This window comes from Oncorhynchus mykiss, chromosome 10 (assembly GCF_057628025.1).
Source record: "Oncorhynchus mykiss isolate SJ-2025 chromosome 10, ASM5762802v1, whole genome shotgun sequence".
Classification (NCBI taxonomy): domain Eukaryota; kingdom Metazoa; phylum Chordata; class Actinopteri; order Salmoniformes; family Salmonidae; genus Oncorhynchus; species Oncorhynchus mykiss.
Genome location: NC_143031.1, coordinates 35,986,967 through 36,059,055, shown reverse-complemented (window position 1 = coordinate 36,059,055; position 72,089 = coordinate 35,986,967). Strand labels below are relative to the sequence as shown.

General features: G+C 43.0%; 2 protein-coding genes and 1 long non-coding RNA gene across 6 annotated transcripts; all 3 read left to right on the top strand.

Moving 5' to 3' along the window:
• The first annotated feature begins 17,729 nt into the window (after positions 1–17,729).
• LOC110533756 (neuroligin-3) lies at positions 17,730–48,758 on the top strand. Of its 2 annotated transcripts, XM_021618261.3 has the most exons (7): positions 17,730–17,997; positions 21,351–22,033; positions 23,395–23,445; positions 25,569–25,718; positions 26,548–26,733; positions 44,016–44,805; positions 46,876–48,758. In XM_021618261.3, the coding sequence occupies exons 2-7, from the start codon at positions 21,550–21,552 to the stop codon at positions 47,714–47,716; spliced, it is 2,502 nt and encodes an 833-aa protein (XP_021473936.1). In that variant the 5' UTR covers positions 17,730–17,997; positions 21,351–21,549; the 3' UTR covers positions 47,717–48,758. The 2 variants fall into 2 exon arrangements, with proteins under 2 accessions (XP_021473936.1, XP_021473937.1); XM_021618262.3 differs by lacking the exon at positions 23,395–23,445.
• Positions 48,759–50,000: 1,242 nt separating this feature from the next.
• Positions 50,001–55,498, top strand: plp (myelin proteolipid protein). Of its 2 annotated transcripts, NM_001124701.1 has the most exon segments (9): positions 51,922–52,081; positions 52,470–52,656; positions 52,891–53,047; positions 53,373–53,437; positions 53,439–53,488; positions 53,491–53,550; positions 53,671–53,744; positions 53,912–53,977; positions 54,497–55,491. In NM_001124701.1, coding segments are annotated over 9 exon segments (774 nt in total). In that variant the 5' UTR covers positions 51,922–52,041; the 3' UTR covers positions 54,572–55,491.
• A 3,804-nt stretch (positions 55,499–59,302) lies between these two features.
• Positions 59,303–64,410, top strand: LOC149980009 (uncharacterized). 2 transcript variants are annotated; one of them, XR_016483683.1, is made up of 3 exons: positions 59,303–59,703; positions 60,356–60,450; positions 63,164–64,410. It is a non-coding gene; the product is annotated as an uncharacterized LOC149980009 (long non-coding RNA). The 2 variants fall into 2 exon arrangements; XR_016483682.1 differs by having other exon boundaries at positions 60,356–64,410.
• Positions 64,411–72,089: the final 7,679 nt, after the last annotated feature.

Sequence of the window (72,089 nt, the reverse complement as noted above, 5' to 3'; positions counted from 1 at the left end):
AACTCAGTAAAATCTTAGAAATTGTTGCATTTAGATTTTTGTTCAGTATATTTGAAGATGTGGAGACTTGTTGGAAAATGTAGTACATGTAGCTATCTGTACTGTGTTAGAGTATCCTTCTTATCCATGCAAAAGTTAGATTTAATTTTAAAGCCAGTTCAGTACACTGCTGTCATTCCCTAAGGTGATGCCCCAGACTTACTGTATCTATAAATATGGTTACTGGGCTGCATTCCCCCAGTTGCACAGCTTTTTTATGCATACTGCTGTACCCCTTAACCTGGCCTGCCACAGCACTAAGACATCCACCATGTCCTGGTCCAGCATGGAGCGCTGCTGGTGGTGATCACTGCACTGACTGACTGAATCACATCAGCTTTAGCCTCCGCCTCAGATAACAGGCACGGAGGGTTAGCTATGTCCCCAGGTCAGCCTGAACATCCCTAAATATCCTTGGCCAAGACACTGACATTCTGAACTGTGTTTGCTAGGGATATTATTACAACAAAAGCTTGGAGTTTTTCTCATCAGTTTGTGTGGTAAGTATAACACAAACTAAACAGCCTATTCAAAATACACAGACCAGTACTGAAAAGATGTGGATGTCTGATGGCAATACTCAATCTGAATGACATTATGTAAACTAGATGACATGCTGAAACAGGAAAGTTGGAAATACATAATCGTCTAGAATGTCATTGTATGCTGTATCATTAATATTTCCCTTTACTGGAACTCAGGGGCCCGAACCATGAAAAACAGCCCGACTATTATTCCTCCTCCACCAAACTTTACAGTTGGTACTACGCATTCTGGCAGGTAGTGTTCCCCTGGCATCCGCCAAACCCAAATTCGTCTGTCGAACTGCCAGATGGTGAAGCGTGATTCATCACACCAGAGAATGCGTTTCCATTGCTCCAGAGTCCAATGGCGGCGAGATTTACACCTCTCCAGACGCTTGGCATTGCACATGGTGAACTTAGGCCTGTGTGCGGCTGCTCGGCCAGCAAAACCCTTTTCATGAATCTCCCGACGAACAGTTATTGTGCTGATGTCGCTTCTAGCGGCAGTTTGGAACTCGGTAGTGAGTGTTGCAACCAAGAACAGACCATTTTAAAGCGCTACACGCTTCAGCACTCGGCGGTCCCGTTCTGTGAGATTGTGAGCAGTTTTTGCTCCTAGAAATTTCCACTTCACAATAACACCACTGACAGTTGACTGGAGCAGCTCTAGCAAGGCAGACATTTGACGAACTGACTTGTTGGAAAGGTGGCATCCTATGTGACGGTGCCATGTTTAAAGTCACTGAGCTCTTCAGTAAGACCATTTTACAGCCAATGTTTGTCTATGGAGATTGAATGGCTGTGTGCCCGATGTTATACACCTGTCAACAGCAGGTGTGGCTAAAATAGTCAAATCCACAAATTTGAAAGGGCGTCCACATACTTTGTACATAGTGTTTATGTGCCATATGGTCCAAAGACAACAGACAGTTTTAAGTTTAAGATGTTTTCCTTTTCCACTAGATTTTATCATCTTCCTAACTACAAAACAGCACTGAGTGCCATAGCAGACACTTTTCCCCCCCGGGCCCTTGTCTGCCCCTCCTCTCCAACAGATCAGCAGCTGCTTACAGGGAGGCTGCCCAGCATCGTTAGGTAAGGAAGGTAGGTGACTGAGCCAAGGAGGTCAGCACCTTCCTGCTCGTCTGAATCTCGTATTTTACATATGATTCATTCTGAATTGCTAATAAGGTCTGTGAGCTTATTGACAGCTTTTTAATCGCCTCAATTATTTCATGTCTTGTAATAACCTATACAATTATTCATAAGTTAGCTACCACTATGTTGCCTTGCTACTGTGCCACAATACTCTTGCCAAGCTGCTGATGCAACTGAAACTTACTGAAATGTTTCAGGTAGGTTATGCATGTTTGGTTATGAATAGAGGGATCATTTGTTGCCTTCTGCAGGTTTTTCATCAGATCCTTGTTATCACTGTGCTGACATGAAGATTGCACACTTGGCTATGTGTGGAGAAACAGAGATAGAAGGATTTAAGTGCTGGTGGGCGAGTCTCCTCTCTCTGCCCAAGTGCTACATGTTATTTCTGTTTCACAAGAAGGCTTTTTTATTAAGCCCAATAAAGTAATGGACTGCTATGGGAATTGTCACTTCCCAAGGGAAATGTGCAGTATGAACATGGTACAAGATGTAGTAGAAGCTGACATAAAATATTTATTTGGAAGTACTCACTGAATCAGTTGCTTTCAGTGCAAAAAACAGCACACTCCCCACAGCCAATAGTAATAGCGGTTCTGTCACTTTGTTTGTTACTGTGCATGTGTCAGTGTCTAAGTGTAATAACAAATAAAGCCCACTGAAAGACTCACATAACATCATCTGCAATGTCAGCCATCGTTACTGGACAGCAATGCCCTCTGCCGTTTGAAAATGTTTCTGCAGGTGGAAATGGGAATGAAATAGAAGAGTTGAATCCAGAGTACGTGTGTTTCTTTTTGACTGTTATTTAACCCTTATTTTACCAGTAAGTTGACTGAGAACTCATTCTCATTTACAGCAACAACATGGGGAATAGTTACGGGGGAGCGGAGGGGGGGATGAATGAGCCAATTGGAAGCTGGGAACAAGCCATAAGACTCCTGAACATCTAATCAAATGGCTACCCAAACTATTTGCTTTGCCACCCCCCCCTCCCCCCTTTACACTGCTGCTACTCTTCTCTACCTACATGTACATATTACCTCGACTAACCGATGCCCCAGCATGACTCTGTACCTGTACCCCCAGTATATAGCCTCGCTATTGTTATTTTACTTCTGCTCTAATTATTTGTTACTTTTATTTAAAAAAAAATGTTTTAACTGCATCGTTGGTTAAGGCTGGTAAGTAAGCATTTCACTGTAAAGGTCTACACCTGTATTTGGCACATGTGACAAATAATTTGATTAGGTGGCCAGATTTGAGGTTTGAGGGCCAGATCAGGAATTTAGCCAGGACATCAGGGTTAACACCTCTACTCTAACAATAAGTGCCATCGGATCTTTAGTGAACACGGAGTGTCAGGACACCCGTTTAACATCCCATTTGAAAGACGACACCCTATACAGGGCAATGTTCCTAATCACTGCCCTTGGGCATTGGGATAAAAAAAAAAATACCAGGGGAAAAAGTGACTCCTACTGGCCCTCTAACACCACTGGTCTCCCATCCAGGGACCGTCCAGGACATACTCTGCTTAGCTTCAAAGGCAAGCCACCAGTGGGATTACATTTGTTATTATACTATAGATCAGTACTTACATAGTTAAGTGTTAGTATTTGCCATCATCTAAAGTTGTCCACTCAATTAGATGGATTGGTAGTCCTCTAGAGATATAGGCCTAATCAGAATAGACAGTCCTACATTGATTATAACAGAAATGTTCATCATTATAGTACTAACATGCAGAGAAAACTATTCATGTCAATCTGTGTACATATACATGACAACACCAATACATAAATTAAAGTAATTACAGTGTCAGTGAGCCATAGTTAAACATACACTGTGATAACAATAACCTGAGAGAGGGAGGACACTGGAATGAAAAATGGAACCTGGCCAAAATAATGCTGGCCAAAATAACCTTGCATCTAGCACGTCACCTACTTACTGATGGTAAAAACTGTAGATAGCTTGGTTATCTTAGCACTTCAACAACAGGGTTTGTATTGTGCCTCAGACAGATATGCTTGAGTGAGCCTCAGCCCCAATTAGTGCTGAATAAATGCCATGACACTGTAATGGTGTTCTGTAAAAGGAAAACAAGAAAAGATGATGGCTAGGGACACAAGCAGGAACTAGGGTTAAACAAAATAAATGAATTCAATTTCTCACCATAATCACGAATGCCTACATAAACCTGTGTATTTTTTATCTTCTGCATTTCAGGTTGTTTTTCTGGTTGGTCACTACTTTAGCCAGCTACTGCAGCTTCATAATAGATATAGAATTGAACTTAGAAAGGGACACAGCTACTTTCATAACACTAAATTGAACATCTCTTCCAGTTGGACCGGACTTCCATTTACAGTAATGACCAGACGATGGCAGCTGCTGATTGACCTCTCCATTCCTAATGGAGCACACACACACACACACACCTCATTTTCATGAAATGCTTCTTAAGTTCTAAGTGCTTTCAAAACAGCACTTCAAAAGACACAATTAAAGTTCAAAATATTACATTATGTCGTCACACAAAACAATACACAGCTTTGTCCAAGAAGATGCTGATTCATGTCTTTATAAACACAACCAATAGCAAGACTACAAAACCATCAGCAGAGGTCAATCTCCTTTCTCCAGTACTACAGTTCAGAGCACTTAGGGTCATAACTCAGCCTGTTATTTAGTCTTCTTCTGTGGAAGGCAGCACCCGGTTTTGATCGAGGCTATCAATTCATTTGATTTTCCTGTCATGCTCCTCCTTGCTGTGAGGCCCTGGGAGAAAACACATTGACTTATTGATTAGACTGAGAGCACAGGCCACATGCCCACCTACCTTATATGAACTCATCAGTCCGTCAGCTTCTCCCCTGGCCGTAGCCTGCCAGCCAAAGGTGAGGAATGGTATCTCTCACTGGTATAAGCTAGAGGACATTACTTTACTGTTCAGCGCTAATTAACAGTTAGAAAATTCACGAAATCTTACAAAAGCAAACAAATCAATCCAATGCATTTCATCTTGGCCAATCAAGACCTCAAGTCATGTAGCTTCAAAGTGGGAACATTGCTGTTGTGTCAACAGTGTTATTTTATAAAGAGTCTGAGTTACATAAGTATGTAATGGAATGTCAAAGATTTGAAACTTGAAAAGTTCAATTTCAAAAGAGAAATGGATTGTTCAAAACTTGCAGTGAAAGCAAAAAAAGTTCCCAGTACTTTTTGCAGAAGGTCACTTTTGTGAGTTCTCTTTTGGCTCTGGACTGCCCCACCCCGTCCTCCTCTACATCGTCCTCTGAGCTGAGGACCACTGAGTCTAACAGGGAAAACACAGAACAGTTCAATGGTTATTACTATGTGTCTATAGATATGTTATCTGTAGTCAAATTACAGTTTCATCTGTTTTATGAATGTGTGACTTGTTAAGCACATTTTTACTCCTGAACGTTTTTAGGCTTGTCATAACAGGGGTTGAATACTTATCAGTGCCTTCAGAAAGTATTCACACCTCTTGACTTTTCCACATTTTGTTGTGTTAAAGCCTGAATTTAAAATGGATTGAGATGTTGTGTCACTGGCCAACACACAATACCCCATAATGTCAAAGTGGATATTTTTTTACAAATTAATAAAAAATATAAAGTTGAAATGTCTTGTGTTAATAAGTATTCAATCCCTGTTATGGCAAACCTAAAAAAGTTCAGGAGTAAAAATGTGTTTAACAAGTCACATAAGTTGCACGGACTCTGTGTGCAACAGTCTTTAACATGATTTTTGATAGACTACCTCATCTCTGTACCCCACACATACAGATAATTGTAAGTTCCCTCAGTTGAGCGGTGAATATCAAACCCAGATTCAACCACAAAGACCAGGGAGGTTTTCCAATACCTCGCAAAGAAATTGGTAGATACATAAAAAACAGATTAAATATCCCTTTGAGCATGGTGAAGTTATTAATTACACTTTGGATGGTGTATCAATACACCCAGTCACTACAAAGATATAGGCATTCTTCCTAACTCAGTTGCCATAGAGGAAGGAAACCACTCAGGGATTTCACCATGATGCCAATGGTGACTTTAAAACAGTTAGAGTTTAATGGCTGGGATAGGAGAAAACTGAGGATGGATCATCAACATTGTATTTACTCCAAAATACTAACCTGAAATGACAGAGTGAAAAGAAAGACATCTGTACAGAATAAAATGATTCCAAAACATGCATCCTGCAACTTGACAGAGCTTGAAGAATTTTAAAAATAATTATCCAGGTGTGCAAAGCTCGTAGAGACTTACCCAGAAAGACACAGCTTTAATTGCTGCCAAATGTGATTCTAACATGTATTGACTCAGGGGTGTGAATACTTATGTAAATGAGATATTTCTGTATATTATTTGTAATACATTTGCAAAAGATTCTAAAAACATTTGAACTTTGTCATTGAATGTAGATGGGTGATAAAAACATATTTCATCCATTTTGAATTCAGGCTCTAACACAACAAAATGTGGAATAAATTCAGGGGTATGAATACTTTGTGAAGGCACACTACTTGTATAACATAATAGAAGAGGGTATTCATATGAAGAGGCAATGTGACAATATGGTGTGTAGGTAGAAGTTACCTCCGGTCTGTAGCTTGTCTTTGGCTTTCAGAGTGTTGTTCTTCCCTGAGGGTCTCTGCTGCTGCTGCTGCTCCTCCAAGGCCACAGAAGTCTGCAGGGCTGTGGTCCGAGCGCCCTTATACTCACTCACCAGACCCCTCTCACGCCTGGGGACAGTTTGATAAAACAATAGCAGAATATTTCTTAACATGGTAAACTTGCAATTAGTCTCACAGGGTCATCCTTCCAAATCTCGTCTCGTTGACTCTTTTGCATTGAAATGGCATTCAACCCTAGCATTTGATTGGCTCTGTGTAGAAAATGAAGTTCCCCCTTAGGAGAGAAATGTGTTTGTTTTTCATTTGACCTTGTTCTGTCCATCCCTCTTTTCCTACCATGTCAGACAAAAAATGTAATAGCCTATGCAGCTTTATTTTTTGTTGTGCAACATCATGGGTAAGCTCTAACAATCGTCTTTCAGCTTGATCATGTGGATTTCTACTGGTGTGGGCGTTTAATACTGATTGGTGGTGCGTAACAAATGTTTTAATGAGAAGCAGCACCCTCTGCTGTGCTAACATGGCACCTCCCTGTGGCAATGGCAGATGCATCCTGTTTCAACAAAATGGAGGAAAGACATCCTATGAAGGGATGCATTGAGACAATCCCAGAGGCTGTACCCTGTTCCTCCTCACCTCCCAAGCCACCCTCTCCAGGTCCAGCGCAGCTGTTCTGTCCTGCAGGCTGTGCTGGAACACACTAGACTGGTACTTCTCCTTCACCTCCTGCTCCAGAGACGAGATCTGAAACAAAAGGACACACAATAGACTCATGGATGTTTCGAAAATATTCCTTATCACAATTCGCCGATGAATAGACTGAACATTATTTTATAGTGGGTGGTCATTTGTCTGTTTGAAAAATATAGAAACCTCCTATAGGAACATACTGTACAATTGTCCTTTTCTCCCCTCAGTTCAATGTCCTTTGAGTGAAGCTCGACCAACAACATGAAGACCTTCTCTCTCCAGCGTTGCAGAACCCGAGTGCCTTTAGGCCCAGCCTTCAAGAGAGGGTCTGACCTAGTCTGTGGACATGACTAAGCCTTTACTTAACCCTCAGAGCTCTTAGATAGTTTATTAATATCCATTCCCACATGTGTATGACTATCTGACAAAAATAAGGGGATTTTACATCAGCTATGGCACTGTTAACAATTGATCACGTACCTTCTCAACCCTCTTCTCCTCTTGTAGGGCCAATATGTCATTCACAGAGTTGAGTCTGACCGTCAGAAACTCTGTTGTCACCTGCAGAGCCTCCTTCTCCTTATTCAGCTTCTATAGAGGAATTCAGATTAGAATACTGGAGACTACTTATTATATAGTAATATGCAAATATGCTCATACCATACATTCATATTAAATCAGCCAAGATAAACCTTGTTCTACAGGCAACACTTTCTCTGCTGGAGGAACAACCAATTTCTCTGCTCAGTTAAAGCACCAACTGTCCTTTTCCTTGTGTGTTTCCTTAGAGCAGGGGTTACCAAACTTTTTCACTCAAGCCCCCCTTCCAGTATTGGGGAACATCCCACACCCCCTGTGTGTGCCGTGTCTATTTCTATGGGCACAAGCACTGATCAACAACTGTTCACAACACCCCTCTTGTTGGCAGAGAGAAAATGTTGCAGTTTTAAAACTAATTATCTTCCAATTCTACATACATTTTGCCATGTGGCAAATGTGTATTCTTGTGATATTTGATTGACTCCAGCATTACTACAAATTCTATGGGCTAAAAGTTTTTTTTAAATGTGGAAAAGGACAAGGGGTCTGAATACTTTCTTTAAAAAGGTCTTATTGGAATGTTCAATTGATATGTTTGCTCAATTGTTCAGAAAGAAATTCGAACAATCTTAAGAGGTCTTGTTACCTGCGTTTCATGTTTCCTGTTGGATTCATCCAGTTGCTTCTTTAGTTTCTGCATTTCCTGCTCGACTTCCTCCCAAGCCTGCAGCCTAGCTGTCTCAGCTTCCCTGGTCAGCCTCTGGGCCTCCTGTCTGCACTTCACTCCTCAGCCTCTCCACCTCCCCAGACTCCCTCTCCAGCTGCATACCACAGACAGCAAGCATCGTGTAATACAAAGTCAACGGAGTACATAAAGAGGTTTGAATGGAAACCTGGGAGCAGGGAATTGATATTTAAACAATAAATGGGGTGAGCCTCCTGGGTGGCACAGTGGTCTAAGGCACTGCATCACAGTGCTAGCAGTGCCACCTTAGATTCTGGGTTCAAGCCCAGGCTTTGTCGCAGCCGGCCGCGACCGGGAGGTCGACGCACAATTGGCCCAGTGTCGTCCGGGTTAGGGAGGGTTTGGCCGGCAGGGATATCCTTGTCTCATCGCGCACTAGCGACTTGTGTGGCGGGCCGGGCGCAGTGCACGCTGACCAGGTCGCCAGGTGTACGGTGTTTCCTCCGACACATTGGTGCGGCTGGCTTTCGCGTTGTGTCAAGAAGCAGTGCGGCTAGGTTGGATTGTGTTTCGGGGGACGCATGGCTCTCGACCTTCGCCTCTCCTGAGTCCGTACAGGAGTTGCAGTGATGAGACAAGACTGTAACTACTACCAATTGGATACCACGAAATTGGGGAGAAAAAAAGGGGTAAAAAATAAAATAAATAAATAAAAATGGGGTGAAGCAGTGATTCACAAAAGCATAACTGACAAGGCTTCTACACCATTTTTTTTGGACATTCAATATACAGTTTTGCAATCATGCCATTGTTGCTGTTGGTAGGAAAACCTCAACAGTGGCTGCAAGCTAGATGCAAACCAACTGAAATTTCCCCCAGTTACTATCACATATAAAACCGAGGTGAGCTGGGATGAAAATAAACAAAAACCTTGAGTTCTTGTGAATAACTGTTACCTGGGTGCTGAGGCTCTTTTTCCTCTCCCTTTTGAACCAGCTCCCCAGTGACTTGGCTGAGCTCAGTCATACATAACTCCTCCCACATCATCTCATTTAATGACTCTGCCTGCAATACAAGATGTAAGGAGGGAGGGAATATCACTTGCAAAACTTTATGTAAATTAGGCCTACTTCAAATAAAAGCAGGATACACATTTGTCAGTAAAATATTAAATATTGAATGAGGAATGTAACATCTAGGCTACTTACACAGTGTACAAAACATTAAGAACACCTTCCTAATATTGAGCTGCACCCCCTCACGCTTTTGCCCTCAGAACAGCCTCAATTCATCGGGGCATGGACTCTACAAGGTGTCGAAAGCATTCCACAGGGATGCTGTCTCATATTGACAACAATGCTTTTCACAGTTGGCTGGATGCCCTTTGGGTGGTGGACCATTCTTGACACACACGGAAACTTGAGTGTCAAAAACCCAGCAGCATTGCAGTTCTTGACACAAATCAGTGTGCCTGGCACCTACTACCATACCCCGTTCAAAGGCACATAAATATTTTGTCTTGCCCATTCACCCTCTGAATCATAGCGCCGACAAAAATCGCTTCGAGTTTTTAGGAAACTATGCAGTATTTTTTTTTTTTTTGTGTATTATTTCTTACATTGTTACCCCAGGAAATGTTAAGTCTTATTACATGCAGCCGGGAAGAACTATTGGATATAAGAGCAACGTCAACTTACCAACATTACAACCAGAAATATGACTTTCCTGAAGTGGATCCTCTGTTCAGAACACCACCCAGGACAATTGAGCTAATTCCAGTAGGCGATCCAAAACAACTACGATCAAGGGTTGCCTTCTAGAGACAAATCAGAGATTGTAACATTCTCCATTTCACGGAAACATGGCTCTCTCGGGATATGTTGTTGGAATCAGTTCAGCCACCGGGCTTCTCCTTGCATCGCGCCGACAGAGATAAACACCTCTCTGGGAAAAGGAAGGGCGAGGGTGTATGCTTTATGATTAATGACTCATGGTGTAATCATAACAACATATAGGAACTCAAGTCCTTCTGTTCACCCGATCTAGAATTCCTTACAATCATGTGATGGCCATTTTACCTACCAAGAGAATTCTCGTCAGTTATAGTCACCGCTGTGTACATTCCCCCTCAAGCAGACACCAAGACAGCCATCAAGGAACTTCACTGGACTATATGCAAACTGGAAACCATACATCCTGAGGCTGCATTTATTGTAGCTGGGTATTTTAACAAAGCAAATTTGAGAACAAGTCTACCTAAATTCTTCCAGCATATTGTTTGCGCTACGTGCATGCGCAATCCCCTCAACCACTGCTACTCTAACTTCCGCGATGCATACAAAGCCCTCCCCCGCCCTCCATTCTGCAAATCCGACCACGAAGCCATTTTGCTCCTCCCGTCTTATAGGCAGAAACTCAAACAGGATGTACCAGTGACGAGAACCATTCAACTCTGGTCCGACCAATCGGAAGCCATGCTTCAAGATTGTTGTTCTTTGAGGCTGACCGGAACATATTCCAGTCCGCATGATCAAAACATTGACCGTTATGCTGACTCGGTGAGCGTGTTTATAAAGAAGCGCATTGGAGATGTTGTACCCACTGTGACTATTAAAACGGTTGATGGATGGCGGCATTCGTGCAAAACTGAAAGCACAATTCACCATAGAAAGAGGTCTGGGAATATGTCTGAATATAAACTGTGTAGTTATTCCCTCCGCAAGGCAATCAAACAAGTGAAATGCCAGTACATGGACAAGGTGGAGTCGTAATTCAATGGCTCAGACAAGACGTAAGTGGCAGGGTCTACAGGAAATCACGGACTACAAAAAGAAATCCAGCCACGCCACGCTTCCAGACAAACTAAACACCTTATTTGCCTGCTTTGAGGATAATACAGTGCCACTGTCGCAGCCCGCTAACATGGACTGCGCCCCCTCCCTCCTCCCCTCCTTCTCTGTGGCTGACGTGAGTAAAACATTTAAACCTGTTAACCCTCGCAAGGCTGCTGGCCCAGACTGCATCCCTAGCCACGTCCACAAAGCATGCACAGACCAGCTGGCTGGTACGTTTACAGACATATTCAATCGCGCCCTATCCTAGTTTGTTGTCCCCACATGCTTCAAGATGGCTACCATTGTTCCTGTACCCAACAAGGCAAAGATAACTGAACAAAATGACTACCACCCCATAGCACTCACTTCTGTCATCATGAAGAGCTTTGAGAGACTACTCTAGGATCATATCACCTCCACCTTATTGGCCACCCTAGACCCACTTCAGTTTGCATACCGCCCCAACAGGTCCACAGACGACGCAATCGCCATCACACTGCCACTGCCCTATCCCATCTGGACAAAGGGAATACCTATGTAAGAATGCTGTTCATTGGCTACAGCTCAGCATTCAACACCATAGTACCCGCCAAGCTCATCATCAAGCCTGAGGCCCTGGGTCCCGCCCTCCAGGTGATGAAGGTAGGAAACAACATCTCCACTTCGCTGACCCTCAAGGGTGCGTGCTCAGCCACCCCCTGTACATTGAGGATAATACAGTTCACCCGCAACTGCGTGACCATGCACACCTCCAACTCAATCATCAAGTTTGCAGATGACACAACAGTAGTGGGCTTGATTACCAACAACGACAAGACAGCCTACAGGGAGGAGGTGAGGGCACTCGGAGTGTGGTGTCAGGAGTTGACCTCCTCTTCCGCAGCAACCAGTGATCCGGGTCAACAGCATCAATGTAACAGTTTATCTTCTGTCCCTCTCCTCGCCCCTACCTTGCCTCGAACCAGGGACCCTCAGCACATATCAACAACTGCCTCCCACGAAGCATCGTTACCCAAAAGCCGCGGCCCTTGCAGGGCAAGGGGAACAACTACTTCAAGGTCTCAGAGTGAGTGACGTCACCGATTGAAACGCTATTAGTGCGCACCCCGCTAACTAGCTAGCCATTTCACATCGGTTACATATGCAGCTCGGCCATCGCTCATCCATATACTTACATCCACATATTCTCATTCACCCCTTTAGATTTGTGTGTATAAGGTAGTTGTTGTGGAATTGTTAGATTACATGTTAGATATTACTGCACTGTTGGAACTAGAAGCACAAGCACGTCGCAATAACATCTGCTAACCATGTGTATGTGACAAATAAAATGTTATTAGAATGGCACACATATATTTAACTGGTCTCCTCCACTTCAGCTACACTGATTGACATAGATTTTTCAAGTGACATCAATAATGGATCATAGCTTTACCCTGGATTCACCTGGTCAGTCTATATGCGATGATGATAAATCACTGCTCACCTCTCTCTCCAGATCAGAATCCTCTGGTTTTATCTGCGCAGTTCCAGAATTTCCTGTTTGGTCTGAGTGTTGGTGGGCCATGGGTTGGCAGAGTCTGATGGTGGTGTTGTGGCAGGGGTGACCCATGTTATTGGTGTGGTCCCTCACCCTTTGCAGTCCCTGGTACTGTGATTGAGGCAGACTGGATGCTTGCTGTGAAATGGGACGCAGGCATCAGTGTCCTCTGACTTCCCTCTGAAAAACAATATGCAACACTTAATACGTGAGGATAATTAACTTGCAAAAAGCCCACGACAATACATCTGCAAGATAGGTTCAAGATAATAAATGTTAACATAATAATTCCATGAAGAATTATTATAAACACATTCTTTGGACCATCGCCGGAGCTAAAATTACTGGGAGTGAATGGTAGCGTACAGAAAGTTTGCCATCAAGGTGGAACATTAACACAATCGTGGTGAATTTCAGCTGTCTACTCAGAAAACACGAGTGTTTTACTGTCATTCTATTAACTTAAACGTTTTTCAAATGATCTACAGCCACTTTATTACCTAATTTCCCCACCGCTAGTCACGCTTTCAATGCTAATCCTGTAGAATTAGCAACTGTTCAATTAAAGTGTTTATTTTTCAAACGCTCCTCATGGAATTGTTTAGAAGGGTGTGATTGCGGCGCGCAATTCAGGGCGTTCCTGCATGTGCAATTCCTCCCCTTTATACTTCTATTAGTCAATTTTACAGCAAGAACTACGGTACTAGCACTGCTTTCCCGAAGTTAACGTTACGGGCCTCTCATCCTCATTGCATCTTTCCATCAGAGAATCGTAAAATGACCTAAGTTCTACAACGAGTTACAAAAGACGACTCTTTCTTTTATATACCAACATTTTGAACAACACTTTCATGGCAATACCACGCCTGGTTCCCAAATACATTGATTACGTATCTCGCGCAGCAATATTCGAGTGGATTCGATTAAGTCAGTTCCAGTGTTGTCAATTTAGCTGCTATATTTTCAGACCTCTCCAGCTAATTGTATTTGTGAAGGATTCTAGAGACAAATTCAGCTACTTTTCAGGCAACCATTGGGGAGTATTGACACCGAGGGTTTTGATGGCATTTAGCGACTTTTCCTTATCAATTCTGCCGCAAACGAGAGTTGCAGTATATGTAACATAAGTCGCAGCATTGCGAACACACAGGATGGGAAATGGAAGAGGAGGGGGCGATAACGCTACGTTGGAGACCATATTCGTGCTGCAGCAAGGCAAATTGGTGCTGTGACGTCGTCGCGGAAACAGCGAAACTCAGCAGAAACATAGTTGGCAACACTGGTCAGTGAAGTCAGTTGTCATGATGAGCCCTTCCCAGCTAGCCATCTATAGGTGTGACTAGAAACTTCAGAGAGAATTAGAAACTTGTCTGCCGAAACTGGACTTGGGAGTGTGTTCACAATCATTTCGTTTTTATCGGAGTAGCTCATTTTTTGTTTATTTTACAAACATTTTTAGATGTTAATGCCGTAGTTGTAACCTACATTTTCGGTGAAAATCACTACAATAATTGTGCTTTAGATGTCATCCTGGCCTGAAATTGGCTACACTATCTAGCTACTTCCCTCGCCTTACTGCAGCAAGTGGGTGCAAAGGACATGTGCACCATGTTCCGACAGTGCAGTAATATCTAACAAGTAATCTAGCAATTTCACAACGACTACCTTATACAAAGTGTAAAGGGAATAAGTGTAAAGGGAATAATAAGAATATGTACATATAAATATATGGATGAGAGATGGCCGAGCGGCATAGGCAAGATGCAGTAGAATACAGTATATACATATGAGATGAGTAATGTAGGATATGTAAACATTATTGAAGTGTTTTTATTTAAAGTGACTAGTGATACCTTTTATTAAATCCATTTATTACATTTATTAAAGTGGCAAGAGATTTGAGTCTGTATGTTGGCAGCAGCCACTCAATGTTAGTGATGGCTGTTTAACAGTCTGATGGCCTTGAGATAGAAGCTGTTTTTCAGTCTCTTGTTCAGTCTCTTGGTCCCAGCTTTGATGCACCTGACCTCGCCTTCTGGATGATAGCGGGGTGAACATGCAGTGGCTCGGGTGGTTGTTGTCCTTGATGATCTTTTTGGCCTACCTGTGACATTGGCTGCTGTAGGTGTCCTAGAGGGCAGGTAGTTTGCCCCCGGTGATGCGTTGTGCAGACTGCACTACCTTCTGGAGAGCCTTACTTGTTTGTGGGCGGAGCAGTTGCTGTACCAGGCGGTGATACAGCCCTACAGCCCTACAGGATGCTCTCGATTGTGCATCTGTAAAAGTTTGGGAGTGTTTTCGGTGACAAGCCAAATTTCTTCAGCCTCCTGAGGTTGAAGAGGTGCTGCTGCGCCTTCTTCACCACACTGTCTGTGTGGGTGGACCATTTAAATTTGTCCGTGATGTGTACACCAAGGAACTTAAAACTTTCCACCTTCTCCACTACTGTCCCATCGATGTGGATGGGTGGGGTGCACCCTCTGCTGTTTCCTGAAGTCCACGATAATCTCCTTTGTTTTGTTGACGTTAAGTGAGAAGTTATTTTCCTGACACTACACTCTGAAGGCCCTCACCTCCTCCCTGTAGGCCGTCTCGTTGTTGTTGGTAATCAGGCCTACCACTGTAGTGTCATCTGTAAACTTGATGATTGAGTTGGAAGCGTGCATGGCCACACAGTCATGGGTGAACAGGGAGTACAGGAGAGGGGTGCGAACGCACCCTTGTGGGGCCCCAGTGTTGAGGATCAGCATGGTGAAGAAGTTGTTTCCTACCTTCACCACCTGGGGGCGGCACGTCAAAGTCCATGACGCAGTTGCACAGGGCGGAATCGAGACCCAGGGTCTTGAGCTTAATCTTGTAACTACCCATCCCGGATCCGGGAGTGTTGTCATCAACTGACACTAATTTGCATAACGCAACGGACATAAATATTACTAGAAAATATTCATATTCATGAAATCACAAGTGAAATATATTGAAACACAGCTTAGCCTTTTGTTAATCACCCTGTCATCTCAGATTTTCAAAATATGCTTTACAGCTAAAGAAAGACAAACATTTGTGTAAGTGTATCGATAGCCTAGCATAGCATTATGCCTAGCTAGCAGCAGGCAACCTGGTCACAAAAATCAGAAAAGCAATCAAATTAAATCGTTTACCTTTGATGAGCTTCGGATGTTTTCACTCACAAGACTCCCAGTTAGATAGCAAATGTTCCTTTTTTCCCAAAATATTATTTTTGTAGCCGAAATAACTCCGTTAGTTCTTCACGTTTGGCTGAGAATAAATTGCAGTCACGACAACGCCAAACAATATTCCAAATTAGCTCCATAATATCGACAGAAACATGGCAAACGCTGTTTAAAATCAGTCCTCAAGGTGTTTTTCAAATATCTATTTGATAATATATCAACCGGGACAGGTGGCTTCTTAGTAGGAAAGAGAGAAACAATGGCCGCATTTGTCTCTTACGCACAAAACACTCTGAGAGACTCCAGCTGACCACTGACGCAATGTTGACGTTCAGGCTCATTTTTCAAAATAAAAGCCTGAAACTATGTATTGTGACACTAGACACATTAGGGAAGCCATAGAAAAAAGGAATCTGGTTGATATCTCATTCACTGCTCAATAGGGACGCATAGGAACGCAGAGCTTTCTAAATAAGAGTCCCTTCCTGATTGAATTTATCTCAGGCTTTTGCCTGCAATATCAGTTCTGATATACTCACAGACAATATTTTTACAGTTTTGGAAACTTTAGAGTGTTTTCTATCCTAAGCTGTGAATTATATGCATATTCTAGCATCTTGTCCTGACAAAATAGCTTGTTTACTTTGGGGACGTTATTTTTCCAAAAAGGAAAATAGTGCCCCCTAGATTCAACAGGTTAATGACGAGTTTGGAGAGTACTATAGTGTTAAATGCTGAGCTGTAGTCAATGAACAACATTCTTACATAGATATTCCTTTTGTCCAGATGTGATAGGGCAATGTGCAGTGTGATGGCGATTGCATCGTCAGTGGACCTATTGGGGCGGTAAGCAAATTGGAGTTGGTTAACTGACTTGCCTAGTTAAATAATGGTCAAATAAAAAAATTAAAACCTTACCCTAACCCTTTAACCTAACTCCTAAAATTAACCCTAACCCCTGGCCAAACAAACATTAGCCAGCTAGCTAACGTTAGCCACCTAGCCACTTAGATAGAGATCATAACATATCATGTCTGGCAAATCGTAACATATAGTACATTTTCAAAAAAAGAGACAGCATTTCTCTTTCATCTGGTTTTGCAAAACTGTCATCTATGTGAGCCTAAAGGTGAAATTACTCTCCTAGGAAGAATTCTTGTGATTGTAAAACATCGTTTCTCACTCAAGTGGCACTCGGTGGCTGTGGTATGTAAACTCACCACAAGAGGGAGGTGTCCAATTTAGCGTCAGTACCAGATGTCACAAATAGGGAGTTCTGTGTTTGGGTGGGTAATGCTGAGCGCCTATTACTGAGGCCTATTACTGAGGCCTATTCTTGCTTGGAACTTATTTTACAACTATTCACCATTTACTAGGCAACAATTAATTTGTCTATATTAGACCATTCTCATGTGAAAACCTTTAATTGTATTTCTATTAAAACAAACTTCCTTATTCAATACCTGCACCATTCTTCCATTAAAGCATTGAGATGGTTTTAGCAGAATGTGCAGAATGTTTTCAAATGATTTCCATTGGATTGTCAGGAAAAATGCAGACTATATGTCTATCCATAGAGATCCTATTCAATTATTTGTATTTTAATTCCCAATTCTATGGGCCTATCCGTAATGAGCATCGGTTATGCTTATCACACACATAACATCATTTTAAATTAGATGAGACCTGAGTCTGCATCACGGTCTTTCGTTACACAAAGTACCCAGGGAAAGCCATAGCTCTAGTCTATAGGCTACCTGATGCGTTATGTACTAAATAGCCTAATCATTATAATAAAATATGCATCATTTTGATTAGACCAAGTTACAAATACATCCCTTTTTCTTATTACGCTCACGCGTATCCCCATCGTTGCCTAGGAACGCGCAAGGCAGTGGGGGCTCCTGACCTTGCCGTCGTGAACGAGCTGCGCGCGCACATAACGAGAGGGCTAAGATATTAATTTTAATCAAGAATACTAAATAGAACATATGAATTGAAAGCAAAATATTTGCATTCGATTTTATTTAAAAAAAAATAATAATTGTGATCATCATTGCAGTGCCATGAAAACGATGGATAGAAGAGCCAGCCGGGGATGAAGAGGAGTCTCCGGTAGAGCAGGTGAGTCGAAAATTCCCATTTCCATGAGATGAAGGTTTGGCAAGATCTTGGTACACCACATAGCAGGATCGGGGCTGTTTTTTTTTCAGAATGTGATGTTTAATTGTAGTACGTTTAAACTGAATTGAAATATATTATGGGTGTTAATGAGATGTTTTGCGTGTGATAATTAGGTTAAACAGTTGCGACGTTTTATTCGGCTAATCTACCGCATCCTTGGTGTTTATTTGGAGATTTGGAGGAGTATGGAAGTGGCTTCGTCTTTTGTCTTAACGTCTGGTTTTCAGTCTCTTATTCACTCTGAAATTTTAACGCATCGTTGCCTACCTACATCACTGGTGAATCGATGCCACCAGCTCACCTTCAAAGTGGTGTACAGTGACGTTATTATTATTTTGACATTTAACTGTGCATGCTTTAGTTTTTACATTAAAACGAGTTAGACTAAACGATTTGAAAGGATTACCACTGATTAATAATTTGCAAAAGAGCGCCGGATTTAGCAAGAGCACCTCAGAGGAGCGAGAGACTGCTTCACGCCGTACTCTCGTTATCTTTTACCCATCACCATTCTGCCAATGGTCACAGGCTGCTGCTACCTTGATACAATTGGGATTTATTCATACCAATTTAGGAGAGATGTCAAAGCATGTTGTGTGTCCAATTAGACCCCCGTATAGAGTTATAACAAGTTGTCCTTTGGGTTGTAGTTGTAATGGTGCTTATGACTGGCATAGCCTATAGAGCTACTGATAACATTATTGGGCCTGTAGCCGCAATAACGGCCCGAAACCATGTTGTTGTTTAAAATGCTTACAAATTCATAAATATATTTTGTTGTCCAGTTTTGGCCCATAATTGCAACATTTGTAGCCTATATTCGTGACCTTAACACACCTGTTGTGAGTGTAGCTAACTTATGGTTAATTGTATGCATTGGGCATATTTTACTATTCGAATGCATAAAACCGATGGCCTGCCATGACCATTCAAGTGCACTGGGAAATTACCATTGTCCAAGTTCACTCTGTATTTTGTGAATCAATAGCCTTTTTTATTGGGACTGAGAATTGCGCACAGCTCACGAAATAGGGCATGTTGCGGCCGTGCTAAATTAAAGACTTTGACATGTCAGTATTTTGAAGTGATGGTTTCAACCTAAGGATGATGAGAACTCGGGATAATGTCTTTATTTTCAATATAGGCGCATCAGATAGGTTTTACAACAGACAGTGGAGTTGTAATCTATTCGTATTCCTGTCTCGTCGCAAAGCCTCTTCCATCTCCCCTGCTGGTCTAAACACAATCCTATGTGTTGAGGGAATACACCTCTTCAGCTTTGACTGGCTTCCTAATTAATGGCTGAAGAAATACTTAACCTGCTCAAAGAATAAGTAGCCAAGGCTTACTTTGTCAACCTTTAGCCTTTTTTTTTCTATCAATACATTGTGCAATATATTGCAATCATTGCACAAGTTGAAAAGAAAAAAGAGAAACATGACCTATATGGGTGATAATGAGGCATAATAGACATGTTGACTACCCCCCACCCTCAGACACATGAACACACATGGGCCTACATGTACTACCCTTTTCTATTGGTCTTTTCTAAAGCTGTTGCTGTTATGTTTTCACAACACAACTCTTACACTTTTAAAGAGTTAGAGGACTCAGAGATATTTCAGTTTTTGATAGAATCAATATCTGTTCATTCCAGCAAAGAGTAGTTTTGACTTTCAGGCGACTCAATATGCAGCTCTATCAGTACACGCTAAGGAAATTGATTTTAGGGAAACAAGCTTGTTCTTGGAGTCATCCATATTGACCAGCAAGTACCCAGCCCGATGACCCAGGAGGCTCATTACTCTCTGTTTCTACTGCCTGTGGCTCTGCAACACTGTTGTTGCACTATTTTCATACGATTATATTAGCTGTTACTGAAGGGTTGTTATTGCCATGCTGTTGTGGATCTTAACCAGGGAGACTTTGATGGGGACCACAAAAAAGCTGAACTCATCATGAGGGGCCGCAGTTGCCCCTGGGTCTGCCTACCCACATCCACCACATTGCGAGCAAAACATTTTAGCAGCCCCCCTCTTGCCTGCGGACAGAAAATTGTTACATGTTAGAGTTGATTTTGTGCAATTCTACACACTTTGCCATGGGTCGTAGGTGAAATGTTTTAGTTTTAAAGGAAGTTTGCTGCAATTCTACACATTTTGGGTGGAGAGAGAATTCTTTGCAGTTTTGAATGATATCTGAGTGAGACTGACTAACAAATCAATGGGTGCCCCCTGGCCGGTAATTTGACCATGATTACTAAGTTTAGATTGCTAGGTTAGTCTAGCGGCCAGCTATCTAAAAAAATGTATTCACTCAATTATCCCATGGCAGCTATCAGTGACTGACATGAGAGAAAAACTGCTGATGCACAGCCACATTTCAAAATTGCACCTTGTGTATTCTACTATTCTAACTCTTAACAGTAAACTGAGCTCCTAAAATTGATCCGAGGCCTTTCAAAAGGGGGGCTGCGTGCCGGCAGTTGCCTATCCCTAATCTAAACTATACAAACGAGAAAGAATGTGATGATATGGCACTGTACTTCCATCACAGCTTAACGGTTACATCACTGTCGTTAATGCTTTAATACTGAAGAACCCAGAACAAACATTGTTAATGTAGTGCCTTTTTAAAAAAAAACATTTCTGTCTCAGATTCATTACTGTCCTTTTACATGAGACAAAGTGAACGTACAGTACACTAAAGCCCTCACTTCCAGATGCATTGCAGCATACACAGCATTCCGCCTACATTGATGCAGATGCTTTTTCAGATAGTTCAAATCCTCTCCCCATGGTAATATCAGCCCACACTAGAATCATGAAGATGTGTTAACACCAAACATGCTGGAAATTATATTGTCTCTTTGTAGAGTAAACTTATCCCTGGCGAAATCGTTGTGAGATATAAAGACAATTGAGGGCAATGAGTATGTTCTTTGTGATATTAACATTTGCATATATTTACATTCACATTCTGCTGGATTACAGACAACACTACCACTCACTCACCACCATAGTGTGTTCAAATGGTCCCTTGAGTTCTCCCAAGTGATTAGATTGCTTTGAAATGATTGTGTGGGTTTTCTACAGGGAGCCAATCTTCTGTGTAAGCATACGAATGATGAGCTACTCTAGCACTATATATTTAATAGCCCTAGTTTTCAATTAATCTGGCAACATAGTCCCATCAACATACTCAGCGGCATTGCAGTCAGCAACCCACACTTTTTTGTTGAAACGCTGATTTTGATGTTTGCTCACCTGACCATTTGTCTCTCTTGTTTGCAGCTCTGGGTTCTGAACATCAATGAGCGTTGAAGCTGGAGATGAGTGAATACCTGGCCTTTGTTTATTTGTTTTTAGTAACAATTGGAGCCCAGGGCAGGTTGAGCAATGCCTGGTTGAGTGGAATACAGTAGGTTATAAGGATCGAGAGGACACTCGAGTGTACATTGGCGTGGTGCAGAGGCACTCATTTGCCCAGACCATGTGGTTGGCAGAGTTCAGGCACCATCGGTTGCCTGCACACCTATCAAAACATCGAGGAACCGCAACCATCACCGCACGCCATGTTCTTTTATTGTGGATGTTATGTTCCTACTGGCAATTCACAGTGGCGAACAGCCAGAACTTCAACCCAACTGTGAACACCCAGTTTGGGAAGCTGAGGGGCCTCCGGGTCGCAGTGCCAGGTGAGGTCCTTAAACCCATTGACCAGTACCTTGGGGTGCCGTACGCTGCCCCTCCCATTGGGGAGAAGCGCTTCATGCCCCCAGAGCAGCCCTCCTCCTGGTCAGGGATCAAGAATGCTACCCACTTCACACCAGTGTGCCCTCAGAACATCCGCAACACAGTGCCTGAGATCATGATGCCCATATGGTTCACCTATAACCTGGACACAGTGGCCAATTACATTCAGGATCAGAACGAGGACTGTTTGTATTTAAACATCTATGTTCCAACAGAGGATGGTGAGTGGAATGGATGAAATGGACCAAAGGGACAATCCATGTTTACTGTATTGGCCTTGCTGTCACCTTGCGATGATCGTGTTTTGAGCATGCAGCAGTTGTCATTGTGCATCCCATTTGTGCCAGCCCAAGTTCTTTTCCCATCCAAAGTCATGTCATCATCTCTTCTTCACTGGTTACGTGTTGCCTCCCTTCCTTGTGTCCTGTAAGAGGAAAATGCATTCACACACTGATATAAAACGTATTAATGTGTCAGACAACTAATCATTTAAAGTCAGAATATAGCCTACAGCATTTCCTAACCTAACTACTGGGAATAGGTCAATAGGTGTGATAAATGAGATTCAGACAAATGTTAGGCCGATTAAATATTTAGTCTTGTGCACTAGATGTCTGTTTACAATGTGAGCGCCTTAACAGTATAAGAATCTGAGGTGCAATACATTTCTACATTTGTATGCTATGGATCTGTTGATCAATATTAACTGGACAAAATCAGAGCTGCCTGATCTCCAGTAAACACTATTATGATTGATAAACACATTTCCGTTACTTCATTTGTTTGGACAGTATTAGGGCTCACACAATCTATAGACCGAGTGCATGTGAATTCATTATGCTTATTATTTTATTTTATGAATATATCTAACCCCCTATCTCACTACCTCCCTTTCGTTCCTAAGGTAATGAGAAGTGGACCTGGTTGGTTGGGTTCCTGCATGTTTCTTACATTTTTCAGAGGCTTCTGTTATTTTGTAGTCTCATTCATTTTTCAGTCAAAAGAATATCCAAGGAATGTGCCAGAAAACCCAACAAGAAAGTATGTAGAGAAGAAGGTATGTAAGCTAACAAAGGAATTTAAAGGAGCAGAGTGACTTGGGAGTTGGCTCAAAGCCAAAATCACAGCCTCATCGTCTTTGAAAGTTAAACCCAGTAGAGACCAATAAATGTCGGACAGAGGTGTGTGTGCATGTGTATGTGTTCAGAGATTAAGTGTTTTCCTGAGAGTAAGATTATTCCACACAATAACATCCACCCATGACATGTTTATTTGAATACAATTAGATTTTTTTATTTCATTAGAAAACAAATCAACATATTGACTTCAAAACGTTGCTGTTGGTACAATATGTAAACAGCCTAGTTTTTTTCTAAAACAAGACAAGAAAAAGGAGACTAGATCATATTTCCTCTCTCTGCTTAAAGAACAGACATGCTTCGTTCTTTTTACAGTAATGCAATTTTGGACTGATTTTCTGAGACACTGATTGGATATCACTATCTTCCTTGGCGGTCAATCGTGTTATTTTTGAATTCTCTTGTTCTTTCTTGTTTTTTTTCCTCCCTCGTGTGAATCCTAGGGACCCAAATCAACAGTCAAGGAGCGGATTTCTCTCACAGTGACAGTGAAGGTATTTTTTTGTGCTCAAAGTTTAATACACAACTTTTTGATTTTTGAAATTTCCACAGACCTTCATCTTCGATTTCTTGACAAACCTTTTACACCTCAGAAGTAGTTCAACCTTAGTTTATCAGTTTGCATGCAAAGTCAATATCAAGTCACTTGATTTTCTCAGCGCCTTCGCTATTTCACTCTTAATTGATTTGATCTGGACATCCATATCATATCTGCAGTATTTTTGGTGTCATGGATTTTTTGGGGGACACTTGATACGGATTGCTCCCTCTAACAGCCCCCTGAAGGTAAATGTAGGTATGCTGGTCAATTTGTTATTGATCCCAAATGTACTGTACTCCATTTGTACAATGGGTTATTGTATGGGTTATTTCTTGTCTCCTTGTCTCAGGGGAAGTCAACCATGTTCCTGGAGATCCACAGGATATGCAGGATTTGGCTTTAACCGCCTGGAAGACCAGGGCCCAGATTCACAAAACACTTATTTTATTTTTTAACAATTGTAAATATTATTTCTCCCCATTGGTAGTTAGTCATGTCGCTGCAACTCCCATATGGACTCGGGAGAGGTGTGCGTCCTCTCAATCACAACCCAGCCAAGCAAGCCGCACCAATGTGTCAGAGGAAACACCGTACACCTGGTGACTGTGTAATTTTAGGTAGCTATCTAGCATATCATGTTAGCATATTTTTAATGAGATTACTGTTCTAAAACATGTTCTTAGGTTTAAAATAATCAATACTGAAACTTTCAGATGAAGTTTGTGAGTGAATTAAACATGTTAATTGGCTTTTATGAGCTTTTTCTCTCACTGCCCTGAGTTTAAGACAAGGGTTTCGCTATCTTGGAAAAAATAACATTTCCAATAACTGGATTTTCAAGAATCAAATTTCTTCTTAACTTTTTGCTTTAAGGAGAAACATAAGAAATAGCGCAATACATTTTCCAATAACCTTTTTGAGGAATAGCAACTTTGCTTAACTTTCTTCTCAAGACTTTAGTTAAGGGGGAAAATGGCAGTTAAAAATAAATGTATTCTTAAGAAGGTTTTGTGAATCTGGGTCCAGGTGTGTTGAATTTAGTCAATCACTCCACTGATCAATTAGCTCAGTTGGTCAGTTAAGTGATTGACTAAATCCATCACACCTGATCTTTCAGGTCGGTTAAAGCTCCTGGCTCTCCAGGAACAGGGTTGCATTCCCATGGCCAATCAACAAAGAGCTCATTTTTTTCAGCACTATAAATTGGACGAGTGCAATAAATGTACACATACAGTACCTCTTCATGTTTGAAAAAGTGACAATTTTGCTGTGTCTTCTAGGGATCACAGACTGTGATGTCTATAACCAACTGCATCTTATCTCAAAGTCTCCTCCACTATACTCTGTGGGTCTCATGGGAAGACTGTACGAGGGACTCATGTGGATGAAGCTATTACTATTCACTACATACTGTGCTATTCAGGAGGTTGACTGTGGTGTAGGAGATTTGTGTCGTCTGTTGTTTTATGGCAACCCACACCTCTCACATTGACATGGAACTTACAATTCAGGTCATATGCATTGTTCTGACCAACTAGACCTAATTGTTGTTTTCGATGCAAAGTAAGTTGGGTACTGCAATTGAACCACTAATATGACACATGCAATGCCTGAAGCAGCATGCTCTGTTGAACACAACAGTGAGCAAATATAGTATGAACCAGATAAACTTTAGGGATACTACATGTGTAAAAAGTATTGCTAATAACAGAACAGTTGTAAATGGCTCTAGTATGAACACAGTTTTGTGGGGGTAAAAGAGTGAGCTTGACATAATATAGCGATTTTTACATTTATTTTATTATTTTTCTACTGCACGTTCCCTGTTAGGCCTGTATGATGAGTATCCTTGCTTTGCATTCTTGTCTCCATTGGTTCGTCACAACCATGACCTTAATCACCCAAGCACATCTGCTAAAATCGATGCCATTACCTTGAGCTTACCTTCAGCTTTAGTGGTGTAAATGTTGCTGAGTCTAGTTTCTGGGAGGGGTTACAGTATTCTGATGTTGCATTGCATTACCTTGTCTTTAAAGCTTTACTGTACAAAGCGTAAATGGCTGATTCTCTCTGCAGACATTCGGGACACTGAGGCTAGGCCCGTGATGGTATACATCCATGGAGGATCATACATGGAGGGGACAGGGAATATGATTGATGGGAGTGTGCTGGCCAGCTATGGGAATGTCATCGTCATCACTCTCAACTACAGGGTCGGAGTACTAGGTGATGAGATTCTCTTACTGTCTCTGAATGGTGTTTGTGGACATTCATTTCATCCTTGAAGAGTACATACAGTACTGGCATAGGATTGATAAATGTTCTTCTCATAACGTTGATCTCCACACAGAGATCCTATTTAAGTTAGAGTTCTAATATGTTATTCTATGGATCTCCCTCCCACCAGAGTTTGAATTTGTTACATTTCTATGACTTGCTATATGACTCATTTTCTCCTGATGTATAATCCCAGGTTATGAAGGCAAGGTATTTTTTAGTATGTTGATATTGTATTGATGGGAGTAAGATTAGAATTGCAACAATGTAATGTCCTCCGTCAGAGGGCCAATGGTTGTGACTTGTCGTATACAAGCTACAATATTCCAAAACACTGCTTCAATCAGTTTTTTTTAGGTGAATTTATCTAACCTGCGGAGAGATTGAGCGCTTTTGGCAGCCTATATGATTTTAAATAAGAGGGGATGCAGGAGTCACAGCCAAGGTCGAGAGTCTTTCTTGTAGGAGTGACACTTCATCTATCTCTGTGCGAGGGGCGGAAAGGGCCTGCCCCCCTCTCCGTGATTGATACTGGTGCTCTCTTGGCTCTGCCCCAAGGTAGACTGCCTCTATACACACAGCATAGTGGAGAAAAGGACAGGTTGCAACTCAAGGAGCCGTGCAGCGAGAGTGTCCTTATGAGAAGGGTCAATGGTGTCAGGAACAGAAGAGGTTTGTGGAGTCAGAGGAGAAGAATGATGGTATGGTATGCTGAACCACAGATAAGTGTTAAAGAAATCACCTAAATAACACTAATATCTTCTTCTGTATATTCCAGGGTTCCTCAGTACAGGTGACCAGGCAGCTAAAGGGAACTATGGACTCCTGGACCAGATCCAAGCCCTGCGTTGGATCAGCAAGAACATCGGCTATTTTGGAGGAGACCCGGGTCGCATCACTGTCTTTGGATCTGGGATTGGAGCCTCCTGCGTCAGCCTGCTCACACTGTCCCACCACTCTGAGGGTAAGCCGAAGATTCAACCTGGGGAGACAGGGCAGGAGGGATGGGTTAGTCACCAGTGAATCGCATGATCAATGCAGCAGCCTTCATATATATACTGAACAAAAATATGAACGCAACATGCAACAATTTCAAAGATTTCACTGAGTTACAGTTCCAATAAGGAAATCAGTCAATTAAAATAAATACATTAGGCCTTAATCTATGGATTTCACATGACTGGGAATACAGATATACATCTGTTGATCACAGATACTTTTGGTAAAGTAGTGTATGTGGACACCTGCTTGTCGAACATCTCAGTCCAAAATCCTAGCTATAACAGCCTCCACTCTTCTGGGAAGGCTTTCCACTAGATGTTGGAACATTGCTGCAGGGACTTGCTTCCATTCAGCCACGAGCAGTAGTGAGGTCAGGCACTGATTTTGGGCGATTAGGCCTGGCTCGCAGTCAGGCCCAATTCATCCCAAAGGTGTTCGATGGGGTTGAGGCTCTGTGCAGGCCAGTCAAGTTCTTTCACACCGATTTCGACAAACTATTTCTGTATGGACCTCGCTTTGTGCACGTGGGCATTGTTATGCTGAAACAGAAAAGAGCCTTCCCCGAACTGTTGCCACAAAGTTGGAAGCACAGAATTGTCTAGAATGTCATTGTATTGTGTGCGGCTGCTCGGCCATGGAAACCCATTTCATGAAGCTCCGGACGAACAGTTCTTGTGCTAACTTTGCTTCCAGAGGCAGTTTGGAACTCAGTAGTGGGTGTTGCAACCGAGGACAGACCATTTTTACACACTTCAGCACTCGACGGTCCCGTCCTGTGAGCTTGTGTGGCCTACCACTTTGCGGCTGAGCCGTTCTTGCTCCTAGACGTTTCCACTTGACAATAACAGCACATACAGTTGACTAGGGCAGCTCTAGCAGAGCTGAAATTTGACGATCTGACTTGTTGGAAAGGTGGCATCTTATGACGGTGCCACATTGAAAGTCACTGAGGCCTCCAGTAAGGCCATTCTACTGGCAATGTTTGTCTATGGAGATTGCATGGCATTTTGCTCTATTTTATACACTTATCAGTAACGGGTGTGGCTGAAATAGCCAAGTCCACTAATTTGAAGGTGTGTCCACATACTTTTGTATATAGTTTACCTTAAAAAAAAGTAGGGGCATGGGTCAGAAAACCAGTCAGTATCTGGCGTGACCACCATTTGCCTCATGCAGTGTGACACATCTCCTTCGCATAGAGTTGATCAGGCCTTTATTGTGGCCTGTGGGATGTTGTCCCACTCGTCCTTCAATGGCTGTGCGAAGTTGCTGGATATTGGCGGGAACTGGAACACGCTGTCGTACACGTCGATCCAGGGCATCTCAAACATGCTCAATTTGTGACATGTCTGGTGAGTATGCAGGAAGGAAGAACAGGGACATTTTCAGTTTCTAGGAATTGTGTACAGATCCTTGCAACATGGGGCTGTGCATTATCATGAAACATGAGGTGATAGCTGCAGATGAACTGGCACGACAATGGGCCTCAGGATCTGGTCACGGTATCTGTGCACTTAAATTGCCATCGATTAAATGCAATTGTGTTCGTTGTCCGTAGCTTATTTCTGCCCATAACTTAACCCCACCGCCACAATGGGGCACTCTGTTCACACCGTTGACATCAGCAAACCGCTTGCAAACAGAACGGCATTCACGCTGTCTGCCATCTGCCCAGTACAGTTGAAACCAGGATTCATCCCTGAAGAGCGCACTTCTCCAGCATGCCAGTGGACATGAAAGGGGAGCATTTGTCCACGGAAGTTGGTTATGAAGCCGAACTGCAGTCATGTCAAGACCATGGTGAGGATGACGAGCACACAGATGAGCCTTCCTGAGACGGTTTCTGACAGTTTGTGCAGAAATTCTTCAGTATTGCAAATCCACAGTTTCACCAGCTGTCCGGGTTTCTGGGTTCAGACGATCCGGCAGGTGAAGAAGACGGATGTGGAGGTCCTGGGCTGGAGAGGTTACACGTGGTCTGTGGTTATGAGGCCAGTTGGACGTACTGCCAAATTCCCTAAAATGACATTGGAGGCGGCTTATGGTAGAGAAATATACATTAAATTATCTGGAAACGGCTCTGGTGGGCATTCCTGCAGTCAGCATGCCAATTGCACGCACCCTCAACTTTAGACACTTGTGATTAAACTGCATATTTTAATGGCCTTTTATTGTCCCCAGCACAAGCTGTTTAATCAGCCTCTTGATCTGCCACACCTGTCAGGTGGGTGGATTATCTTGGCAAAGGAGAAATGCTCAATCACAGGGATGTAAACAAATGATTGCATAAAATTTTTCAGGGATAATTTATTTCAGCTCATGAAACATGGGACCAACACTTTACAAGTTGCGTTTATATTTTTGTTCAATGTAGTTCCGTCACAAAATTCACACACACGGCCCAGTGATTCATCAGCCTGTAGTTATCACAGACACATACTAGATACTACTTTATATGACACTTGATCTCGTAATATAGCTTCACGTGGAGCATTAACATGAATGTGTTGTGCTCTCTCGTCTTGCTTCAGGGAAGTGGCATTATTCACAGATCTACTGTATCATCAGCTTTTCTCTTCACCTTGTTGCTTTTATGCAAAAATGAAATATGATATTTCTGTATTATTTAGTGCTTTAGATCTAACTGTATACAACCCCTATCCTCAACTAAATCTGTATGAATTGAGGTTTTATCACAATCTATCATCAACTATATCAAGTGCAACTCCAAATGGGTCCAATTGAGTCCTTCAGAGGAAGTGAAGTGTTTGGATATGTGGCTAGGGTGGTGGGGGTAGTTGTGGAGTTAAGTGATGGCTATTGTTCCCCTCTCGTCAATCTAATCAGACTTAAAGCTTTCCCTCTTATAGCATGAACCTGTTTAACAGAAACGCCTATAAATTCAAGGTAATGCATGGATGGAGTCTAACTATCTATCTCACTACACTATCTATCAATTTAACTTTATTTATTTACATCTATACATCAAGAGATGTGTGCACAGCACATACTGTTCAGTATCTATTAGTCAATACCATGGTCTTTAAACCTCACTTTGTTTTACACTCACTAATTTACCCCCGGCGTTTTAGAGCGATTTGCTGATATCTTTTCTTATCCTCACCGGAGTATACGGAAGGAGGGTTGTGAATGAATTAATGACACTCAATCTAAAACAAAAACAGTGGCATCTGTGCCTTTACATCTCACACACACACACACACACACACACACACACACACACACACACACACACACACACACACCACCTCCTCTCCTCTAATCAATCAGCCCTTTATTACATCAGACCACACAGCTCTAACGGCAGCACAGCCAGCTTAGGCCCCTCACTGAGATTTGTGTGAGCCAGCGTCATACTGTGGTATACAGACAGACTACCCACTCAGTCTTTATATCATGCATTTTTTCAAGCATTAATCAAGACCGATGATGACCGTTGCCGATATAAAATAATACAAATCACTTGGAGAATGTACCATTTTTAGACATACAAAAAAGCATAAATTGAAATGTTTTTCCACTGCCTGGCTTTGTAAAATGAGCTAGTTTCACAACAGGCCATATTTGGTTTGGTGGGTTCATAACAAAGTCAAAAACAGGAGGGTCAGTGAAGTGAATCCTTTAAGGGACTGAAGAGCAGTGGGGTTTGTCCTTTAAGGGACTGAAGAGCAGTGGGGTTTGTCCTTTGTTTTCCAGACATATCTGCTTGGGTTAGTGGATGTGCTGTATGGCCTGGTAGCCTGATGCTACACATCAACTCAATGCTCAGGGGTTTGCACTGCTACTAGTATACCACTACTATTGCACATCCATTCTGACCTTGCAAACATAGTGTCTTCAGAGAAAGTAAAAAAAAACACTATTCAATTTGAAGACACACCTTGCAGTCATGTGACTAACCAACTTCGAATGATCACAAAAATATTCATACGGAGTTTCATGCCTCCTTATTCCAGGATTGATTTAGGCCACTTTGCCTTAGTTTACCCCAACCCTGGTGGTCAGGCAGCGCGTAGCTCCACCCACACCGCCTGACGTATGCCCACCAAAACCACCCCAATAACCGTCAGAGGGGTATTGATGATCCATTATATTGACATGATGGTCAAGTGACCGCTCTAACAATGGAATACGTGTCCTCAAAGGTGGAAGGCAGGCGAGATCAGGTGGGACCATTCTAGTCAGTGAGAGGGCAGATGCACATGTGAACAACGGGCACAACTCGGCTATAAAGATGAGGGGTGTTGAATATTCGATGAGGGGTGTTGCATCAACCGCCTGAATTTGATGGTATTTCAAATTCATCGACTTCATGAATATGCATAGCTTGTCTTGAATTTCAACAGGGACAAATACGATATAAAGTGTTTTTTCTCAAAGTTGCTGGGATGTTAGACTTATATCAGTACACTCGTAACAACCTAAGCATATTCTGAATGGAAATGGAGGAAAACTAAACTTCAGGAGGACCTATCATCCTTCAACTCCCTCCTCTCTACCTTCTATTCCTCTGTATCTACTGCTAAAGCTGTTTTCTATAACTACATTTCAAGCTTCTTCCTCCAACCCTGGGAAACTCTTCTTTGCTTTGTCTTCCCTCCTTAATCAACCACCTTTTCCTCCTCCCTCTCTTCGGACGACTGTCAACCACTTTGAAAATAAAGTTGACAACATCCGCTCCTCATTCACTGTTCCCACTCATACAGAACTACCCTACACCTTGACCTCTCCCCTGTCTCTCCAGATGAAATTCTGCGACTAGTGATGTCCGGCTGCCCAACAACCTACCACCTTGACCCCACCCCCTCCTCTCTTCTCCAGACCATCTTTGGAGACCTCCATTCCTCACTTCCCTCATCTCATCCCTGACCACTGGCTGCAACCTCTCTGACTTAAAGATGGCCAGAGTTCTCCCCTCCTCAAGAAACCAACAATCGACCCCTCTGATGTCAACTACAGACCACCATCCCTTATTTTTTTTCTTTCCAAAACACTTGAGTGTGCTGTCTCTGACCAATTCTCTCATTATCTCTCTTATTATCTCCCTCAGAACTATCTTGACCCTAACCAGTCAAGGCTCACACAGCTGAAACCGCTCTCGTCTGTGTAAAAGATGCTCTCCACTCTGCTAAAGCTGACACTCTCTCCTCTGTTCTCATCCTCCTAGATCTATCCACTACCCTCAACACCGTGAACCATCAGATCCTCCTCTCCAGCCTCTCAGTGTTGGACATCTCAGGCTCTACACACTCTGAATTACGTCTTATTTTTTTATTTTTTATTTCACCTTTATTTAACCAGGTAGGCTAGTTGAGAACAAGTTTTAATTTACAACTGCGACCTGGCCAAGTTACAAATGGAATAAACAAGCGTATAGTCAATAACACAATAGATAAAAAAAATGTCTATATACAGTGTGTGCAAATGGCATGAGGAGGTAAGGCAATAAAAAGGCCATAGTGGCGCAGTAATTACAATTTAGCAAATTAACACTGGAGTGATGGATGTGCAGATGATGATGGGCAAGTAGAAATACTGGTGTGCAAAGGAGCAGAAAAGTAAATAAAAGCAATATGGGGATGAGGTAGGTAAATTGGATGGGCTATTGACAGATGGGCTATGTACAGCTGCAGCTGCTCAGATAGCTGATGTTTAAAGTTAGTGAGGGAAATATAAGTCTCCGGCTTCAGCGATTTATTTTTATTTTTCTGATTATTATTATTTTTTAGCGCAATTCGTTCCAGTCATTGGCAGCAGAGAGCTGGAAGGAAAGGCGGCCAAAGTAGGTGTTGGCTTTGGGGATGACCAGTGAGATATACCTGCTGGAGCGTATGCTACGGGTGTTGTCGTCGTGACCAGTGAGCTGAGATAAGGAGTGAAGGAGGCTTTGTTGTGAAATGGGAAGCCGATTATAGATTTAATTTTGTCGGGCGGGTGCGGGCAGCAAACGGTTGAAAAGCATGCATTTCGTTTTACTAGCGTTTAAGAGCAGTTGGTGGCCACGGAAGGAGTGTTGTATGGCATTGAAGCTCGTTTGGAGGTTAGTTAACACAGTGTCCAAAGAAGGGCCAGATGTATACAGAATGAGAATGGTATCATCTGCGTAGAGGTGGATCAGGGAATCACCCGCAGCAAGAGCGACATTGTTGATATATACAGAGAAAAGAGTTGGCCCAAGAATTGAACCCTGTGGTACCCCCATAGAGACTGCCAGGGGTCCGGACAACAGACCCTCCAATTTGACACACTGAACTCTGTCTGAGAAGTAGTTGGTGAACCAGGCGAGGCAGTTATTTGCGAAAACAAGGCTGTTGAGTCTGCCGATAAGAATACGGTGATTGACAGAGTCGAAAGCCTTGGCCAGGTCGATGAAGACGGCTGCACAGTACTGTCTTTTATCGATGGCGGTTATGATATTGTTTAGTACCTTGAGCGTGGCTGAGGTGCACCCGTGACCAGCTCGGAAACCGGATTGCACAGAGGAGAAGGTACGTGGGATCCGAAATGGTCAGTGATCTGTTTATTGACTTGGCTTTTGAAGACTTTAGAAAGGCAGGACAGGATGGATATAGGTCTGTAACAGTTTGGGTTTAGAGTGTAACCCCCTTTGAATAGGGGGATGACCGCGGCAGCTTTCCAATCTTTAGGGATCGCGGACGATATGAAAGAGAGGTTGAACAGACTGGTAATAGGGGTTGCAACAATGGCGGCGGATAATTTTAGGAAGAGAGGGTCCAGATTGTCTAGCCCAGCTGATTTGTACGGGTACAGGTTTTGTAGCTCTTTCAGAACATCTGCTATCTGGATATGGGTGAAGGAGAAGCTGGGGAGGCTTGGGCAAGTAGCTGCAGGGGGGGGTGCGGAGCTGTTGGCCGGGGTTGGGGTAGCCAGGAGGAAAGCATGGCCAGCCGTAAAGAAATGCTTAATGAAATTCTCGATTATCGTGGATTTATCGGTGGACGTCTAGCAGTTGGCAGCTGGGAGGAGGTGCTCTTATTCTCCATGGACTTTACAGTGTCCCAAAGCTTTTTGGAGCAAAATTCTGTTTGAAAAAGCTAGCCTTTGCTTTTCTGACTGACTGCATGTATTGGTTCCTGACTTCCCTGAAAAGTTGCATATCGTGGGGACTGTTCGATGCTAGTGCAGTACACCACAGGATGTTTTTATGCTGGTCGGGGGCAGTCAGGTCTGGAGTGAACCAAGGGTTATATCTGTTCTTAGTTCTACATTTTTTGAAAGGGGCATGCTTATTTAAGATGGTGAGAAAATTAGTTTTAAAGAACGACCAGGCATGCTCAATTTACGGGATGAGGTCAATATCCTTCCAGGATACCCGGGCCAGGTCGATTTAGAAACGCCTGCTTGCAGAAGTGTTTTAGGGAGCGTTTGACGGTGATGAGGGGTGACCGCGGACCCATAGCGGATGCAGGTGGTGATTGCTGAGATCCTGATTGAAAACAGCAGAGGTGTATTTGGAGGGCAAGTTGGTCAGGATAATATCTATGAGGGTGCCCATGTTTACAGATTTAGGGTTGTACCTGGTGGGTTCCTTGATAATTTGTGTGAGATTGAGGGCATCTAGCTTATATTGTAGGACTGCCGGGGTGTTAAGCATATCCCAGTTTAGGTCACCTAACAGAACGAACTCTGAAGATAGATGGGGGGCAATCAATTCACATATGGTGTTCAGGGCACAGCTGGGAGCTGAGGGGGGTCTACAACAGACGGCAACCGTGAGAGACTTATTTCTGGAGAGATTCATTTTTAAAATTAGAAGCTCGAACTGTTTGGGCATAGACCTGGAAGGTATGACAGAACTTTGCATCTCTTCAGTAGATTGCAATTCCTCCCCTTTGGCAGTTCTATCTTGATGGACAATGTTGTAGTTGGGTAATGGAAATCTCCGAATTTTTTGGTGGCCTTCCTAAGCCAGGATTCAGACACGGCTAGGACATCAGGGTTGGCGGAGTGTGCTAAAGCAGTGAGTAAAACAAACTTAGGGAGGAGGCTTCTGATGTTAACATGCATGAAACCAAGGCTTTTTCGGTTACAGAAGTCAACAAATGAGAGCGCCTGGGGACACGCAGGGCCTGGGTTAACCTCCACATCACCTGAGGAACAGAGGAGGAGTAGGACAAGGGTACGGCTAAAGGCTATCAAAACTGGACGTCTAGTGCGTTGGGGACAGAGAATAAAAGGAGCATATTTCTGGGTGTGTTAGGATAGGTTCAGGGTGTAATGTACAGACAGGGGTATGGTAGAGTGCGGGTACAGTGGTGGTAAACCCAGGCAGTGAGTGACGATAAGAGAGGTTGCATCTCTGGACGCAGTTATGCTGGGTGAGGTCAACGCGTAGGTGGGACAAATGAGGTATCTGAGGCATGTTGAGGCTGCTCCGACGTCTGGCAAAGGCCTGTTGTGGACACAACGGATGGAGTTACATCGGCAGACCAGTCCTGGTGGAACGGCGGGCTCCGTGTTGACAAAGGGTCCAGGCCAATTGGCGAAAGAGGTATTGTAGCTGTAGTAATTTTGTTTGCTAGCCGGGAGATGCGCCTGGCTCGCGGCTAACTGGTGCTAGCTTCGGGACAGGGGCGTTAGCCACAATAGCACTCAGTAGCAGCTAGCTAGCAGTGATGATCCGATGCAAAGGTCCAGAGCTTACGGCAAGAATCCAGTGGAGTAGTGGTGGATTCTAGTTGTGTTGGGGTAGAGTTCGAGAGGCATCAGCTGTGTAGCCGAGTGATCACTGAGCAGGCCGGGAGGTGGGCCTGGCTCAGAGCTAACTTCGGGGCTGGGCCACTCGGTGGCAGCTGTGATGATCAGGAGTAATGGTCCAGGGAATCCGGAATCCGGCTTTGTAGTGGAAAAACAGTCCGATACTGGCAGACTGGCAAGTATTATCCAGGCTAAAAGCGGCTGGAGTCTGTGCAGAAGGTAAAGGCCGTTAGCAGTGGCTGACAATGACTAAATAGCTAGTGGCTAATTAGCTGGTTAGCTTCTGGTGGCTAGCTTCTGATGGAGGTTCTGGCTATAAGGTTAAAAAAAATAGCGGATCCGTATCACATTGGGTGAGGCGGGTTGCCGGGAGGTGTATTTAATTTAAAAATAGAAAAGAGATAAAAAAATAAAGAAATTGAAATATATACATACAAAAACCAAAAAATTCCAAATGTACACGGGAGAAACGACAAACCACGTCTGTACTGCTACGCCATCTTGGAATCATGCAGTATAATCACAGTGAATCCTTTAAGGGACTGTAGGGCAGTGGCAGGTCGCTCCTACCAGGTAGTGTGGAGAGGATCTGTGTCTGCACCACGTGTTCTCACTACTGTTGTCCTCAGCTCCAAGACCTCTCCATCACGGTTGACAACTCCATGGTGTTCAACCTTCTTATGTTCTCCCATGTCACCCCTCTCCTCTGCACATGCCACTGGCTTCCAATCGAAGCTTGCGTCATCTTCAAGACCCTGGTGCTTGCATACGGAGCAGCAAGAGGAACTGCCCCTTCTTACCTACAGGCTATGCTCAAACCCTACATCCCAACCCGAGCACTCCGTTCCGCCACTTCTGGTCTCTTGGCTCTGTCCTGGCACCCCAATGGTTGAACAAGCTTCGGCCTAAAGTCAGGACAGTGGAGTCATCTGAAACCCTACCTCTTTAAAGAGTATCTTAAATAACTCTCACAGCGCCCTCTCACGTTATGAAACGTTTTATATTTGGTTCTATACAATGTTATCCATGGGCCATTCAATGGCCACAAGGAGACGTTTCATGATGCTCAAGGGGATGTGTGGTTCCCAGTAAGTTACCAGGATGTCACTGAGGACCTTGTCAGGACCTTTATACGATGTTCTCAGAACTTTAATGTACTAGTCATAGGATGTTGCGTGACTGTCCCAAGGGAGCATCCCTGCAAACAAACATTTGTTAGGACGTCCTCAAAACGTCATGAAATGGTTGCCTAAAGTGGTCAGGATGTTGTGGTCCTCTGATAGTTTTGTTGTCTTGGGGACCTCCCCGAGTACGTTTTTAGAACGTTCTTGGGACTTTGTGTCATGGTCCCCTGGAGGTTTTGTCTAGCTCCCGGTTTTTCCCAGACGTTGTGTCATGGTCCCTGGAGGGTTTTGTGACTTGGTCACAGGTGTGCCAAACAATTATAAGTAAAGTCATTAAATAATATGGGGTTTTAAGGTAAGTGGTACGCTGTTCAGCTAAAATAGTGTACAAATCTTAAATCTATGACAATAGGACTACATTTGACATAATAACTTAGTACTGACTTTTCAATATGACCCCACCTGGGATTTGGGGTATGCTGATCTTTCTGCTGCACAACAAAGTCTGTAGAATTTCAGAAGTCCCCTACACATTCATACCTATAAGTGCAGAGATGTATTATCAACAGAGTGCCATCTGCACTGCTATTTTAGTTATCAATTAATGACTATTCTCTCATTGACTTATTTCAGCTATTTATTTGGTTTGGGTTTTGAAAATAGTTGTCTAATGTTGGTGGGGCATATTATTCTGTTTGAATGTTACTCCTGAATCACTATGATAAATATAATAGTTTTTCATGAGAGTATTTTTAACCGAGTTTACATTTACTTTGAAGTCCAAAGTGTAATAATACAGGTGAAATCAGTCATTGACACAGACATGGTGGTGTAGCAGGGAGATCGAAATTCCAGGTTGTGAGTTGAAATCGCAGGTGAAGACAATTACTGTATGAATAAAAATACACAATGTAATCATGTGTGTCAAGTATGTAAGTGAAAACACTTTACAATAAGTTCCATTTATAAAAGGTTTATAATTATGTTATTAACGGTTACTTAACCATTAATGGTTTCTAATACATTTACAAATTATTATCACATTGGTCAAAATAGTGCAATAACTGGTCAGTGTTTGCCAAATAGTGAGCCAATATTTACCTCCATTTATAAATGCACTTACAAATGCTTTTAGGTGAACCCTTATCTATCATAATGCAACCTTGTTTTAAATAGTTGCAAAGTTGAACAATAGTTATTTTCTCTCTTTTGGGTGAGATGCATTGTTCCTCTGTCCCAGGAATTGAAGAGGTTGGATTTCTTGACTGACCTTTAATATCCTGATGCTCCGGCCAAATTTACATCTAGGACATTATTCAATCATTATTACCCTTTACCAGATTATATCAACACACACTTACCACTTCTCTGTGATAGTCCAAATATGGTGAACACTCTGGTGTGAAATGGTAACCGTAATACCTTTGGTTGAAACAGTGGAGGAATCCTCTCACAACATGAGATATTTTTTTGACATTTTCACTTTTGTTGCCAGCGGTTTAGACATTAATGGTTGTGTGTTGAGTTATTTTGAGGGGACAGCACATTTACACTGTTCAACAAGCTGTACACTCACTACTTTACATTGTAGCAAAGTGTCATTTCTTCAGTGTTGTCACATACAAATATGTAATATTTACAAAAATGTGAGGGGTGTACTCACTTTTGTGATATACTGTACATATAAATATATGGATGAGCGATGGTGTGCGGCATAGGCAAGATACAGTAGATGGTATAAAATACAGTATGTACATATGAGATGAGTAATGTAGGCTATGTAAACATTATTCAAGTGGTGTTATTTAAGGTGACGAGTGATACCTTTTTAATTGGCCAGAGATTTGAGTATGTATGTTGGCAGCAGCGATGGCTGTTTAACAGTCTGATGGCCTTGAGATAGAAGCTGTTTTTCAGTCTCTTGGTCCCAGCTTTGATGCACTTGTACTGACCTCGCCTTCTGGATGGTAGCGGGGTGAACAGGCAGTGGCTCGGGTGGTTGATGTCCTTGAGGATCTTTTTGCCATTCCTGTGACATCGGGTGCTGTAGGTGTCCTGGAGGGCAGGTAGTTTGGTCCCAGTGATGTGTTGTGCAGACCGCACTACCCTCTGGAAAGCCTTGCGGTTGAGGGCGGTGCAATTGCCTTACCAGGCGGTGATACAGCCGCCTGACAGGATGCTCTCGATTTTGCATCTGTAAAAGTTTGTGTGATTTAGATGACAAGCCAAATTTCTTCAGCCTCCTGAGGTTGAAGAGGTGCTGTTGCGCCTTCTTCACCACGCTGTCTGTGTGGGTGGACCATTTCAGTTTGTCTGTGAGGAACTTAAAACTTTCCACCTTCTCCACTACTGTCCCGTTGATGTGGATGGGGGAGGGGGGGGGGGGGGGGGGGGTTCTCCCTCTGCTGTTTCCTGTAGTCCACGATCATCTCCTTTGTTTTGTTGACGTTGAGTGAGAGGTTATTTTCCTGACACCACACTCCGAGGGCCCTCACCTCCTCCCTGTAGACTGTCTCGTCATTGTTGGTAATCAGGCCTACCACTGTAGTGTCGTCTGCAAACTTGATGATTGAGTTGGAAGCGTGCATGGCCACGCAGTCATGGGTGAACAGGGAGTACAGGAGAAGGCTGAGAACGCACCCTTGTGGAGCCCCAGTGTTGAGGATCAGCGGGGTGGAGATGTTGTTTCCTACCTTCACCACCTGGAGGCGACCCATCAAAATCCAGGGCCATGTTGCACAGGGCGGGGTCGAGACCCAGGGTCTCAAGCTAAATTACGAGTTTGGAGGGTACTATGGTGTTGAATGCTGAGCTGTAGTCAATGAACAGCATTCTTACATAGGTATTACGCTTGACCAGATGGGATAGGACAATGTGCAGTGTGATGGCGATTGCATCGTCAGTGGACCTATTGGGGCGGTAAGCAAATTGGAGTTGGTCTAGGGTATCAAGTAGGGTACCCTAGACCAATGATGGTGACAGAAGTGCGTGCAATGGGGCGATAGTCATTTAGTTCAGTTACCTTAGCTTTCTTGGAAACAGGAATAATGGTGGCCATCTTGAAGCATGTAGGGACAACAGACTGGGATTGGTTGAATGTGCCTGTAAACACACCAGCGAGCTGGTCTGCGCATGCTCTGAGAACGTGGCTAGGGATGCTGTCTGGGCCGGCAGCCTTGCGAGGGTTAACGCGCTTAAATGTTTTACCTACGTTGGCCACGGAGAAAGAGATTCCACAGGCTTTGGTAGCGGGCCGTGTCAGTGGCACTGTATTGTCCTCAAAGCGAGGAAAGAAGTTGTTTAATTTGTCTGGGAGACGTCGATGTCCAAGACATGGCTGGTTTTCTTTTTGTAATCTGCAACTATACTTTGTCTCCATACTGACGCTTTGCTTGTTTGCGGAGGGAATAGCTGCACTCTTTGTATTCGGTCATGTTTCTGGTCGCCTTGCCATGATTAAAAGCGGTGGTTCACACTTTCAGTTTTGCGAGAATACTGGCATTTATTCTACGGTTTCTGGTTAGGGAAGTTTTTAATAGTCACAGCGGGTACGACATCTCCAATGCACTTGCTAATAAACTTGCTCCCAGAGTCAGCGTATACATCAATGTTGTTGTCTGAGGCTATCCGGAACATACCCCAGTCCGTGATCGTAGCAATCTTGAAGCGTGTAATCCGATTGGTCAGATCAGCGTTGTATTGACTTGAGCATGGGCGTTTCCTGTTTTAGTTTCTGTCTATAGGCTGGGAGCAACAAAATGGATTCATGGTCAGATTTGCCGAAGACAGGGCCCGAGAGGGGCTTTGTATGCATCGCGGAAGTTAGAGTAGCAATGATCCAGAATTCTGCCAGTCGTGTCGTGCATTTGATATGCTGATAGAATTTAGGGAGTATTGATTTTAGGTTAGCTTTGTTAAAATCCCTAGCTACAATAAATGCAGCCTCCTGATGTAGTGTTTCCAGTTTACATAGAGTCCAGTGAAGTTCTTTCAGGGCCGACGAGGTATCTGCTTGGGGGGGATATACACGGCTGTGACTAATCGAAGAGAATTCTCTTGAAAGATGATGCGGTCGGGATTTCATTGTAAGGAATTCAAGGTCATGTGAGCAAAATTACTGGAGTTCCTGTATGTTGTTGTGATTACGCCATGAGTCGTTAATCATAAGGCATACACCCCCTGCCCTTCTTCATACCAAAGAGCTGTTTGTTTCTGTCGGCGGGATGTCATCTTAACCACTGTGAAATGTTTTCCTTAACCAAAAATGTTGTATTTTCAGCTGTTTGACGCTCGTGTACAAAACCGAAAGTAAAATATGCACAAACAAACCTCAACAGGAAGCATAGAAATAGAGCACATAGAACATGTCTACCACTTTTTAGACTTGCTTTCAATGAGAATGAAGGATCTATAACCTTTTAAGTAAGTGAAAACCTACTGACCTGCGTGGGTGTCACTAACATTGCCAAAAGACAAAGCTGTGAATGTATCAGTGGATTACCAATCAGGGCCTTGGCAACAGTAACAAGGGGTGATGTGTAATGAAACTTGATTGTGCGTGTCCTGGGTAGACGTTCCCGGGACCATGACACAAAGTCCTTACCACTTTTAGACTACCATTTTGTGACGTTCCAGGGACATCCTAACGACTCATTTTTGTTTGCAGGGTTATATCTATTAAAAAACTATGCATATCAGTTGAGTTTTTAGAAGTACTTTGCAACAACAAAAATCCATGAAAATCGCTCTCTCGCTCTCTTATATTTATGTAGAGAGACTCATTGATTCACTGACTAACTGGGGTTGTGGGTGTGTATTGGTGGTCAAAATGTAGATTAAAAGTCTTGATATTACTGCTAAAGTCAAGTTTAGTGATAGGATTCAGGAATGTGGTTTGATGTTGTAGGGGATTTGATCTGTTCGATGGGAAGAGAGACTGCAGAATCTTCAAACAACAACTTTTAAGATTTGCAAATATGGAGCAGTTAACTATGCACTTCAGTGTTGAAGATTCAATTCAACAGTGTTGAAGATTCAATTCAACAGTGTTGAATTGAGGCCCAATTAACAGAGTTGGCTCAGCTTTTATAGAGTCCAACCTCTATGTGACAGTTAGCAGATGTGTGCAAACAAGGGTGGGGAACATAGTGAATAAAAGGTGTTTAGCTTGTCTTTGTAGATTAAGATAGCTGACATTGCCTGTTCCTTCCTGCAACTTTCCACACATGGGAGTGCAGATAGTACAAACGGGATGTCACATACTGCAGTCGCATCCGGCTCTTATCTGTTCACCTAGACTTATAACTAAGTTACACAAGACAACAAGCCTGCATCACCCCAATAAAACACTAGCATATAACAATGGCCAATTCTTTAAGTAAAAATCAATCAATCAAATATATATATAAAGCCCTTTTTACATCAGCTGATGTCACAAAGTGCTATACAGAAACCCAGCCTAAAACCCCAAATAGCAAGCAATGCAGCTGTAGAAGCACGGTGGCTAGGAAAAACTCCTTTGTAAGGCAGGAACCTAGGAAGAAACCTAGAGAGGGGAAAAAAGGCTCTGAGGGGTGGCCAGTCCTCTGCTGGCTGTGCCGGGTGGAGATTATAACAGTACATGGCCAAGATGTTCATAGATGACCAGCAGGGTCAAATAAAAATGTCGGTAGGCTTTTCATAGCTGATCATTCAGAGTTAGAGACAGTAGGTGCGGTAGAGAAAGAGAGTCGAAAACAGCAGGTCTGGGACAAGGTAGCACATCTGGTCAGGGTTTGATAACCGCAGGCAGAACCGTTGAAACTGGAGCAGCAGCACAACTAATTTGTGTGCCAATTGTGTGTCGCCCCATGGACCTCCCGGTCGTGGCTGGCTGTGACAGAGCCTGGGCTCGAACCCAGGGTCGCTGGTGGCACAGCGATGCAGTGCCTTAGACCACTGCGCCACCTGGGAGGCCCTAGGGAGCTAGTTTCTTATGACAAATGTTTTTTTGTTTTTAAGGGTGCAACTGCATCTAGGGTATTACGCAAGGTTACGTTTAGTTCCTCAGTTAGGTGGTTAACCAATTTTTGTACTCTGACATCCTTGGGTAGGTGGAGGGAGTCTGGAAGGGCATCTAGGAATCTTTGGGTTGTCTGAGCATTTATAGCACGGCTTTTGGTGATCCTTGGTTGGGGTCTGAGCAGATTATTTGTTGCAATTGCAAACGTAATAAAATGGTGGTCCGATTGTCCAGGATTAAGGAAAAACATTAAGATCCACAATATTTGAGAGATAAGCGTCCTCCGAAACACAACCCAGCCAAGCCGCACTACTTCATGACACAATGCCGGCTTAACCCGGAGGCCAGCCACACCAATGTGTAGGCGGAAACACCTGGCGACCGTGTCACCATGCATTGTGCCCGGCCCACCACAGGAGTCGCTAGAGCGCGATGGGACAAGAAAATCCCTGGCTGCCAAACCCTCCCTTAACCCAGACGACGCTGGGCCAATTGTGCGCCACCCCATGGGTCTCCCGGTTGCGGCCGGCTGCGACTCAAACCAGGATTTCTAGCATTTCGCTACACTCGCATTAACATCTGCTAACCATGTGTATGTGAAGAATAAAAATGTGATTTAGTGGCACAGCTAACAGTGCATGTTAATGTTCTATTTTTACCCACTCTATAATGTAATAATCAACACATCAGTAAAAACATTTTTACGTTATGTGTACAGAATGTTTATTACGTTATTGGAAGTTCATTACATTATCAGTTGCTATCCTCCCTGATGTAGTATTGATTTTTGAACATAGAGAGAGAGAGAGATTTTCAACAAGGCTACTATGTGGAGTCACTGAATTTTCCTCTTTCCCAAAAGCAGTGCTCTCACAGATGAGTTTCCTCAAATTTGTATGCAAATATGATCCCTTTGTGTTGAGTGAGTTTAATTAATTCAAATCCCTTTTTAGCGTAGCCAATGTTACATATCCACCACTTACTGAGCATTATTTTTAATTGTGAATTATACACTGTATCAATTAGAATAAATACGTTTTTCAGAGTTCCATCCTCTCCATTTATATTATTTAAGGACTTATCTGACATTTTAAGGAAAATGACAATTAACTGAGATGCACAGATTGAACAGACCTAAATTACATTTTTATGATTTTAAAAAGGGATGTTGATGAGGTTTGTCTCTCACCATCGCAGATAAAACTGTGCAGTAAGCACAAAAAACTCTGGTAAAAACCGACATCATCAGAACCTAGAGAGATCCAATGAAGCTAACAATATGTTAAACTGCAGGCCTACAAATGTTCTGTATCAGATGGTTGTTGACCAGACAGCACTCATCTGATCTGTGTTTGTCTGTCTGTGCCATGATCTCCCCAGGCCTGTTTCACAGAGCCATCATCCAAAGTGGCTCAGCCCTGTCCAGCTGGGCCGTCAACTACCAGCCTGTCAAGTACACCCGCATGCTGGCTGAGAGGGTGGGCTGCAACGTGCTGGACACCCTGGACATGGTGTCCTGCCTGCAGAAGAAGAGTGCCAGAGAGCTGGTGGAGCAGGACATCCAGCCAGCCCGCTACCACGTAGCCTTCGGCCCCGTCATTGATGGTGACGTCATCCCCGACGACCCCGAGATCCTGATGGAGCAGGGCGAGTTCCTCAACTATGACATCATGCTGGGCGTTAACCAGGGGGAGGGACTGCGTTTCGTGGAGAATGTGGTGGACCTGGAGGATGGCGTGTCCGGCAGCGACTTTGACTTCGCCGTGTCAGACTTCGTGGACAGCCTGTATGGCTACCCAGAGGGGAAGGACACTCTGAGGGAGACCATCAAGTTCATGTACACGGACTGGGCTGACAGGGACAACCCAGACACCAGGAGGAAGACGTTAGTCGCCCTGTTCACTGACCATCAGTGGGTGGAGCCCTCGGTGGTGACAGCTGACCTGCACGCCCGCTACGGCTCGCCCACATACTTCTACGCCTTCTACCACCACTGCCAGAGCCTGATGAAGCCTGTGTGGTCGGACTCAGCCCACGGGGATGAGGTGCCCTATGTGTTTGGCATCCCCATGGTGGGTGCCACTGACCTGTTCCCCTGCAACTTCTCCAGGAACGACATCATGCTCAGCGCTGTGGTGATGACTTACTGGACCAACTTTGCCAAGAGTGGGTGAGTACAGCACCCCGAGACCTGGTCAGACAGGTCAGTACAGCACCCCGAGGCCTGGTCAGACTCACAGGTCAGTACAGCACCCCGAGACCTGGTCAGACTCACAGGTCAGTACAGCACCCCGAGATCTGGTCAGACTCACAGGTCAGTACAGCACCCCGAGATCTGGTCAGACTCACAGGTCAGTACAGCACCCCGAGACCTGGTCAGACTCACAGGTCAGTACAGCACCCCGAGATCTGGTCAGACTCACAGGTCAGTACAGCACCCCGAGACCTGGTCAGACTCACAGGTCAGTACAGCACCCCGAGACCTGGTCAGACTCACAGGTCAGTACAGCACTCCGAGACCTGGTCAGACTCACAGGTCAGTACAGCACCCCGAGACCTGGTCAGACAGGTCAGTACAGCACCCCGAGACCTGGTCAGACACGTCAGTACGGCACCCCGAGACCTGGTCAGACAGGTCAGTACGGCACCCCGAGACCTGGTCAGACAGGTCAGTACGGCACCCCGAGACCTGGTCAGACAGGTCAGTACGGCACCCCGAGACCTGGTCAGACAGGTCAGTACGGCACCCCGAGACCTGGTCAGACAGGTCAGTACTGCACCCCGAGACCTGGTCAGACAGGTCAGTACAGCACCCCGAGACCTGGTCAGACAGGTCAGTACGGCACCCCGAGACCTGGTCAGACAGGTCAGTACGGCACCCCGAGACCTGGTCAGACAGGTCAGTACGGCACCCCGAGACCTGGTCAGACGTGTCAGTATAGCACCCGAGACCTGGTCAGACAGGTCAGTACAGCACCCCGAGACCTGGTCAGACAGAATCCAGTCTTGATTGTGGTATGCTTGTATAGTAAAAGGATGGGGTCATTATTTCATATTTCCCATTTGTGTCTGTATTTGCCTAAGAAATGCTATAAATGATAGATGGGAAGAGTTTTCCTAATCATATTCTATACTGTATTGAAGCCTGTGCAGAAGAACCAATATTTCTAGACATATAGACACACTTCACATGTATCTTAAAATGGAGCCTTGCTGCATTACACCTCTGCTTAAGTCGCAGCAGAAAATGGGAATTAGTCTCTATAAAAATGTTACAGTAAACACTAATGTAGACACAAATGCTCAGTAGAAAGTGGGTTTTAGATGGGCTGAAATTAAAGATGTAGGGCAGGGATGGGCAACTGGCGGGGTCTCAACTTACTGTTGAGAGTTAGAACAGCAGAATACACAAGGTGCAATTTCGAATTTTGGTTGTGCATCAATCACTGACAGTGCATAAATTTGCCTGAGTCAGGATTTTTTTTTAAATTGATTGGTAAATTAGTCTAGCCAGTTTTCTAAACTTGTAGTAATCATGGTCGAATTACCGACCAGGGGCCCCCCATTGATTTTGTTAATCACTCTCACTCAGATCTCATATTCAAAAGTGCAAACATTTCTCTCCACCCTATAGCAACATGTGTATAGTTACAGGAAATTAACTGTAAAACTGCCATTTTTCCCCTCTGCCCCATGACAAAATGTGTAGAATTGCAGGAAATATATTCTACAACTTAGTTTTTTTCTCTCTACTGTCAACACGGGGGCTGCTAAAATGATTTGCTCACAAGGTGTTTTACACGCAATTTCACTTCCGCGCCTCAAAAGGCTAGGACCAGCTCTGACTGCATGTGTGGGTATGGATGTGGGTATGCAGAGCCGCTGCGGCCCCTCAAGAAGAGTTCAGAGTTTTTTTTGTGGTCCCCACCCCTATCAAAGTTGCCCATCCCTGATGTAGGGAATGCTTAGCACTTGAAAAAAGACTGTGACATGATGTACATCAACCAGTCTTGTCAGCTTACAACTGGCTTTGACCAGCAAAACTTCCCTATTGACATCTAGCCTCGCAAAGCTGCCGATCTCGCAAGCTTACATTAAACGCTGAATGGATATCCGGGATCACCGGCTTCGCGAGGCTAGTTGACATCTCCCATAATGAAGCAATTGAAAGAATAACTTCTCTATGTATGTTATCAATGATGCCCTGTCTTTGACCCCCGTCTTCATTGCATGTCTGCAGTGACCCCAACAAGCCAGTGCCCCAGGACACTAAGTTCATCCATACCAAGGCCAACCGCTTTGAGGAGGTGGCCTGGTCCAAGTACAACCCCCATGATCAGCTGTACCTGCACATCGGCCTGAAGCCTCGCATCCGCGACCACTACCGCGCCACCAAGGTAGCCTTCTGGAAGCACCTGGTGCCCCACCTGTATAACCTCCATGACATGTTCCATTACACCTCCACCACCACCAAGGTACCTCCCCAGGACACCACCAACTCCAACGGCAAGAGAACCGGCACCACCAAGCGTCCGCCTGTCTCCACGGCCCACAGCAGTGATGGGGAGGAGACGGGTCCTCTGATCGTGGCTAACCCCAGAGATTACTCTACTGAGCTGAGTGTCACCATCGCTGTGGGTGCCTCGCTGCTGTTCCTCAATGTGCTGGCCTTCGCAGCGCTCTACTACCGTAAGGACAAGCGCAGCCGGCAGGATGGCCATGGTGGCCCCCACCAGGCCAGCCCCCAGCGGCAGAGCAACGGCAACGACGTGAGCCACACCACCACCGACGAGAGCCTGTCCCATCAGATGACCCAGTGCAGCCAGATGAACCAGTGTGACACCCTGCATGACCTCCACGACCTCCCTGACCTACACGACCCTCTGCACCTCTCCCCCAACATGGACTACACCCTGACCCTGCGCCGCTCACCAGACGACATCCCCCTGATGACGCCAAACAACATCACAATGATCCCCAACTCCCTGATGGGCCTGCCCAACATGCACCCCTACAGCACCTTCCCAGCCGGGTACAACTCCACCGTCCTGCCCCACTCCCACTCCACCACCCGGGTCTAGACCTAGCCTGGGACAGAAGATATACAGACCACAGTCGACAGAGATTGTAGAGGTGAGCTGAGGGGCGAGCTGTGCTGTACATTAATTAATACAAACAGTAGTTGGGTTGGGATGCGTGGGTAAGATAAGTTTGAGTTTATGTTCATACTGCAAGAGCCATGCAAAGCTTTTCCTGGTCAAATGGTGCAGAATCGCCGCCAATATACTACTGCCTCCTCTCCTCATAGAGGGAGGTCTATAAGCAGTGTCATTTTTTTAATCATCAATTTCAAGACTTGTGAGCTGGTTAAAATGAGAAGTGCTTTTTATTTCCCATTGTCTTTTGATGCTAACATTTTTGGGAACTTTCTCTTGTACGACCTCAGCATAATGTTTGTACAGTTGGATTTGTACGGGAAGCTTTTTTCTTCCTATGATATCTGTTTTGATCTTCTGTGTGGAACAAGTGTCATCTGGACTCATCACTGGCTGAAATAACATTTGTAAAAAGCAGAAAATTGGTGTTATTAAGCAATTTTATACATATTCCTCATGTTAAACTCAACTTAAAAGGGTATTTTTTACTGACTAAAGAATTGCAGAAATACTATGTTACTGTGACTGTGATCATTTGAACCTTTACTACAACATTGATTACAATTTGTAGTAAAAGTATCACATTTATCCAATAATATTTCTATTTGAATATGAACAATATATCACCCCTATATACAGTGTGCGTGCGTGTGCCCGCGTGTGTGTTTACACTCTGAAGTGTAATGTAAAGCTGTAAATTGTTAAGAAATTTGTTTGACATTTTGTTTGAAGTATTGGCTTTCATCATATTTAGTGTTGTACTCCGATCTATGCTCGTCTGTCTAAGTGTCTTTGTTTATTTTCAGTTAACTGTGTCTTATTTTGCTGAACACGTTGTGGGAATACAACTTCTGCTTTATTATAAAAATATAATAGCTTAAGATGGCACATACTCTAACCAACTGATGTGATTCCATTGGCTTGGCTTGTTTGTACACAATAAACTTAGACCAGCACTTTTTTTAAATTGTTTGTTTGTTTATATGAATATGAAGGTATTGACATAGTTTATACAAACAATTGCAGACTCAGCAAGCTGAATTTCCCCCATGCGCTTCCTCCCATTTACAGAAAACACAGATTTTGGAGCATAACATGTTTTCAAGCATTACTATAAGAGGCTCTTTTGAATGTAATGGGCTTCCCAGTGTTATTCTGGGAGAATACACATCCCTCTTAGAATTACTATCACCTGGCTTTCCTGGATACAATCGTAGATTAATATCAATGGGCTTATTTTTAAAGATTTGTTTGGAACGGAGTGGTCGTCTTGTCAAAATAATACATCATCTTTATAATGAGTCAGATGTGGCTAGATGGCCAATCTTATTAAATTGTATTACATACAGTATCAACAGGATTCTTCAACCGCAAACAAAGAAAAACATTCATCTTAGATTTTGGGCATCGGCAGGGCAATAGTCCATTTTGACTGGGCCCAGTGGAGATCAGATGTTATTATGATACATTTGTAGCCGTATGATGGTCATGGGCTGTAAAGGAGGAAAGCCAAGGAAGATAAGAGGGTACAGGCACACTCTAAAAAGACAGTGTGTTGTTTGCTCCTGCTGCACACTGGGAACATTGTAAGGGCTTTGACATCAACTGGGTCAGTGATGAAGGGAGAGCAGCAGCTGGACCCAGCCCTCAATGTCCCCTTGTTAGTCTACTTCCTCAATGTCAGTCCAGTGGCATTTACATGGTCTGCTTTTTGTTTTGCTCCTTTGTCTGTATATTCTTCATATCTCTATGTTTTCTGAAGAGTCAAATGCACCCACCAGCCAGCGTCTGCTTTAACTGGCCATATGGCGACCTTTACGTGCCTCGGACAGGCAGCACAGATACTATGCAGACCATGAATAGCCTGGCCAATGAGAGAGAATGAACTGAATACATTTCCAACAGGCATCCAGCACACATGATGATCACGCTTACAGTGGGGTCTGAAATTATTGACACCCTTGATAAAGATGAGCAATAATGACTGTATAAAATAATTCAAATAGTGAGCTATATTGTATGCTCAAAAACATTGGGAAATTATATATTATACTAATACAATTGTTCAGAGAGTCTTTGTGTGTTGTGTGAACTTGGTATGCATGAGAGTGATTGAAATGCAAGTGTAAACTCATTAGGGCCTTTGAACCCTGCACTGTCCCTAATGTTGAACCCAGGGCTGTATTAGTGATGGTCAATGGCTGAAAAGGGACTTTGTGTCTTTAAGATCTGGCTCTGTGAGCTGGTGGTCTGTCTATTGTTGGTTAGACAAAAGCGCAAGTCAGATTCATATAGGAGTGGTGGGGAATAACTTCTCATATCCTCATATCACAGTCACAAAGCCGCCAAGCCAAACCTCAATAACCCCATACTTCTCTCTGAACATGGGTAAGTGGTCATCTAATGAGTCTTTCAGATTTTCTATTAATATCTTTAAAAAAAAAAGTTGGTCTGTGGAATATGATTAATCTACTTTTGAAATATAATTTTCCTGAGAAGTTTGTGTTCCTTCAGGAGAATAATTTGAAGCCTTCATTAATATTGTGATAATTACTGGTTTTATTGCAAGTTGATTGTATTATATGATTTTCTGATAATATTATGATGTCCACTTGTGGGTACCTCATGGGTTATTCATATTATAACACAACATTGGTAATATCGCAACATTGGAAGCGTAGGCAGGATTGATAGAATTTGATTCCAGGTAACACATAGACAAAGGAATACATATGTAGTATTGTAGACTAAACAGTCAGTTGAACGTTTTGATCAGCCAAGCTTATTGATACTCGTTACTCATTTTAATTAACATTTCTTGAATATAAAACATGTTATTCAAATAAATTCAATATAACCAAATATCAATTATGTTCAAATGTTAATCAAACCACCTCTCTCACACAGCTTATATCTGTGAAACGTTTTTTGAAAGGTGTCTTGAACTAATTAGGGTTCAGATAGACAGATGACCAGCGTAGGCAGCACAGAGGTCATGCAAGGTCGATCGTGTCAAAGGCTTTCACACTCCCACACTGTGCAGGGCATAATTAGCAAATTTGCATGAAATCCTTTGTTACACGCCTTCCATCTGACTCTGGAGACAATCCTTCCATCACTACTATTCCGTCAAAAAAAAGACTTTCTCTACACTAAAGTTAATTCAGATTTAGTATGCAGTAAAGACTTGGCTTGGTATGATCCTTCAATGCATTCTGGTAATGTCTGTGCTGTGATTTTATTCATGGGTTATCATGGCTCATTTGTCATTCTAACTGGTGTTTCAGAGCACAGCTGAAGAGGGGGTGTCTGTGTCCTATATAGTTTCCAGAGACTCAAACAACCTCCAAGCTGTTGCTGTTTTTCTTTAAATGACAGTCTGTTTAATTTATATCCTCTGTTCATTCCTACCCACTAAAATCACACAAACCTTAAGATTACAGGAATGTTTAGTCTGCGTGGAACGTTTGCCGCAGCTCAATCATTTATTATGTATGATCATGACACTGTTTGCCCTTCCCGAATGGGGTTTATAGATCATACAACTTTAATGAGCAACATGGTTGTTGTTGTGAAGATATTTCAGTTCCCGCTCCCATTTATTGTGCTTCCTCCCACTCTTGAACACTTGAACTACGGTCCTCACCCCCTGCTGACATAGAAACTCATTCAGTGCCATGGTACCAGTCCCAGCCAGCTGTAGCCGTAGGCTGGCCTGGGCGCATAGTACTGACATTGCCAGTGATACTGTGAGAATCCTGGTGGTGGAGAAACTCCCCTGACCCCCGCCCCACCCACCCAGATGCTCATGGCTTGTTTATTAGATTGTTGGTGTGTGTGTGGTGGTGCTAGTGTGGTCTTTGTTTGTTTGACATCACTGGCCTTTGTTCTCCTCCACTCCTAGCTAAGACAAAGGGCATTGTGTCTCCCGCCACAAAGACAGGCTCTCTCTCAAGGCCCCTGGAACCCATCCTTCAGTGCCTTCTCCTTTCTCTCCTCTCTCTCCCCTCCCTCCTGTCCTGGTGACGCCTGTGGTGGATGGCGGTTGGTGGAGAAAGAGGGATGAACTCTGGAGAGTAGAGGGGCTGAGCTGTGAGGCGTTGGCTGGAGCTGAGGAGCTTTTACACACGGATGAAACCATTGCAGACAGAGCAGTTTTTTGGTGAAAATATCCTGCAGCTGAGCCTTTAGCATCACTGATTCATAAACTCTTTGCTTGTTGTTGAGGAGCACAAGATCGAAAGGAACAAATGTTTCCGGTCAGACAGCCATGGCTTTGCAAAGCCCTAGGTGCATCTCTTTCTCTGATTCCTATATCAATACAGCCATTAACAGTCTGGATGTTTGTTATCTGCTTCCCCAGCTTTCATTGGAGGAAGTGTATGAGAATGCTGTGAAGTCAGTGGCGGCTGGTTTTGTATAGACACTTTAACATTGTTTGATTGGATACACTGCACTTGGTTTCGCTGTTGTTTTTCGCTGTAATTTTTCTGTTGCTTTCATGCCTGTTGATGGAAGTTGATAGTGGGTGTTGTTGGAATTTTGGCAGAAGCAGTGGAGTCTTTCTGTTTAACAGCTCCCCAAGCAGGGTGACTGAGAGATGTCTGGACGTTGTCGTAGATGTGCTGTGTGTTGGTGTGTGCCGCCAGTGTGTTGATGTATTATGCCCCCTCACCAGGTTGTTATGATTGCTGTATCCGATGCCTGGGGGCAGTGCCCTACCCCTCCCTGGTTTCCACTCTGCTCTGCTTCACCGGCATGGCACTGTTCTGTGGCTGCGGGCACGAGGCACTGGCACACACCGAGGTGCTCGTCGAGACTTACTTCGTTCGTAACATACAAGACTATGTTATCCTGGCCTCGTTGTGAGTGACTCTTTAAAACTTTTCTGTTTAAGTGCAATAACCTAATTTAATTGTTTGTATTTATAGATAAGTTGTGCAAATCAAGCAACAGAAATGTAAAGGCTCTTGCAGCAGTAGTAGTAGTATTGGTAACCCTTCCTTAAGATAGGTTAAGAGAAAACACCTCTCAACAGCACCTTTTGTCACCATGGAATCTCTGACCTTTCCTTATTATGACCTGTCCTTGTCTCCCAGTATCAAGTACTTCCAGTACGTGATCTATGGCCTGGCCTCTTTCTTCTTCCTCTACTGCATCCTGCTGCTGGCCGAGGGATTCTACACCACCAGCGCTGTCAAGCAGACCTTCGGAGAGTTCCGGAGCACCAGATGTGGCCGCTGCCTTAGTCTGACGGTGAGTAGGGAGGAAGGGAGGAGAGAGAGAGGGAATTACATCACCTCCTTCTTAGGTCGCTAAAAGAATATTGGCACTATAGCCTACTCTAGCTTGTAATCTACCCACTGGTTGAGAATTAATCCAAAAACAATTTATAGATAATTATCCATGAATCCCTGTAGTATTGCTACAGGGATATTATGCTCCTGTTAGATTATTTATCCTCTATAGTGTTGTATGACTGCAGTAATGAAGCCTTATAGGACATGTTGTGTCACATCCTGTATCCCCCTGGAGTTTGACCAATAACTTCCTGTGACCGGCTCTGCTTGCTGCTCCACAGTTCATCATTGTGACATACGTCCTGGCAGTGATCTGGCTGGCGGTGTTTGCCTTCACAGCCATACCCGTCTTCTTCTTCTTTAATATGGCACAGACCTGCCACAACATCAACATCCTGGCTGAGACGACACCCAGCATCAACCAGCACGGCTGGATCTGCATGGATGCTCGGCAGTATGGTACGTTTAGCTTATGATTGAGCTAGCCGGGCCACCGTATGTCAGTATTATTTTTTATTTTTTTTACATTTAAAATGTACAGTTTTTAATTTCACATTAATGAGACAAGCTTCTCATTAGGTCTGCTGCCTTGGAATGCAATGCCAGGGAAGGCTTGTGGAATGACCTTGGCATCCATCTGCAAAACAAAAGAGGTGAGTTACTGTTTGCGTTGTCTTAAAACTACTTTGAAAGAATTAGTGTGTTTCTGGGTTATGTAACCTTTCATAAACCCACAAAACACACAGCTAAATTATTATTCTGAATAGCAATTCAATGTACATTGCATTACTATTTAAGAAACCTTTTTTTCTCTCTGCAGTTCTTTGTCACCTATGACCTATACATCGCTGCCTTTGCTGGTGCAGGGATTGCTCTCTTGGCTCTGGTGAGTAAGAATGTCCACCCAGACTTATGAGTCTATGGGGTTTGTCACCGTCTTTGTTTAGGTTCAGAGTATGACTTGATTTTGCAGCTCCAACTGGGTTAGTTTTAGGCATACCACCAGAGAGGTATGGGGGTTCATTTTAAGGTTCTTTGGCAGAGAAAAATACAATTCAGAGAAATAGAACAATCTTATCATACTGTCCATCAGCACAGTAAATATTTATTGATTTTCAACAATGATTAAGGTGATAAGACCAGCTAGGTCGTAATAGAAAAGCGAACCAATCCCTAGAGAACTGACTTAGAGTATTCTATAGGCCTACTGTAGGGGCACCTAAGCGAGTAATAAATGTGTGCACACAAAAAAAGAGATCATCTTGTGATGCCCTATAGGCTATTGAATAATTGACATGTCGTCTGAATGCAGCTGCACTTTTGTGAAAACCTTTTTTAAAATGTTTTAAAAGTCTTCTCTTTTGTCCCGCTCTCCTTCTCTCTCTCCATCTTTCACTCTCTTTAGTTTCTGTATGTGGTAGCTACCACCTATAACTATGCAGTGCTGCGGTTCCTGGGCAGAAAAGGGCTGCGCTGTTAAAAACGGTGCCCTGTCAAGTCTTCATCCGCCCATAGACTGGGCCTGAGGAGAGCCGTTACACATCACACTACTGAACATTCATCCATCCCCTCAGACACGCCTGCAGCCTGATTCCCCTACCTACTGCTGGCTGCTTCCCTGGAGGGCTTTGCTAACTGGCACATGGTTCATCTTGACCATCTGATTTATCACTTCAACAACAGCCTAAGAGATGAATAGAACTCCTGGGCATCATAACTTCAAGCCCCTCCCCCTGGTCATCATAACTTCGAGCCCCTCCCACCCTCCTGCTCACCAGTCTTATCCCCTCGGTTCTCAGTCCAGGAAGATGACTCTCTGATGTCTGTTGCTCCTTTTCTTTTACATTGGATGTAGCGTCTCTGGTTTTGGTTTGCAAGTGTCCCTGACATGATTGTCAGCTTGTGTTATGTGGACTCCATTCAGCCCTCTAAATCTGAGTGACTGAAAGAGATGACTGCTCTCCATGCTTATCAGAACTAAGAATTACACCCCAGTCCCCTCGCTTACTGATATCTATATAGATAGTGAACATGATCTAGCTGCTTTTGCTTTAGATTGTGAATGTAAATGAGCTGTCCGTTACTGTAACCAAAGCAAACAGCTGAATGTGCCAAAGTGCTGTACATTCAAGTGAAATGTGAGAGTCTCTCTTGTCTAAGTGTGTCAAAGGACTTATGGCATCTTTTTTTTGCACTCACTCTTGATGTATAAGTATGTGTTGTTTGTCCTTTTAAATGATTACCGTGTGGAGGGTGAAAGGAAACCCAATTCTGTGGAGGTGCTAGTTCTAAGATCAGTCGTTTTCATTCTCCACATGTATTAATGCTCTCTGCTTTTAAACCACAGGGTTGCTGTGTTCATTTTGAATTGAGCAATTAAACTTAATCAAAGCCATTTTAAACCCAAGGTATTAAAATATTGTGCTTAATTTCATTGTCATTGTAAAACAAAACTTCCAGTGAGGTTGTCCATTTGGGTAATATAATGCACAGCAATACGTGGGGTCAAATGTTATTCACAGTTCAAATATGTTGACATAAATGATGGAAACTGTCAAACTATTTACATATGTTTTTTTTTTTATTACAGATATACAATGAGTATTCAAAACATCAGGAACACCTTCATAATATTAAGTTGCCCTCAGAACAGCCTCATTTCGTTGGGGCATGGACTACAAGGTGTCAAGCATTCCACAGTTGATTCCAATGCTTCCGACAGTTGTATCAAGTTGCCTGGATTTCCTCTGGGTGGTGGACCATTCTTGATACACATGGGAAACTATTGAGCGTGAAAAACCCAGCAGCATTGCAGTTCTTGACACACTCAAACCGGTGTACTGGCACTTACCATACCTCGTTCAAAGGCACTTCAATCTTTTGTCTTGCCCATTCACCTTCTGAATGGCACACATAAACAATCCATGTCTCAAGACTTGTAAAATTCCTTCTTTAACCTGTCTCCTCCCCTTTATCTACACTGATTAACAAAAAAATATGTTCAGTGTCAGCGAAGAAAACAAGAACTGACGATAACTTTGGAAATATAACGCATACAAAAAACCTTCAAACACAAAGTTAGCAAGTAATCTGTCAGAATGGTTGTTTTGGTGACCATGTTCCAGGGGTGACACTGTTGTGCCCTCTGTTCCAAGGTGATGAGAAGTCCTGGGGCCTACATGGTTTTAGTAAAGCTGCCATCACAGTGGATCACTCTCCCATGCAGAAACATGGCGGTCATCACGTCCCCCAAGGCCTTACTGCAAACCCCGCACTGGAAAAAGGAAATGTTCCGCTCGAGAAAGAGAGAGCGAGCGAGTGTATGTATGGATACACTTGGGCTCCCGAGTGGCACAGAGGTCTAAGGCACTGCATCTCAGTGCTAGAGGCGTCACTACAGACCCTTGTTTGATTCCAGGCTATGTCACAACCGGCTGTGATTAGGAGTCCCATATGGCGGTGCACAATTGGCAGAGTGTTGTTAGGGTTTGGCCGGGGTAGGCCGTCATTGTAAATAATATTTTTTTCTTAACTGACTTGCCTAGTTAAATAAAATTACGTAAGTATGTATCAAATAACCTAACCCAATGAGTCCCACTATCAAGTTGGCTTGATTAGAAACTTCTAACCCCTTTTAAACATTATGTGTTTGAGCTACAGGTTTCTGAGTTGTACTATTGGATTAGTATATTTCTATTTCTTGGTCTTTGAGATTAACGGGGGCCTCGCTAGAGCGGTGTTTGTGAGACAAGGGCGGATCCTGAAGGGGCCTGGATCTTTTTTTACAAAAACATCTGTAGGGTCAGAATGTTTTGAGCTACGCACACGCACATGTAACATGTATTGCTCACAAGCTACACAAGAGTAGTTAAAAGGTAAAGGGTTCTTCTACATGGAAGATCACAAGAAATTCCAGGACATAGTGTCTATAATACTCTAATTAGCTCACATCGTTGCTGTCACATACTCCACACAGTTGTCACTGACGAGTTGGATATTAATTTCCGACTGAACAGACAATTTCTCTACTTAACAGCATTCATATAAATACATTTTATCTTTGGCGGACCTTATTTTGTTGACATTCTTCAAAAAAACTCATGAATAAAACTATTTCAAATTGTTAAAGTGTAAATGTACAGTTGAAGTCAGACGTTTACATACACCTTAGCCAAATACATTTAAACTCAGTTTATCACAATTCCTGACATTTAATTCTAGTAAAAATTCCCCGTTTTAGGTCAGTTAGGATGACGACTTTATTTTAAGAATGTGAAATGTCAGAATAATTGTAGAGAGAATGATTTATTTCAGCTTTTATTTCTTTCATCACATTCCCAGTGGGTCAGAAGTTTACATACACTCAATAAGTATTTGGTAGCATTGCCTTTAAATTGTTTAACTTGGGTCAAACGGTTTGGGTAGCCTTCCACAAGCTTGGGTGAATTTTGGCCCATTCCTCCAGACAGAGCTGGTGTAACTGAGTCAGGTTTGTAGGCCTCCTTGCTCGAACACGCTTTTTCAGTTCTGCCCACAAACTTTCTATTGGATTGAGGTCAGGGCTTTGTGATGGCCACTCCTTGACTTCGTTGTCCTTAAGCCATTTTGCCACAACTTTGGAAGTATGCTTGGTGTTATTGTCCATTTGGAAGACCCATTTGCGACCAAGCTTTAATTTCCTGACTGATGTCTTGAGATGTTGCTTCAATATATCCACATAATTTTTATTCTCATGATGCCTTCTATTTTGTGAAGTGCACCAGTCCCTCCTGCAGCAAAGCACCCCCACAACATGATGCTGCCACCCCAGTGCTTCACGGTTGGGATGGTGTTCTTCGGCTTGTAAGCCTCCCCCTTTTTCCTCCAAACATAACAATAGTCATGATGGCCAAACAGTTCTATTTTTGTTTCATCAGACCAGATGACATTTCTCCAAAAAGTACGATCTTTGTCCCCATGTGCAGTTGCAAATCATAGTCTGGCTTTTTTATGGCGGTTTTGGAGCAGTGGCTTCTTCCTTGCTAAGCGGCCTTTCAGGTTATGTCGATATAGGACTCGTTTTACAGTAGATATAGATAATTTTGTACCCGTTTCCTCCAGCATCTTTACAAGGTCCTTTGCTGTTGTTCTGGGATTGATTTGCACTTTTCACACCAAAGTACGTTCATCTCTGGGAGACAGAATGCATCTTCTTCCTGAGCGGTATGACAGCTGCGTGGTCCCATGGTGCTTTTACTTGAGTACTATTGTTTGTACAGATGAATGTGCAGTGGCGTGCCGTGGGCCTGGGGCCTGGGCCTTCAGTGAGGTCCTACACAGTCCCACCAGAATTAATCCACCTCTTATTACCATTATTATGATGCCATGGCTCTAGACACTATACATTTAGACAGAAACGCAGTATAACCAGGCGTTGCGTCACCTTGAAATTGACATTTTTATTCAGAGAATTGCAGGGGAAGAGTACAATACCTTTTCATTGTGCAGCTCCCGTTGCCCTGCGCGCTTGTTCGTTGAGCTGTAGATCCACTCGGGTGTCCCCAAAAGTTTTCAAAAGCACCATTGCTTGTAAGTGCCCAGCCATACTTTGGTGTCTCGTTGCTGCCTTGGTTAGACAACTCAAGTTTGCAAAGCCAATGTGGCTCCAAACACCAAATCGATCACTTGCAAATAATAGGCATTCCCAACAGTACAGTTTGCAGTGCTTCTCGGAGCCTGTGAGCCATTGATAGCGCTCGTAGTTGGAACTTTGAAAGTGGCAAACGAACCCCTTTCCCGCCTGTGATAGGCTTTGTAGCGTCGGGTGACCTCTCCTGACAATGTCTAACTTTTCTTGAAAAGTTTGTCTTGAGAATGGCGTTATAATTATATCCTCGACCAAATCTATATCTTCTCCTCCTTCCGCCATTGTGGGTTGAAAAAACAGCTTAGTAGTACGCAAATTAATTTGTTTATCAAATTCAGTTTCCTAGTTCTGAGGTTCTGCATAGACCTGCCCATATAGGACCTGCCTCTCAATATTGGTAATCCAATCAAAAGACGTGCACACACTACGCCTGCTAGCTGGCTCCTGTGTAACAGTGGAGCCAGCCAGCAGGCGTACAATAGCCAACAGCCAAAGCCAATAGCCAATAGCCAAAGCTGATTGGTTGACACTAAATTTTCATTTCCATTCACTTTAAGCTACAAGCGCCCACACTGTTGATTCTGAAGGCCTGAGGGCAGATTTTAGACCCCTGGCAACACATGATGGCTGAATATGATTGGATAAAAGATCTAACATAAAGACCAGCCCTCCAAATCTCAACCTGGGGCTGGAAGCAGTGCAACCAAGAGGAGAGCTATGAAATGAAGAGTATAACTCTTACTCTGGGGAATAATTTAATACATATTTGTGGGAAAATATATATATTTTTAAATTATATTCTGAGGATGTTTAGGCCAGCAGAGAAGGCCTTGCTGGCCCTGATGGCCCACCACTGTGAATGTGGTACCTTCAGGTGTTTGGAAATTGCTCCCAAGGATGAACCTGACTTGTGGAAGTCCACAATTTTTTGGCTGATTTATTTTGATTTTCTCATGATGTCAAGGAAAGAGTCACTGAGTTTGAAGGTAGGCCTTGAAATACATCCACAGGTACACCTCCAATTGACTCAAATTATGTTAATTAGCCTATTAGAAGCTTCTAAAGCCATGACATCTTTTTTTTTGAATTTTTCAAGCTGTTTAAAGGTAAAGTCAACTTAGTGTATGTAAACTTCTGACTCACTGGAATTGTGATACAGTGAATTATAAGTGAAATAATCTGTCTGTAAACAATTGCTGGAAAAATTACTTGTGTCATGCACAAAGTGGATGTCCTAACCGACTTGGCAAAACTATAGTTTGTTAACAAGAAATTTGTGAAGTGGTTGAAAAACGAGTTTTAATGACTCCAAACTAAGTGTATGTAAACTTCCGACTTCAACTGTATACAGAATTTTTCTGAATTTCTCTGCTATGTGGAAGACGGGAATTGCAACAGTATTCAAAGCAAATCTCCTCTGGACACTCTCGCTTGAGCCTTTTACTTTCGGTTTTGGTCCACCAGCTTCCAACAGCTGTAAAAATGATATTTTTGATTATTACAGCGATTTAGATTCCCTACACTATTCAGTGCTTGTTTTCTCACATAACCTGCAATTGAGCGAACAGTGTAGAATTTTTGCAAACAGGAAATGACAGGGCGATTTCTACATTGGCCGCTTGCCCGTGTTCCCACTAGATTACACAGCCACAGCTTTCCCATTTTGACAACAGAAGCCGACCCGGTGAGAGAAATCAATAGGTAAATATCACAGACAATCACAACACTGGCAGGTAAGTAATACTGTGAAACACTTTACTTCCACTATTACTGCAGACATGTTATGGACAGTTTCTGAAATTACAATGCCAAAATTCTAAAAACTCCTTCATGTAGCACCTTTAATGTGCCTGACAGGCAAGGGTAATTGACTCGGGGATCAATGGGTAAACATCTGGTATCACTGTAGGGCTGTGGGGGTTGTGTAAAGTAGGACAGGTAAGAGGGCTGGATTCAGCTGAAGAGAGACCAGCGGGGTTCTTAGGAAGTTCTGGCTCACTTGAGAGAGAGAAATTGTGGGGGGTGGGGAATGTTAGTAGACCAATAGACTAAGAGACCAGCGCCATTAATGTAAAATCAGACTCAACTGTTAATCGCGATTAATACTTGCAATAAATCACTAGCGTAGCACCCCCTACTATCGGAATATTGAACAGCGTTTAAGAAATATGTTACCTACAACAGTATTATTGTGATCAAGCCATCAATATTTTGTGATTATTGGTGTTGTAAAAATGTTAGCTAATGGGTTAGCAATTAGCATGTTTGACATTTCAGTGGAAATACTACTACTAGCAGCTTTTTGATAACCGGTTTAGCAAAAAAAACTGTCCCCTATTATCGGCCTACAGTCCCCAGTTATTGGCCACTTTACTATTTTGTTTAATTACAAGATATATCCGTTTAATTTTGTTAAAAAGAGACACCAACCTTGTAACCGAAGTGTTTACTAGATAGTTGGCTAGCCTTCAGGTTAAAAAATAAAATTACTTATCTGAAATCCGTTAGCTACATTTCAGAGGTAAAAAGTTTGATATTAAATGATGTATGGTCTGTCACGCAGTCAAATTTTACAATATACAGTGGTGGCCAAAAGTTTTGAGAATGACACAAATATTAATTTACACAAAGTTTTCTGCTTCAGTGTCTTTAGATATTTTTGTCAGGTGTTACTATGGAATACTGAAGTAAAATTACAAGCATTTCATAAGTGTCAAAGGCTTTAATTGATAATTACATGAAGTTGATGCAAAGAGTCAATAGTTGCAGTGTTCGCTCATCTTTTTCAAGACCTCTGCAATCCACCCTGGCATGCTGTCAATTAACTTCTGGGCCACATCCTGACTGATGGCAGCCCATTCTTGCATAATCAATGCTTGAAGTTTGTGGGTTTTTGTTTGTCCGCCTGCCTCTTGAGGATTGACCACAAGTTCTCAATGGGATTAAGGTCTGGGGAGTTTCCTGGCCATGGACCCAAAATATTGATGTTTTGTTCTCCGAGCCACTTAGTTATCACTTTTGCCTTATGGCAAGGTTCTTCATCATGCTGGAAAAGGCATTGTTCGTCACCAAACTGTTCCTGGATGGTTGGGAGTTGCTCTCGGAGGATGTGTTGGTACCATTCTTTATTCATGGCTATGTTCTTATGCAAAATTGTGAGTGAGCCGGGCCTCCCGGGTGGCGCAGTGGTTAAGGGCGCTGTACTGCAGCGCCAGCTGTGACATCAGAGACTCTGGGTTTGCGCCCAGGCTCTGTCGTAACCGGCCGCGACCGGGAGGTCCGTGGGGCGATGTCGTCTGGGTTAGGGAGGGTTTGGTCGGTAGGGATATCCTTGTCTCATCGCGCACCAGCGACTCCTGTGGCGGGCAGGGCGCAGTGCGCGCTAACCAAGGTTGCCAGGTGCACGGTGTTTCCTCCGACACATTGGTGCGGCAGGCTTCCGGGTTGGATGCGCGCTGTGTTAAGAAACAGTGCGGCTTGGTTGGGTTGTGTATCGGAGGACGCATGACTTTCAACCTTCGTCTCTCCCGAGCCGTCACGGGAGTTGTAGCGATGAGACAAGATGGTAGCTACTAAAAACAATTGGATACCACGAAATTGGGGAGAAAAAGGGGTCAAATTAAAAAAATATATTTAAAAAAATTGTGAGTGAGCCCACTCCCTTGGCTGAGAAGCAACCCCACACACAAATGGTCTCAGGTTGCTTTACTGTTGGCATGACACAGGACTGATGTCTTCTACGGACAAGCTCTTTTCCGGATACCCCAAACAATCGAAAAGGGGATTCATCAGAGAAAATGACTTTACCCCAGTCCTCTGCAGTCCAACCCCTGTACCTTTTGCAGAATATCAGTCTGTCCCTGATGTTTTTCCTGGAGAGAAGTGGCTTCTTTGCTGCCCTTCTTGCCACAAGGCCATCCTCCAAAAGTCTTCGTCTCACTGTGTGTGCAGATGCACTCACATCTGCCTGCTGCCATTACTGAGCAAGCTCTGTACTGGTGTTGCCCCTATCCCGCAGCTGAATGAACTTTAGGAGACAGTCCTGGCGCTTGCTGGACCTTCTTGGGCGCCCTGAAGCCTTCTTCACAACAATTGAACCGCTCTCCTTGAAGTTTTTGATGATCTGATAAATGGTTGATTTAGGTGAAATCTTACTGGCAGCAATATCCTTGCTTGTAACTTTTTTGAAAACTAACTTAACTTAGAAGGGTGTCTTTAGTCGCAAAACATACTATTATTTTCCAGTCCATTTAAATGTGGAGCTCGAGGTGATTTAATCCTCTAACCGCTAGATAGTGTCTGAAGTTAGGGGGTGTCCGATGTTGGTGGGGGGGGTTAGCTAATGTCTTAAACAGAGATAAATGTGTCTCTGTTGTCTCCTAAAACGTAAAGTGGGTGTCTTTTTGTTTGGGCTGGGTTACCGTGGTTTCTCCTTCTCTTCATCAGGGTCTGGCGCTCTATGGATCCAGCTGTCGTCTCCCTTGAGGGAAGTATTCAACTTCATGGTCCAAACCACCTGCGCTCTGTTGACTTCTACAACACACAAGCACACTCATTCTGCGTTGATATACCGCTGTTGCTCATGATGGAGGAGTGATGTTTTACATATAGGCTAGTGTACAGTTTTAGAATCATGGAGGTCAACACACCCTTGGTGGTCATGGTCCAGGTCTCTGCTTCCAGTTGAACAACCTATTGAAACAAAGAACATGGACATTGGCTAATTGGTTGGGTATGTACAGAACAGAAGTTTTTTCCAACTAGAAATCGCATTACTCAGTAGAGCCCTGGGGAAAATATATAGAGCTTTGATTATGTCAGTCATTCATATTCTTAGCATGACTTCACACACAATTTATGGGCCAACATGTCACTAGCAACCAATGTTACTGAATTCTATGACTCTAAATGATAAAGAAAATGTATGCTTAATTCAGAATAAACTAATGTATAGAATTTATTATACCAGAGACAAAATTCACAAATTCTACAGCACAACGGCAGAGTCATGTCTTAAGTGTAAAACTAACTCAATAATCCATGCCTTCTGGGAATGCTTTAAAGTCCAAATGTTATAGGCGGAGATAGAAATTTGTCTGTAGTAGTATTACAATGTAAATTTGCTTTTAATCTGTCTGTCTGCATATTTCAAGACACGGCATATGAGGGTGCAGTGAGATACCCCAAAGTGAGGATGCTGGAAAAGTAATGTGATCTGTGTGGTGGAATTATTGTAATCAAAAGGAGAGACCTTTAGATTTCTCAAAACAATCAAACTTTATTTTTTAATTACTGCAGTAATGAAGTTGGTCGGTAATGTCACGCCCTGGCCTTAGTTATCTTTGTTTTCTTTATTATTTTGGTTAGGTCAGGGTTTGACATGGGTGATGTATGGTTTTTGTCTCATCTAGGGTGTTTGTACTGTCTAGGGGTTTTTGTAGATTTATGGGGTTGTGTTCATTCTAGGTGTTTATATAAGTCTATGGTTGCCTAGATTGGTTCTCAATCAGAGGCAGGTGTTTATGTTGTCTCTGATTGGGAACCATATTTAGGCAGCCATGTTCTTTGGGTATTTTGTGGGTGATTGTTTCCTGTGTCAGTTGCCAGTTTTCCTGTGTCCTGTTTCGTTGCCAGTTCACTTTGTTATTTTGTATACATGTTCAGTTTTTCACATTAAAAACCATGGACACCTACCACGCCGCATATTGGTCCGATCCTTGTTTCACCTCTTCAGAGGAAGAGGAGGAAATCTGCCATGACAGGTAATCACCCCTGGAGGTGATCACTGAGAACTCAACCAGCTGGTTTGAGCCACAGCCTTTTATAGCAAAGTCCATCCTCCTTCAGTCTACATGACAAACAATAGATGTATGAAATGGGTCACAAGGTTAAGATTAGTATGAAAGATACTTAGAATTCACAGCAGACCGTATGTCATTGTGTAGAGACCACGGTCTGGCCCTGGAGTCATCTCTCCATGGTACCTTATAGAACAGAAACATTAACTCATGCTCTGGAATGCGGTATCACCCAAAGACATCGTAAATCTTCCAGAGGCCCATCCTCAGTAGAACACACACAGATGAGCGTTCTAACCACCCCTTATTATGTTGCATAAAACAACCATTTGATGCAGTAACAGCATTATAACATAATCTTGTAAATTCCACCATATCTACTCCAAAGAATTCGACACATGCCAAATCTTACATTACTCTACAACCAATTGTAAAATATATTCTCTATTTTCTGCTAAAATCATTGTGGGCAGCTGTGTATGCATTCACACACACATTATACACAGTCTCTTCTGAGTAATGGACTATTCATACACTACAGATGGTCAAGCAGAACCAAACAAATGCAAGTCTATGGACCTGTAGTTAAACCTCTTGAACGTGTTTCTCAAAGGCAACAGCATAAGTCTCAATAGACTGTATATGTATGAGTCAATCATGTAAGTATTCTGCAAGCTGTCTTGTGTCTGAATTAGCAGCACACTCTCCCTTCCAGTATTCAATAACTGTCTCCAGATTGGTGTCTAAAAGATCAACGGCGGGCAGAACTCACCTGTTGGATTCAGTACTGTGGATGGAGTGCTGCAGTACCTGGTCTGGTCAGTGACAGATCCTCCTCTGGTTCTACTCTCACAACACAGGTGCTTCTCATTAAACTTGACACAGATGCTACTGTAACCCATAATTTGTCCTCTCTGCGTATAAACACAGTAATGTTTATCAATAGAAAGTAAATGGCTAAAGGCTCAGGTGAATAAATTAAGCAGTTCAGATATCACAAAGTCTTCTCTTAATAGCGCGCGGACCCCGTTACCGGGATCAAAATCGACAACATTCTGTGAAGCTGGAGTGCGCCAAATTCAAATGACAAAATTTTAATATTAAACATTAATGAACGTACAAGTGTCCTACATCATTTAAAAATGTAACTTCTTGTTAAATCCAACCGCTTTATCAGATTTCAAAAAGGCTTTACGGCAAAAGCATACCAAGCGATTATCTGAGGACAGCGCCCCACACCAAAATACTTTTCCAAACCAGCACAGGCGTCACAAAAGTAACAAATAGCGATAAAATAAATAACTTACCTTTGAAGATCTTCCTCTGTTTGCAATCCCAAGGGTCCCAGCTACCCAACAAATTGTTGTTTTGGTCGATAAAGTCTTTCTTTATATCCCAAAGATGTCTGTTTAGTTGGCGCGCTTGATTCAATAATTCATTTGTTCAACATACATACAAACAAATCTTAAAAGTTACCAGTAAAGTTCGTCCAAACAAGTCAGACTATGTTTCTAATTAATCCTCAGGTACTCTAATATCTAAATAAACAATCAAATTTAAGATGGAGAATAGTATGTTCAATAGGGAAGATAAATAACGAAGAGCGCGCACCTCATTCACGCGCGCAACAAGACTACATTTCTAATGAGAGACACCTTGGAAAAACTACAACTACTCGTTAGTTTTTCAAAAAACAAGCCTGAAACCCTTTCTAAAGACAGGCTTCTAGTAGGAACTGCAATATGTGAGGAAATCCTTTGAATATCCCATAGACAAGCATTGAAATGGACTGTGACCTCAAACATTTTCCGGATGTATTTTCACCTGCCATATACTCACAGACATTATTTTAACAGATTTAGAAACTTCAGAGTGTTTTCTATCCAATGCTACCAATTATATGCATATAATAGCTAGCTTCTAGCTTCTGGGCCTGAGTAACAGGCAGTTTACTTTGGGCACATCATTCATCCGAACTTCCGAACACTGCCCCCTAGCCCTAAGAGTTGAGTCTTGATGAGGAGGCATCAGAATATTAGTCTTTTTTTTAAATTTATTTAACTAGGCAAGTCAGTTAAGAAGAAATTCTTATTTTCAATGATGGCCTAGGAACAGTGGGTTAACTGTATGTTCAGGGGCAGAACAACATATTTGTACCTTGTCAGCTCGGGGATTTGAACTCGCAACCTTTCGGTTACTAGTCCTGCCGCCCCTGTTAGTCTGACAATAATCTGTCGTGGAAAGATTCTGCTGTAAATCTAGCAACTGTCAAGTCAACACCTTAACATTACACAAATAGGTCTGTACCTCTTGAGAAGGTCACTCACTCAGTGCTGGGTTAAGGTCACTACAATATTAATTATAGCTCTTTATTATCAAATGGTCTTATGGTCAGCCTTATGGCAGCAGACATCCTCAAACTTTATTTAATAATGGTGCAATATGCAGAAATTGCTCCGCCAATTCCTGGATGCTAAAATTCTAATAGTTTCCCTAATTTCAGTTTATGTGACAAAACAAGCAGAGAATCATTGTACCATCTATGCCACTGTGAAATATAATTTCAATAATTAAAAATATTACATTTTCAGCTGTGTGAAGCTGGTGTGTAAAACCGTAAGTAAAAGGTACAAAAACTAAACGTAAGAACGGGAAGCATAGAAATAGCACACATAGAAAAGATCCACCGCTTCTTAGACTTCCTTTCAATGAGAATAACAGATCTATAACTAACCTCTCTATGTGAATTTGGTCAGGTCGCTCAAAAAGTTGCAGCTTTTACATAAACATAGACCACTTAAACTGATACAGCACTATCACTCATGGGTGTTCAAAAATAACTAACTGAAAACCACGCACCCACTAAACCACGCCTCCAATATAATGAGGCCCTTCTGTTACAATATTTAAATCGTGTCAAAAAGATGGCACAGGTGGATTCATCATTGTACCTTATGGTGGGTACAAATATCTAAAGTACCTTTCTTCAATACCTTGTCAATTTTACAGATCAGTACCATCAAGAATCATTCGTGCACCCTTGAGGGTATACAAAATACATTTGTACTCTGGGAACCAGAAATGTAACTTCACCGTACCCTTTTTTGTGTGTGATGATTGCACCTTTATATAAAAAATATTCAGTACACAAATGTACCATTATACTATCAGCCGCACATCCGAACAGTACCATGTGAGTTCAATGTGTTCCTCTGAAAGTACATTATGTGTATTTTTATCTTTTTGTACCCCAGGGAACAATAGTGTACCCAAACTGTACTCTGAGTGTATAGATGCCAGGACTGACCATTCTCGACCATTCAAAATGACAGTTTTAACCATGTTTTGAGGCTATACCTTTACAAATAAATTGTTTACAAACAAAGGAGTAAATCAAGATTATATTTTGGGTTCTGATGCGGTTAGACAGTTGAACTAAGCTCATGAGGCACTTATAAGTTATATTCTTCAAGAATAAATGGCTATATATCATGAATTTAAAAGTAAAACAATTGATGTAGCAATTGCAGATTGTCCCTTTAACAGATCACAGTCATTCCTGTATTAAGTAACCACTCTCTCCCCTTTATACATAAGGAACTTGGCCAAAGGGTGTATGCTTTCCCTCTTTGTATGCATTACACAGTCACACTCGCTCAAAAATGACCAGGCCTGTACACCATGAAAAGTGGATTTACTGGGAGTTTTCTGGCCATGCTGTCATAGCTAAGCTTTAATATTATGCCAATCAACATGAGTCAGTTCACGCTCTAGTGGGTCATATCATTAAATGTCAGTGTACCTGCTAACTTGAAACCGTCCACCACCCACACCCCCACACCCACCCATCTAAGCATCATATGGAACCAGAACCTCCTCTATCAGTCTACCCCCCTCTGCCTCCACCTCACCATATTCAAACATGACAGAGGAAAAGAGCACAACTGTATGAAAACAAAGTTTGGCATCTGTGGACTCATGTTAGTGGCCAATAATTCGCAGAAAGAGTACAATAAAGATTGTTTATGACACACAAGAAGGCTGGAACATGCTGATCTGTTCTCTGTTTATGTTCCATGTTCCAATTCCAAAATACATAGGCATGCAAAAGAACAGATGAAGGAGGGAGGGCACATTGCATGATACAGGACGGTATAGCTATACCTTGCATGTAGAATAATGTGGTTAAGACTAGTATCACCAGACAGTCAAAGCCCTTTAGGGATAATCATAATACCAGAAAGATACTCGTCCATACCATGCAGTGAGAACACATTGTTTTCACCACAGGCTTTGAGAGTCCACGCCGGGGGTAGGCTACCCTGTTCCTGGAGTGATGCAGGTACTGCAGGATTTTGTTCCAACTAAGCACCACACTGGACCAACTGAGATAATTGATCAGTTCAGTGATTGCCTAAATTCAACACAACTGGTCTTCCAGGTCAGTTAAATCAAAAACATGAAGTGCCTGTGGCCCTCCATGACCAGGGTTGTCTACACCTGGTCTACGCACTGAGTTGGAATATCACTTTTGTCTGATTTAATGTTGTCAAGTTACTTCCTTTTATGTGACACAGATACTTGTAAAGCCACCATTATTAAATGGATAGTTCACCCAAATTACAAAATGACACATGGTTTCCTTACCCTGTAATCAGTCTATGGACAAGATACACTATATATTCAAAAGTATGTGGACACCCCTTCAAATTAGTCAATTTGGCTATTTCAGCCACACCCGTTGCTGACAGGTGTATAAAATTGAGCACACAGCCATGCAATCTCCATAGACATTGGCAGTAGAATGGTCTTACTGAAGAGCTCAGTGACTTTCAAACGATGCCACCTTTCCAACAATTACTAGAGCTTCGCTGACAACTGTAAGTGCTGTTATTGTGAAGTGGATACTTCTAGGAGCAACAATGGCTCAGTCGCGTAGTGGTAGGCCACAAAAAGCCCACAGAACAGGACCACTGAGGGCTGAAGCGCGTAACGTGTAAAAATCGTCTGTCCACGATTGCAACACTCACTACCGAGTTCCAAACTGCCTCTGGAAGCTACATCAGCACAATTAAATAATTGTTAGTTGGGAGCTTCATGAAATGGGTTTCCATGGCCGAGCATCCGCACACAAGCCTAAGATCACCATACGCAATACCAAGCGTCGGCAGGAGTGGTGCAAACCTCATCATCATTGGACTCTGTAGCAGTGGAAACGCTTTGAATCACCCTTCACCATCTGGCAGTCCAACGGACTAATCTAGGTTTGGCGGAAGCCAGGAGAACGCTACCTGCCCCAATGCATAGTGCCAACTGTAAAGTTTGGTGGATGGAGTAACAATGGTCTGGGGCTTTTTTACATGGTTTGGGCTAGGCCCCTTAGTTCCAGTGAAGGGAAATCTTAACACTACAGCATACAATTACATTTTAGACAATTCTGTGCTTCCAAATTTGTGGCAATAGTTTGGGGAAGGCCCTTTCCTGTTTCAGCCTGACAATGCCCCCGTGCACAAAGCGAGGTCCATACAGAAATGGTTTGTTGAGATCGGTGTGGAAGAACTTGACTGGCCTGCAAAGAGGCCTCTAAGACCTTTGGGATGAATTGGAACGCAGACTGTGAACCAGGCCTAATCGCCCAACATCAGTGCTTGACCTCACTAATGCTCTTAATATGGTGTTGGGGGGACCAACTCCATATTAATGCCCATGATTTTGGAAAGAGATGTTCGACAAGCAGGTGTCCACATACTTTTGTTCATATAGTGTATGACTGCAATCCATGCTTTGGTTTTGTTTACCCGGCCACTGTTTAAATGCTAACATTTTAGCATTTGTCACACAAATCCAATGCAAGTTAATGGTACCTATAGCATTTTCACTTTTTATGTCCAAATCATCTATAAAACGTATTTGAACTACACAATCCATTTAAGATACTTTATGATAATTTAGACATGAAGAGCAGAGGATGGATTGCTGTCATGCCTTGTCCATAGACTACTTACAGTCTAGGGAAACCATATGTCATTTTGTAATTTGGTTAAGCAACAAGACAAAATGTGGCAATATAGGGCTAGGTATCACATTGGAATAATCCATTTTTAATAGCTAATTAGAGTGGAACAAACCACATTAGATTCCTCCTCATCCTGCTTTAACAATAAGCATAGTATTTAAGAGCGTGCATGGCAGTTTTATTACTCAAAACTATAATGGCTGAGCAAAAAATTACTGTAATTCATAGAGGAACAAATAAATAGGCTAAAACATACAATGATGAATACCAATTACAGTGTTTAATTTCCAACACCAGCCAGTGGCCATAAATATAACACAGTTTGACTTGAAATAGATACTCTTCAAATTATAGTGTTGGCATCCATGACAGTAAGGGCTAAAGGTACACAAGAGCAATGTGGATACACTGTATTTACACACGATTTTCACAATGCAATTTCCTTCTTTGATCTGTCTGTCTTGTCAAGTCTGAGGGCCTATGTAATGCATCTGAGACACCACGCAGACGAAGATCATCTCTCTCCTCTGGCAACATCTCAACAGATAAAGTGTTACTCTTCCTACCACTTACAGTTGAAGTCGGAAGTTTACATACACTTAGGTTGGAGTCATTAAAACTTGTTTTTCAACCACTCCAGAAATGTATTGGTTTAGCGGAAGCCAGGAGAACGCTACCTATAGTTTTGGCAAGTCTGTTAGGACATCTACTTTGTGCAGGACACAAGTAATTTTTCCAACAATTGTTTACAGACAGATCATTTCACTTATAATTCACTGTATCACAATTCCAGTGAGTCAGAAGTTTACATACACTAAGTTGACTTTGCCTTTAAACAGCTTGGAAAATTCCAGAAAATTATATCATGTCTTTAGAAGCTTCTGATAGGCAAATTGACATCATTTGAGTCAATTGGAGGTGTACCTGTGGATGTATTTCAAGGCCTACCATCAAACTCATTGCCTCTTTGCTTGACATCATGGGAAAATCAAAAGAAATCAGCCAAGACTTTTGAAAAACAATTGTAGACCTCCACATGTATGGTTCATCCTTGGGAGCAATTTCCAAATGCCTGAAGGTACCACTTTCATCTGTACAAACAATAGTACGCAAGTATAAACACCATTGGACCACGCTGCCATCATACCGCTCAGGAAGGAGACGTGTTCTGTCTCCTAGAGATGAATGTACTTTGGTGTGAAAAGTTCAAATCAATCCCAGAACAACAGCAAAGGACCTTGTGAAGATGCTGGAGGAAACAGGTACAAAAGTATCTATATCCACTGTAAAACAAGTCCTATATCGACATAACCTGAAAGGCCGCTCAGCAAGGAAGAAGCCACTGCTCCAAAGCCGTCATAAAAAAAGCCAGACTACGGTTTGCAACTGCACATGGGGACAAAGATCGTACTTTTTGGAGAAATGTCCTCTGTCTGCAACAAAAATAGAACTGTTTGGCAATAATGACCATTGTTATGTTTGGAGGAAAAAGGGGGAGGCTTGCAAGCCGAAGAACACCATCCCAACCGTGAAGCACGGGGGTGGCAGCATCATGGTG

Coding starts and splice junctions, on each gene's coding strand:
- LOC110533756 (XM_021618261.3), top strand. CDS start 21,550: ATGTGGTTGGCAGAGTTCAGGCACCATCGGTTGCCTGCACACCTATCA. Junction 26,734..44,015: donor ACTGTCCCACCACTCTGAGG/GTAAGCCGAAGA, acceptor TGATCTCCCCAG/GCCTGTTTCACAGAGCCATC. Junction 44,806..46,875: donor ACCAACTTTGCCAAGAGTGG/GTGAGTACAGCA, acceptor GCATGTCTGCAG/TGACCCCAACAAGCCAGTGC.
- plp (XM_021617178.3), top strand. Junction 53,048..53,372: donor GCCGCTGCCTTAGTCTGACG/GTGAGTAGGGAG, acceptor GCTGCTCCACAG/TTCATCATTGTGACATACGT. Junction 53,551..53,670: donor CATGGATGCTCGGCAGTATG/GTACGTTTAGCT, acceptor GCTTCTCATTAG/GTCTGCTGCCTTGGAATGCA.